Source organism: Populus trichocarpa, chromosome 1 (genome assembly GCF_000002775.5).
Source record: "Populus trichocarpa isolate Nisqually-1 chromosome 1, P.trichocarpa_v4.1, whole genome shotgun sequence".
NCBI lineage: Eukaryota > Viridiplantae > Streptophyta > Magnoliopsida > Malpighiales > Salicaceae > Populus > Populus trichocarpa.
In genome coordinates, this window is record NC_037285.2 from 20,989,568 (window position 1) to 21,061,656 (window position 72,089).

Consider the following 72,089-nt stretch of genomic DNA (forward strand, 5'->3'; position numbering starts at 1 on the left):
AGATTATGACAATTGTTCATTTCTTTACAATGCTTACGACAGAAAGTCTCATATGAGACTTTAGATAATAAGTTGTAAAGAAAAAAAATAAATAGATATGGATTTACCAAATCAAGAAGTGGTTAATTCTTCTCAAAATGATAGGATATTCAAAGATATCTCAAAGAATGACAGATTTAAAAAAAACATAAAAAAGGAGGTCTCAAAGGTGCATTGTCTAAAAGGTAAAGGCTTAAAGGCGCACTCAGAAGAAAGTAGTGTCAAAGACTCAAAAACACTATTTAAAATAGATAAGACTCAAAGCCATGCTATCTAGAAGACGAGGGCTCAAAGGTGCACTTGGAAGCAAATAATGCCAAAAGCATTATGTAAAAGAGATAAAGCTTAAAGGCGCGCTATCTAGAAGGCAAGGGCTCAAATCCACACTTATAAGCAAATAATGCTAAAAGCATTATGTAAAAAAGATAGGGATCAAAGGTGCACTATCTGGAAGGCGAGGGATCAAATCCGCACTTATAAGCAAGTAATGCTAAAAGCATCATGTAAAAAGATAGGGATCAAATGTGCACTATCTGGAAGGCGATCAAAAACGCACTCAGAAAAAAATAGTGTCAAAATCACTATGTAAAAGAGATAAGTCTCAAAGATGTGTTATCTAGAAAGTAAGGGCTTAAAGATGCACTTGGAAGGAAGTAATGTCAAAATTACTATGTAAAAGAGATAGGACTTAAAAGCGTGCTATCTAGAAGGCGAGGTGCACTTGGAAGGAAATAGTGTTAAAATCATTATGTAAAAGAGATAGGGCTTAAAAGCACGCTATCTCGAAGACGGGGGTTCAAAGACGTACTCAGATTCCAATAGTGCTAAAAGCACTATGTAAAAAAGATAAGGCTCAAAGGCACACTATCTAGAAGGCGAGGGAGCAAAGGTGCACTCAGAAGAAAATAGTACCAAAAGCACTATGTAAAATAGATAGGGCTCAAAGGCGCACTATCTGGAAGACGAGGGCTCGACAGCGCACTTCAAAGCAAATAGTGCCAAAAGCACTATGTAAAAGATATATGGTTCAAAGGCGCACTATCTGGAAGGCGATGACTTAAAGACGCACTTAGAAAAAAATAGTACCAAAAGCAAGTATGTAAAAGAGATAGGGAAGGCAAGGGCTTACATGCACACTCAAAAGGTGCCAAAAGTAGTGTGAAAAAGAGATGGGGCTAAAAAACACACTCTGGAAGACGATGGCTCAAAGGCGCACTCAAAAGAAAATATTTGTCCTTCCTAATGAAAAGGTTAAACACTATGTAAAAAAGTTAAATATAGAGATTTTCTTATGATAAAGTTGAATTTAAAATTCTTGATGATAAAGTTAAACTTTTTGATGTTTCGTGATTATAGGATTGATATTTGTCCTTTCTAATGAAAAGATTGGACTTCTTAATTGTAGGGTTGAAGTTTTGGTGAAAAATATCTATGATTTTTCATAAACAGCTTGTGTCCGATGACCTGCCATTTATGAAGTGGACCATTTTCTAATTTTTCTTTGGATTATATATGCTAGACTTTTAGTTATCCGTTGGAGCCTTATTGGTTTCATAACCTTACCGGGTTTTCATTTGCTGGATTCTTACTAGACTTTTTTTTTACTAAACCCTTGTTGAGTTGTTAATTGTTGGGAGTCTTGCTGAGCTCAAATACTTGTTGAGTCCCTTTTGTTGGAGTCTTGCTGGACTCCTTTTTTATAAAGAACTTGCTAGGTTTTTAATCACAGGAGCCTTGCTAGGCTAAGTTCCACTGATACAAAAGCAAGGATACAAATCTCTTCTTCAAAGTGGACCCGGCTGAAGCAATCCAAACACTTTACACAAATGTTCCCACCCAGCTTGAAGTAAAAATAGAACCAATTCAGCAACCGATGGAGGTATGTTTGCACGACACATTTTTCGTTAGAAATTGACCAACACTACAACTTCTTGGAAGTATTATACAATGGAAAGGTCCTGATATAATTGAGTAAACTACTTCATCAATCACCACTCGTTGCAGAATAAACTACAATGATTACGTATTTTTCCTTAATGATCCTTGATCCTAACACGACTGTCAACAGTGGCTTCAAAAGAGTCATTCTCTAAATTAGGCTATCAAACTGCTGCCTTAGTTGCATCTCTGTCTCACTTTTCCAAGTAGTATGAGATGACTGGCCCTTCATCCTCTTACTTTTTTCCTTGTCTTTGATAGCAGATCCCTTCTTCTTGGATTCGTTGCTAGTGTCATTGGGTGGGCGATCACCACAAATAGGACAGACCATTCCACATGCACTAGAGAATGTCTTGGGTACTCCGCATTGCAGGCATATCCCATAATCAGGTAAACGAATGTTAACAAAAAGAAATTAATTGGCAAACAAGGATACTTTAAAACAATCATCACAAAGCCATAGGCAAACAGAAACCAAAAAGAATGATGTGTATGGCATATGCTTAAGCTCGTTCTGTAGAGGCTTCTGGTTTTATTTATTCTGCAGTTTGTCCTAGCCAAAGTTCAAAATCCTTTTCTTTTCCCCTGGCCTGACAACAGCCCAAGATCCACTAGTCCTACTGTCTATAACCAGAACTCCAAACCTCCACCTTAGAAAGGCGGATATTGAATGTGATTACACAAACACATGCTGTGGATTTAGTCCAGAGAAATGTAAAGGGTTCCAACCAGACAAAGAAAAGGAGTTGGTTGACTACCTTAGTAGAAAAAACACAGAAAGGAGGCAAATGAAGGTCAGGTTATGTTTCAAGTTGTAGTGCAAACACCATATGATAATTAACCAAAGCAAAGTAGTTTTACTTTCAAGATAGCAGTTGATTGCCAACAACAGAAATCCCCATTTATCATACATATTTAAACCATCAATTTATATCCTCAGCTCGAGGTGGTGCAACAGAGAGAACAAACTATAAAATCGTGTCATAGCTTAAATTCATGTTGCAAAAGATGTGAAGATATACCTCAATAGCTCTGCAGCATCTTCTGCACTAGGATTGGTAGCAGTTGGAACACGCTTTCCTCCCTCCTCTATAGTGCTTGGAACTGATGATGGAGGTTCATGGGCCACAATATCACTCCTCACTCGCTCATGAATTCCAACAAGTAGAGGTTTGAGCTCCACTACAGCTCCTACATTGCGCACAACACACAAAAGAAAATTATGTCTTCCCTGTAGAACAACATTAGCTCTAATCAAATAAATGGTTAATCAAAATAAACAATCATCAAGCTGTTGGTAATTGGTAAACGCACGAAATCAAGTATGTCATGGAATAAGAAGACGTGTATAATAGCTTAACTGCGATCAAAATGGGAGGGGAACTTAATCATGGCAGACATAATGGAGTAACAGAGAGCGCACTCTTAAACTGCTATATTAACTATTGGCATAATTTCAAAGTGATATGATTTCAGTTATATGTGATTCCATCATAGTGAGATTTGGTAATTGAGATGGTCATTGTGCTTTGAGCCTCTTGATAGTTTCCCCGCAGAATTACATGGACGGCATAGATGGTTAAAGAAGGTAGGCTTGGTTTTTTACTATCAGTGTGAGATTTCCTTTATTGAATTTAGGAAGCAAATCAAGCTTGACTGTTAAACACTGTAGAGCATTAAGATAAAGAGCTAGATAGATTAAAACCAAGTTTCAAGCTTAAACGCTTGTAACAGAACTAGCTTACAAGAACTCCATAAGTGAAACATCCTGACGAAACTCTCTGATAAACTAAGCCCTTGACAGAACCAAAATGCAGCTTTTATGCTGACAATAAATTGTCCAAAAAGATAAGTAGGGTACCAAAAAGATAATCAATCCTCTATCCCTCTTTCCTTTTCACTATTGTGGAGAAGGCATTCAGCTTGCTACTTGTGATCTAATGAGAAATACATGCAGCAAGTGAAAAGCATTTGAAATGGGAAAATCAATAATTTACTAGAAGGCAAACCTTTCTTCTTGTCCTTCTATTGATTATTGTTATTTCTCCATATCTTTTGGTGCTTCCTTTGCTGATGCGGATTATAATCAGCTCCAACACCATACTCTCCCACAAAATGACTAAGAAACTGGAGCGGCCCTGAAATCTCCAAAAAAAAGAAAGAAAAAAAAAACCCTAAACCTCTATGTCTTGATATTATCCAAAAAAGAAACTTGAGAAGATAACCTACTTGGGAGAAAGCGTACATAGCAGAGGGAAGAATGGAAGAGGAGGATCCATTCGAGGGTGCTTTGTATGAAATCTTCAAACGGCTGCTGGAATGCCCTTCTTCTTCTGACAACTTTTGGTAATCTTCTTCTTCTTCTTCTTCATCAGTCGCTGCTGCTTCTTCTTCTTCCACGGAAGAATCACCTTGGATCAATGACAAGCTCATTTCTTTTTCTAATTTTTTTATTTTATTTTATTTTATTTCCTTCGTCTTATCGTCCCCAAATCCTGGACTGGCTGAATTTAATTTCAAACGAAATGTTGACCCGAGTTTATTTTGAACAAGTTCGAGTCCATTTTAAGATTTTTTTATTTTTTTTTTCAAATATATTTTTTAAATTTAAATTAATTTGACAAGTTCACAACTCAGGTGGTGTTAGATAGAATCAAATCTTAAACCAAGTATGATAATTATGCCAGAGACCAGAATAAAAAAATAAAAATAAAAAGGAATAAAATTATTGTCATCGTTTTAATTACTTAACCAATTATGTCCTAGGTCTATGGTAAACAAAGTTCTTCTTTCCTTGATTTCTTTTTTCTTTATTTCGAGTTGGCAATAAGAATTTGTTTCTTCGAAGCTTTAGTCTTAACTAGGGGTGATCAAATAACTCATGTGTATGTAATATTTATATTATTTGATTAGATATAACTATTTAAGTTAGATAATATGAATATTATAGATGACAGCGAGTCGGAAATCTAAAAAATAAATGTCAAAGGTTATATGATGGGATGAAATTTTTAGATCCTGATCAACTTGACTCGACTCAACTCGTATGTATATCGTATACTTTTTTATATTTATATTTAATATATTATGGATTGAACATTTATTTTTATTTTATTTAGAAATGTTTCATTTTCAAAGTTATTGTTAATGAATTTTCTATTAAATTTCTTTAACGTAACAAAAAAGAGCTTGTTTTGTTGTTGAAGAGGAGGGAATATAATTAGAATTCAATGGTAGTGCAATGAATGAAAATTAAACCTAATATTAGGGGTGCTATGATACCTATAGTCCATGCTATAGGCCCGCCTTTAAATATGAGCCTATTAAAATTAGTAGTATGAGCTCAACTCGTGTATATTTTATAATATTCATAAAAAAAAATTAGTTTAACTCGATATATCTAACCCACTTGGTCCAAAAAAAAATAAACAAGTTTATAATTTATAAAATATCAAGAATTGAATTAGATATGATTTTAAGCTTAAACTCAACTATATCCATGAATATCTCTAATCTTGATTAACCAATCAATTGATATAAAGATAATTATCACTGTTAAATAAAAAAATATATTATGATCTAACTTTGAGTCCATTTGTTTTTGCGTTTCAAAAATGTTTTTGAAAAAAATTAATTTTTTTATTTTTTCTTTGCTTCAAATTAATGTTTTTTTGTATTTTTCGATCGTTTAGATGTGTTAATATCAAAAATATTATTTTATTTTTAAAATATTATTTTAATGTATTTTCAAATAAAAAAATATTTTAAAAAGTAATTACTATCATGCTCCCAAACACTTTTAACAATCAATCACATAACAAATTCTGAATAATAAATCAGTCAAATACTCTCACCAACAACATTTTTTTTTGTTACAATACATATAAACAAAAAGAGCCTTGCTTCTCTCAATAACAAGGAAATATTTCGAGTGTTCCACTATTCCGTATTATGTTTTAAGTAAATCAAAACATTGACACTCGCATTAAATTTAATATATTTTATATTATTTTTAAAAAATAGAAATAGAAATCATTTCAACTTTAAAGTGTGATTGTTAATCAATACATATAACTAACGAAATAAGCAGCAATGAGCACTTTTAGCGTAGTGGGAGATATTCTCAAAGAACAACTCAGCTTTTTTAATATTATTTTGATAGTTACAAGTCCAAAGTATTGAACCAACCAAGAGTGGGAAATCGTGGATTCAAAATAAAAAGAATATAATTTATTTTTTGGTGAGTTTTCTTATTGATAAATAAAAGGAGTGAATCAGGAGTTGGATTTGCAAAGTTGGATGGAAAGTTACACCCAAAACTTTTCATCTACTTTAATTTTTTTTGTTAGATTTTTAATTTTTTAATTAAGCTTGATTAAATAGTGTGATGATTTGTGTTGGTGAGATTCAAAATCCAAATGCCATTAAGAAAGATTGTGTGTGTTTTTTCAACCTTTTCTATCTTTTTTGAAAGAGATGAAGAGGGAGGAGTGAGTGTTTTCTTAATGATATGATACTGTATTTTATTATTTAATGACGTGACACTATTTTAGTGGGAACAAGATGTAATTTATAGGATTTTAATATTTACACCTTGAGTATTATTTATTTTTTTTTAATTTTTGTGGCATTTTTTTTTCTATCTAGTTTAAGAAATCAAATATCGAGATTGGTGATTTTATTTTTCTATTAGTTTATGAATCTCTATAATGATTTTATAATTATTTATTGAGACATTGGGCTAATATAAATGAAATTGTTTAACTTATATTTCAACCATTATTATTAAATTCAGCATGACCTAGCGGATCAACCCATGACTTGGCTTGTCCGTCCTCAGGCCCGAAGTGGGGGTAAAAAGAGTTAACCCAAAGTCAACTCGGGCTGACCTGATCAAAACTCGATAAAAAAACCTGGTTGCATTTGTTTTTCAAAATAATATTGTTTTGACCTTTTTTAAATCTTTTTTAATCTTTTTTTATCGATCCAAATCAACATGAGTTAACATACTCGACTTGTAACCCAGAGCTTGCACCGGATCGATCCTCGAGTCAGGTTTAATAACTATGATTCAAGTAGACTACTTGAGGGGAAAATATTCGATGATAACAATTTGAATTAAAGTTTTTGTATGGTGCCCTATTCAACAAAAAAAAAATTGTGTTACTTGTTCTTGTTGTTTTTATTATGATGTTTTCATTGGCGTTGGTTGATATTAAAGCCTACAAATTCATGTTGGTTAGTTAATGTATGATGTTGAATAACAATGGTTGAAAAAGGTCATAAAACATGACGTGCTCATGCAAAAGAGGATAGAGAGGTTTCCTATCGAGGAAGAGACGTTCAAAAACTCATGATAAAAGACATACAAAGACAGATTATAAAATTAATCCATCGAATGATAGTAATAAACTAGTATATGAAAGTTGAAAGATTATCTTGTTGTTGATAAATATATAGAACAGAAAACTAGAGGATCGTGGTGAGAGTGATCACGAATCCATAAATAATATTAAGAGCCTATTTTCAAAGGTGTGAACAAAGAAGACAACCTCTTGATCTGAATTTACAAGAGAAATTTTATAAACAATAAAATGATGTTAAAATTGAAAACTTTCATGGTTATATTTCTTCTATGGATTGGAGTCAACCACCAAATATATGATGAGAAGAAGGAAGATAATGTTGAAGGAGGAGATTTTGATGCAAAATCTTGATTTGTGATAACCCTAAGTTTGCAACAGATGTTCATGCTATATTAGTTGTATGGGTGCATGAAATCTGATCTTATTAATAAAATTGTTTATGAGAAGAGAACCAAATTAGATGTGGTTCTATAAGTGATCTTTAATGAAGCATATTGTGCTTCAGTAGAATTCTAAAATTGATGAGGTCAAAATTGATTTCCTTGGACCTTAGATAAAAGTTGTGAAGCAGATGTCCAAAAGTTCTCCTAGTAAAAAAATCAACACACATCTTGTTAGTGATGATATAAAAGATACAAAGGAGAAATTGTTTGGTCCTTATAGACCAAAATCTCTAGTTGAGTTAGAATATGAGAAGGTTCTTGCAAGAGTTGTTACACATAGTCTTTAATGTAATGCTAAGATTGGTTCCGTTGTTAGCGAGATTGAGCATGTTATTGACATGTAGGGTATTTTTAGTGAAAAGGTTGAGCATGTAAAAAGTGATATTTTTTTATTAGACATCCACAAGATCAAGATGAGCATAATTTGAACTCGAGTACAAGTTCTCTCAAACCCAAGATGATTGATGTCTGAAAGTTCTCATAGTGGAAAAACCCAAGATGATTGATGTCTGAAAGTTCTCATAGTGGAAAAACCAACACACATCTTGTTAGTGATGATATAAAAGATACCAAGGAGAGATTTCTTGGTCCTTATAGTCCAAAATCTTTAGTTAAGTTAGAATTTGAGAAGGTTGCTGCAAGAGTTATTGCACATGGTCTTTTAGGCAATGCTAAAATTGGTTCCGTTGATAGGAAGATTATGCATGTTACTGACATGTATGGTATTTTTAGTGAAAAGACTAAGTATGTAAAGGGTGATATTTTTTTATTGGACATCTACAAGATTAAGATGAGCATAATTGAAAGTCGATGACAAGTTCTCTCAAACATAGAAAGACTGATGCAAGAGGATTTTTTTAGGGCAAATGTTTTGTTTACTTAGTATTTTTATTTCTATTTAGTTTAGGAAAACATTTTCCCCTATGATGTTTTTATTTTTTTCCTATTTAGTTTATGAAATTAAATATCAAGATTGATACTTTTATTTTTCCAATTTCCTTTAGAAATCTTTATAATAACTATATAACCATGGATTGATATTATTTTATTCTTAAAAATAGAACTAGAACTAGTATAAATAGAGTTATATTAACTTGTATTTTAGTAGACTACTTAAACAGAAAATATTCGATAATAAAATTTTAAATTAAAGTTATTCTGTGGTGATACTGTTTGATATGGTTCTATGTTGTGTTTTCTTGTATTATTTTCATTGTTTTCGTCTGTGGAGCCTTAATCTCCTGTAGCCTTTTGTTATTATTTTATAATAAAAAATATTAAAATAATAAAAATAGTGGAGACATGTTCATCATACCTTATATTTTAAAATAAATAAAAACTTATTCTAAAAACATGACATAAATAAATTTATTTTATATTTTTATATCATTATTTCTATCACAATATAGTCATGTCCTTTATGTAAAAACACAACCTAAAAAATATTAAGTATAACTCTAAAAAGCATGGTCTTTTCATTGTTCATTCAATCATTGTTCACCATCTTATATATTATCGTAGATTACAACAGTGTATTTTTTTTTAAAAATTCACTTTGTTTCTTAAACTTTTTTTTTTTGCATAATTGAGCCCAAATTAAAGTCCAATTACATGTTTTTTTGTGATGATGGTTGAATTGAAAGACAGATGATTGAAGTGAAAAAATCGAGTAAAAAAAGTGGCAGGTTTGTAATTGGTTGAAAATGTTTATTTGCGTCCCTCATCTTTTTAAGCTATTTGTTAATCGGTCCCTATATTTTTTTAAAAAACATTTTGGTATCAAACTTTATTTTTCTTTTTTTTAGTTTTTTTTCGGTGGAGGAGAGAGAGAGGGTTGCCAGATTTTGGCTTAGAGAGAAAAAGTTGGCATTGAGAAGGATTTAGGCCACAAAAACGGTCGGTTTTTGTGTTAAATAGTTCCATATGATGAGGAGGTTATGATTAGGTGTTCTTTTACCTTGGTTTCGAGTTGATTTCGAGTTTTAGACCGGTTTTGTTTTCCGTTTTGAATGCTATAGATTGGTTTAAAAAGGTTCCTAAGATGTTTTCTAGGTTTTTGGGTAAAAAAACAAATAACCTCGTTTTTCGACCACACTATTGGCTAGATTCTTGGATTTCCAAATGACACGTTGTTTGGAGGGACAGATGATGTGTCGTCTGTTTTTTTTTTTAAAAGAAACTATGGTGGACAACACATCTTTGACCCTATTAAACTTAAAAAAATTAAAGACCTGCGCTCAGGCCTTTTCTTGATTAGGTCAAGTGCTAAGCCTGGCTTATCAGGCCCAATAGAGCCTGACCTCATTTCTTTTTTTTTTTAATTGTTTTTTGTATTAATGGCTTTTTTACATGTATTTTTTCCAATAATTTTTATAATTTTAATTAATACTCTTTCTCTATGATTGTTTTATATTTTAGCCTTTCTTGAATAATAATTATTTTTTTAATTATATTAGGCTTGTTTAGTTTTTTCAGAGGTTAGTATAATTCATCTGTAATTTTTTTTGTATATTTTATATAGATTAAATATTTTTATATAATATTTTTAATATGTGCAACCTTGTATAATATTTTTTTTTTACTTTTATTTTGTCCAATAAATTTTATGTGTATCAATTTTTATTACAAATTGATTTTCACAAATAAATTCATTAAATATAATCAAGTAAATGACTCATATTGCGATATTAAATATCTTTTTCTGTATTGATATCTTAATTTTTCCAATTATATTTTTATTTATCATTGATTATTTTTTTTCATTTACTTACATAATGGTTAGTGGTTTATTTAATTGGAAGCAAGTATAAGTTTTTCAATTTACTTTTATAATTTTTTATATAAAAAACTACATTGAAAAATTTAATATGTTTAAGTTTATTTAATCATGTATTGATGTTTTCAATTTGATCTTTATTTTTATTTTTTTTTCTTAACGTTTTTATAAAAATTTTATTTTTTTAATTTTATTTATTCATTCATGTTAATAGTGTAATTTTTTTTGTCCTCATTAGTTGGTTTTTTTATATCTATGTTTTTCTGTTTATTATCATTTTTTTAATATAATTCAAATAAAATTAATTTATTTAATTGATGAAGACTAAAATATATTTGCACATCAAAATATTTTAGTAAAAAAATAATATAGATAGACAGCATAAAGCTGGCACCAATAATTAGCATAGCTAACATCGCGTGGTTATTTTCGGTTGGTTGATTCATGAGTTGAAAAAAAAAGATTAAAAAAACAAAACACGGAGAGTGGACCCCATTGACCTAAACGCGAAGCAGATACAAGTCTGTGTCATGTCTCTTTTTTCTTTCTTTGGTAGGAGACAGACTCGGGAGGACTCGTATCTTCTTCTGTTCACCGGCCGGCACTCTTCTTCTTCTCGTCATAAAACCAGCTCCAGGCAGAGAAACGAAGGGAAAGAAAATGGAGGGTATTTATCAGAAACTGAGGAACTTGGATGCGTATCCAAAAATAAATGAGGATTTCTACAGCCGTACTCTCTCCGGTGGCCTTATCACTCTGATCTCTTCTATTATCATGCTTTTCCTCTTCTTCTCTGAATTCAGTACGTAACCTTTCCTATTCTTTTCTTTCTTTTTATATCTCTTAATTATCTTATCGTGGTCATTTTTTTATTTTTTATTTTGAAAGGCTTGTATCTCCACGCGGTTACTGAGACAAAGCTTTTAGTGGACACTACAAGGGGACAAACCCTACGCATCAATGTACCCCTTTCATCTTTTATTTTTTTTTAATTTTTTTACGGAGAAAAGATATAGTTAGAGTTACTAATATTGTCATGATTATATTTATGTGCAGTTTGATATCACTTTTCCTGCCATTCGATGTTCGTTACTGAGTGTTGACGCCATTGATATCAGTGGAGAGCAGCATCATGATATTGTATGTACCCTAGAATAAATAAATAAATTGAAATTGGGTTTATGGTGGTTGTTGTTTTTAATTTAATTTAATTTCCCATTGATTGATTTGGTTCTAATTGCAATTGCAGAGGCATGATATAACTAAGAAAAGAATTAACGCTCATGGCGATGTAATTGAAGTCCGCCAGGATGGGATTGGTGCCCCAAAGGTCAGTAACCAAGAAGAAGAATTGAAGCATTTTATGCTAAAAGAAATAAAGTGATTTCTGTGCATTGCTTGTTTTTAACTTGAAATCGTGAACGAAGGTTCCGAGTCTAACTCATAAAGTTGATATACTTATAAAAGATGAATTTGGATTTAGAACACTGTAGATTCTTGTGCCGTTTTAGGCTTTTTTTTTTTTTCCTTTTAAATGTGTCGTGTTTTTTTTACCCTCAAGTTTCTTTCCCTTTTCATCCATTGTTCCGACATATTTCTATCTTGCTCTTTGCTTTTACATTGGCTGTCTGCCTTTTAATTTTGTTCCTTTCATGCAGATTGACAAGCCTTTACAGAAGCACGGTGGCAGGCTTGAACACAATGAGGAATATTGCGGTTCATGTTTTGGTGCTGAAATGGTATGTCGATGTATTCTACTCCTTAATTTGTAATGTCACATGGAAAATCTTTATAGCCTAGGTGTCTGTAGAAATGTATGAATACGAAACAAAAGAGTTTCCAGGTTGATTTTTTGACAATATAGGAAACCAGTCATCTAGAGCTCATTGTTACATGATTTGGTACTCTGAAAAGGTTATTAGTGTTGTTAGGAAACATAGTTAGTAATGAAGATAGAGTAGAGTAATGAGGAAAATGAAAAAGGTTAAGGATTTCCTTGGTTATAAATATTGACTTTCTGATCTAAACTAGAGCCAGAAGGTTGGCTGTAATTTTCTTAGTTAAATTTGCAATCACTCTTGCTGATTCATGGGAGTTACATAGCAGGGTGTTTTTCAAATATTGCAATCTTTATCACCAAAGCTGTCAATCCAATCTCCATAAAGCAGTTGTTGAGAATGCACTCACTTCCCAGACTTGAAAATTTTTCAATCTAGACCTAAGGATCAAATTCAGCAAGCGATTGTCAGCATTTGCTAGTGATTGTGAAATGAAAGACAGGGAAATCAAGTAGAATAAATTATAAAGGAGGAGGAGCTGACCACTGTTGCTTGGGTGGTATGCTTAGTGAAAGGTGTTGCTGATGGAATAAAAGGGAAGCAGTTGAAAGGTTTTGGCAGGGCTACTTTGCTTGCTAGCTCTGGTTGGGTTTGCCTTGTTGATCATTGGGTTAGGTTGGGTTTGCATTTTACTTTATTGGTTAGCTGAATTAGGCTCTATTTGGTTTACTCGTTGGAATTGGGCCATAATTTATGTGGTGCATTAGGTTTTTGGTCTAGTTGAGCAAGGATCTTGTGCTAATGATGGTTATGGCACATTGTTTAGAGAAGAACAAAGAAAACATGGACAGCTATTTTTTTTTCTCATTTACAGATGTTAATTAAAAACTGATTTTTTATTCCACTACAGAAATTAAATGGGACGATGCTTCTCTTAATTAATAAAAAGGGTTGAATTCATGTCCGCGTATGGATTTAAATGGCTTGTGGCATCTTAACATTACAGGAAAAATCTGAACAAAAGTTTCCTACAATCCTTGGCTGTAGGAATTCATACTGCCACATATGGGGAATCAAAATCATTGCTGTATAACAAAAATGATAAGTTAATGAGGAGCAAAGGTGTATAGTGGCAATAGATTTTTACTGACCCAATATGTAACCTAAGAATTGCCACATATTATGGGAAGCAGGAATTCCTACAGCCAAGGGTTGTAGGAAACTTCTTTTTCTTAAAATTTTATTAAGCAACCTAAGCAAGTGCTTCAGAGCATACTGCAATATGAAGTAGCAACTAAATAAGCCTTCCCTTCCCACTTCCACAACTAGCTACATTTTGAAGGTTTGCTCTTAATTTTATTTTTCTGTAGATTATTAATCAATCTCTACTCTGCAGTCAGATGATCATTGTTGCAACTCCTGCGACGAAGTTCGTGAAGCATACAGGAAAAAAGGGTGGGCTTTGACAAATATGGATTTGATTGACCAAGTAAGTTCTCTAGATTTTACTTTAGAGAATTTTCACATGTATTATATTCTATTTCTTAGCAATTGAAAAGGAGTTTATTATTGTGGGTGCTGGGTGCTGATGTATCCCTTATTAGAACATCATCTCAAGGAGGATTTCTAGTTACCTTTATGATGGGACTTTTTCCTTGTGTCTTTTCTGGTGTGATACTAGATTTGTGCTCATCTAGCAGTAGAAAGTGCATCACATCACTTGAATAAAGAGTCCTAACGTCTTAAATGGTGGCTATCGTATACCTTATAGAAAAGTTGATTTCATGTGATCGTGTGAGTGGAGTCAGGTGGACAGGTCTTGTTAGCAAAACTCTTTCATAATTCCAATAATTACTGAAACAACTTTAGCTAGTACTTTTGGTTTGTGAGCTTATGCTGATTGCTAGTATGATTAAAAATTCAGATGAATAAAGGGAATGATATAACAGTGCTAGAAGTCGCGCTTACTTCTCTATCATGCCCTGAGGAAACTTGCTGGAAAAATTTCTTTGTGCAGATAAATCTGTAGTTAGAATTATTTTTATAATTCGCTTTTATATCTGTCTTGCTAGTTTAGCCTTTGGGGATTTGCTTATACATATTCCTTGATGCGCTTGTATGATTGTTGCCACACAGTAGCCAAAAACTAATTTCCCATATTGATGCTTCTGCTGAGTCTTTATGTGTGGGTGAACCACCAATGTCTAACCAAATTCCTCTGTGGAGACATTCCACCTCTTGCAGTTAATAGGCAAATATTGTACATACTGAAAAGGCGCATCTTATTCATTAAAGTTTTTCACTGTCAATATAGCGAGTTACCATTCCTTGTTAAGCCTTGCATACTCTGCTGTTTTGTCAACTGTGATCTAATCTAGTTCAGTTGAATAAGTTGCCACATCATGCATGGAAGCATCCACGCAGTAGGTGTGCCTCTTGATATTCCTTCCAAAATTGTTTTCTGCGGGCTCATAACTGGTTGCCTTTGGACTACTATAGGCTTAGATGGAAGATGCTTTCATCATTTGCCTTTCATGTTAATTGAGGCAGCTTGGCTAATGGGGCCTATTTGGGGCTTTTTTTTTTGACAAGTCAAAATTCAATGATTAATAATTAGACAGGTGAATAAAGCTTGTGCATTAAAATTAACAATTCCCCACATGATAAATTATGGATCAAATCCACTGCCAAGACTATAATTGCTAATGCATGGTGGACAGGAAGGAAAGCAAAGACTTGGCACTGAAGAGGAAAAACCTCAAACTAGTGAGGTACCAGTGTATGTGGTGTAGAATCACCAACAAGATCACAAAACACAGAACCGTTTCACTGGAAGAAAACTCAGTTTTATTCTGATATCAATATTCAACGTTAAAACTGAATGCTTCATGACGTGCTTATTCATAGACACCCAAGCAAATAAAATAGGAAATCATAACAAAACTAAAATAACAAAATTAAAGTCTACATTTCTTTCAAAAATATGTGGTCCTATATCTATTGGTGGGCCCACACCAGTATCCCCTTTTATCAATAGGGTAGCCATGGTTTGTTCTTTTTTTTTGTTGGTGGGGGTGGGTGGGTTGATTATTACCGTGAATGGATCAATCTATTAGTTAAAAGCAATAGCCATATCCATGTTCTAGTTTTCAATTTCTACTTATAATGATTGTCTAGCTGCTTAGCCTGAGAAATTTTTATTTTGAGTTTTATATTCTGAATTTTCATCAGTACCATTTGCTTTCAGTGCATACGTGAAGGCTTTGTCCAAATGATAAAAGACGAAGAAGGTGAAGGATGTAATATTAATGGATCCCTGGAAGTAAATAGAGTTGCTGGGAATTTTCATTTTGTTCCTGGGAAAAGCTTCCATCAATCAAATTTTCAACTACTGGATTTACTGGATATGCAAAAGGAGAGTTATAATGTAAGACACGTCTTTGGTACCTTAAGTAATTCAGTTATGATTTAAAAATTTCTTTTCAGAATTTTGTCATGTCCTTTTTTTTCCTATGTTGTATGAAATTCCAATATGTTAATGTCAGTCTTGTAACTTTTCTCCTATACTTTTTTCTTTTTATGGAATCTTAATATGATGATGTTGTTCTAAACATCTTGGAGCATTATACAGATAAGTCACAGGATCAATAGACTGGCTTTTGGTGACTACTTTCCAGGCGTGGTAAATCCCCTTGATGGGTAATTTTCTCTTTCATTTCTTGCATAGCTACATGCACTTATGTAAGTGCTCAGATTGTTCTTAAGGGCTTATTTGTCGTATTAATTGAAATGGTCTGTGTTTGAGTAATTGACAGGCACACATATATTCAAAATAGATACTTGTGATTTATCTATTGTCATTTGAGATTCTTGTGGTTTATCTTTTGTCAAGTTAAGATTCCTTTCTATTTTGGATGTTTCCTGTTTGTTTATTTCATCTTCTCACCCCCACATGTTTTTTACCTTTTTATCTTAATAGTTCTAATTTATTGCCATCTTCCTACCCCTCCCTCACTCCCACATATTTTAACCTTTTTATCTTAATAGTTCTAATTTATTGCCTTGCCAGGATACAGTTGATGCATGGAACACAAAATGGTGTGCAACAGTTTTTCATTAAGGTTTGTATTTTCAATGCCAAGGCATTATTCTGACTCTGCACATTGATACTGAATCTTGTTCTCCAAAGTTAAACAATTAATATTTTTGATTTAGAAATCCATCCTAACTTGTGCATGCCTATGGAATTTTGGCTTAAATCCAACAAAGTAAAATTACTGCATGGGCATTTTTCAGTTGTCTTCCACCTTTTGTAGTTGATTCTGTTTTTCCAAACATCGTACCCATTAACTGTGAGGATTTCTAACGTATTTCTGTCTTTTGTTCATAGGCTGCTAGCATATGAGAGAAATGAATTCTGAGTGTTTATGGAAGATTACTGGATGCATGTATACTATATACTTAACGGTTTTGAAATTTGGATTATGTGAACACCCTGTGTGTGGCCCATGTCATGTTCTCATCATTATCTTACATATAGCTGGCAATGTTCCAATAGAATCAGTTTTAACTTTGCAGGTGGTTCCTACAATATACACTGATATTCGAGGCCGCACTGTGCATTCAAATCAGGTATTACAAAAAAATATAAAGATTATGATGATTTATTCATGTCATCATGCCCTGAAGTAGCATGGATGTTTTGTCAGTACTCTGTTACAGAGCATTTCACGAAATCAGAATTGATGCGCCTTGATTCTCTTCCTGGAGTTTACTTCATCTATGACTTTTCTCCAATTAAGGTGTGTTCCTTCTTGCATATACAATAATCTTGTTGAGCATCCATCTAGAGTCTTTCATTATTATGTTGGTGCCGAAGCTGTTACTAATGTAAAGCTTCCATTCTGTTGACTGTTGTTATTTAAACTAATTTTGTTTGAGTTTCCACTGCTTATATGTTCCATACATTTTTACCATTTACAAAAGGGAATTTTAGAGACTCTACATTTTGGAACTAATATTGTTGGATTTTGGAAAGTTCTTTAGAGTCCATCTGGTGAAAAAAAATAAAAAAAATAATAGAAGTGCTTGGAGAAAAATATTGTTGAAAAAAAGAGAGCCAGCAATCTACATGTTTTGAATCTTTTGATTGTCAATACACAAGATGGTGCTATATGAAAACAAACAGCCAATTGGTGTTGCTAATCATTTGCCATGTATCACACTCTTTGCGTTTTGCAGGTGACATTTAAAGAGGAGCATACTTCATTTTTACACTTCATGACAAGTATTTGTGCAATAATTGGAGGTAGTTTCTCTGTCTTTTGCTCTCCTCAACCCCCTGCCCTAGAAAGGTTACAATTTTATTCCTGAACATACACACACCTGCTGTTTATCCAACATCTTGAAAGTTTGCTCTTGTTATTCGTCATTATAGTGTTTATTATGGTGTTAATTGGTAGCTTTGAAATGCATTGCAGTATTGTGATAGTGTGATGCTTTTCACTAGACCTTTTTGACAACTCTGGAGCATACTGAAACTCGTATAGGTCTATTTAAATTGTAGGAACATTCTCCATGGCAAATGCTTTAGTTTTACAATTTGCACCCACATGCCTAAGTAGTTATACAGTGGTCTTAGCCTTTGGAGGTGGCAATCCCACTAAAAATAAATAACAAGCCAAAAAATTACTGTGGTTTAGCAATTGTCAGCACAAACCGTCAGTAATCAAAATAATTAGAATCACTGATAGATTTTCTCAAGACAATCTCTCAACCATTTCTCTCACTAATTAGCCCAAAGTCCAATCACACCCAAGAAAGTTCTTACAACAAATTAAATCCGTGAAAAAAATGTCTCCATCAAGGGAAATAAAACCTTCAAAGAACACCTCTCAAATACACCTTAAAAGGAAATCCCACACCTTGTGATAAGGAATGCTATTTTAGTCAAAGGATTGCTGTTTTAAACAAAGACATTTCTCCATAGGATTAGGAATCTGATGCACAATTCCAACAGAGGACTGGAAAATTAGGAGAGTTGGAATAGCTGCTAAAAATGAAATAGAATTATGAAAATAAGTAGAGAACCTGACTTGGATAATTACATAAAACTGAAAAAAATATGAATCCTAGAGGTCCTTCATTGTCTAATAATTAGTCCCGGTATGAAGTGGAGAAATGGCTTTTGAAGTTGCTGCTTTTGCTTCACTAGCCTTACTAGAGAACTAATGCCAAAGTAACCTTTAGCACCAGAGAAACCCTTAAAGAACTTTACTTTGGCTAAGTTGTATTTATATAAAGAATGGAAGAGATTAGTTAGGCTGCTGCCACAGAAGGCTGTTTCTAGCTGGTGGACCCTGAGATTCCCATGCTTCTGGGTTTCTCTTTAGGGCTTTGATCCAAATTGATAACTCCTGGTTAGTTAAGATTAGGAACATCATGTTTAGTGCCTTAAATTAGGAAACATCATTTTGTTGTATCGTAGTGAAAATAACAGGAAATCACTATTTATTATACATAAAATCTCAACTTCTTGTGCATTTGTGAGCATAATTTATCCACTTAACTAAGTCTCATTTCTAACTAGTGTGGTTGACTGGATATTTTTTGTTCACTCTGTTATCTTTAGCTCTGTTTGTTCTCCTTTCCGATCTTCAAGCCAATAGTTTTTTGTTTACCAATGCATTCTCATCTCTGCTATGTGATGCATTTCACTCAATTTGCAAATTGAACCAACACTGGTAACTTGATATGTAGCACTTCCATGGTTTCTTTTACAATTCAAACACTCAAAATATTACAAGTTAGGAATTTTAGAACTCTCATCACAGCTATTTTCTGTATCACAGATTTAGTTTCTGGGTTGGAAATATTTTAGAGAACACGAAATTAAATATGGTTTTCCCCATTGTTAATCCATTCACATGGCTGCCCTAGCACCACATTGAAGAGCTATCACAGTTGTAATTCAAGATTTGGATCAACAAGATGCAAAAACTAATGTGGAAGAAGCTCTCAAGTCACAAAATTGCAAGCATCTCCAAAAGAAAAATTCTGCAAATCTATAGAAAAATTACTTGCAAACTACTAGGAAAATCATGGATATAGTTGGGTGACGTTTGCATTCATAATTGTATCTAACTCAACTTTTGATATTTTATAAATTGTAACCCGACCCATTTAGTTTTTTTTGGACATGATATTGGGCTGGGGTAAATTTTTTATGGATATTACAGATATCCACGGGTTGAGTTTATATTATTAATTTTCATGGATCCGCTTCTATAGGTGGATGTACAACATGGACCGTAGGTGCCATGACACCCTCAATGATAGGTTTAATTTTCGTACTTTGCACCACCATTAAATTTTAGTTGCCTCACCTTATCCTCTAGCAAAGAGATAAGCTATGTTTTGTTAAGTTCAAGAAATTTAATAGAAAGTCCACTAACAAGAACTTTGCAAAGAGATAAGCTATGTTTTGTTAAGTTCAAGAAATTTAATAGAAAGTCCACTAACAAGAACTTTGGAGCTGAAATATTTCTAAATAAAATAAAAATAAATGCTCAACCCACAATCTATCAAATATAAAGACAAGGAGTATAGGGTATATAGGTTGAGTTGACCGGGTTTTAAAAATCCTGACCCGTCACCCGACCTGTGATATCTATTTTTTAAGTTTTTTAACTCAATCATTTGTAATATCCACATTATCCGACTTTGACGCGGGTCGTGTTAGATAATGCAAATATTATAGATGGGCTGATTTTTTTGAACACCCCTGGGAAAAACCATTGTTAGTTTCTCGAGAAATAATAATAAGATGTGTAGTTTTTGCAAGGATGTCAATCAAAACAACGTCGACAAATACTCTTCAACACACTAAAATACGAAATACCAATTCAACTAAGCCTGTTGTAGGTTGCTGTACGAGTCAAAGTAGCATATCTACGTCAGAAACTGTGCCCCGAGCCTTAAATACTACAAGCTTGTCAGTACTGGTTTATCCTGCAATATGGTAGTAGTGAAGTTTGACATTGAAAACCAGCAATCCCTAGCAGTACACTCTCTTTTGCTTTTTTGTATAATATATATAGTTGAGACTTTTATAAGAATGATATTACGATGTCACCACATCTTCTCATATTCCTGCCTAAGTTCCTTTTCTTTCTTTCTCTCTTTTTTGAATGATTAATATAGTGTTACCTTTGTAGGCATCTTCACTATCGCAGGGATAGTAGATTCCTTTATTTATCATGGTCGAAGAGCAATCAAGAAGAAAATGGAAATTGGCAAATTCAGCTGACGTTTTCAGTGGCTTCCTGTGACATTTTCAGGTATTTTCATCGTTTTTAGATTTGTAATTTATCTGCCAATATGATTATTCACTCCCTGAGTCGAGGGTAAATTCCGTTTTCCGCGAACCTGGTGTTTTAGGCTGTAAATGTCACACAAAGATGCATGCTACACCCAGAAGGATATGCTGAAGTCAAAGAACAAAGCTTTCAGCTCCAGCTTAACTGATTGATACTTGTTACACATTTCTGCTTGGCTGTTAGATAGCTAGTGCTTGCTAGGACCTGGACAATGGAAGGCTGAGACTTTCTTTTTGTAGAATATCAAAATCAACTCCTTTTTTTTTTTTTTTAATTTATGAAGTGTTTCCGGTTAGTTGCATTTCGACTCCTTTTTGGACTATCTATTAAGATTTAATTAGAAGTTGAATAGAGCTCCTTCCTCTGTCTTAGACTCTACACAAAATATTAAGAATACAGTAACAGAGTTGTATCGTGCCAGAGTTCATTTAATATATTACTCAAAGGTCTCTTCTGAAAAAAGACAAAAGAAAAAACACCATTTTATACGAGTTTAATTATTAACAAGGACCGCCTAAAAACTGAAGTCTGTTCTAGATTAAAATATAAATAATATTAATTTAGGGGCCTTTCTGGAAGCTGGATCAAAACCGATGACTATTATTGCAAATAGCTAAACTAAAGTTTGGATGAAACATAATAGACAATACTTGTCTGACTTGGTTTAGGGTGAGGGTCATTGGGTCATTTTTTTTTGACACGGTTAGGTTTAGTTTTGGTAACCGAGTCATGGATCATCCTGTCGGGTCACTCAAGTTTGGCTTAGTGCTCTAAACAAAACTCAAGGTTAGGCTCCGAGTTTCTGAGTCACTGGTTTAACTTGTCTGTGGGATAGAATAGACTAGCAGGCAAACAAAATTCAAACCGTGCTGTTCACAATGAGATTATGTTGCTACGATGTGTCATTCTATCGTGGTTCCCTGTTCTTATGGGGCAACAATGGCCAGGGGATCCTTGAGAGATGAAATTGGGCAGCCATTGTAAGGGAAACAGACTAGGCTTGCTTCCAGCCTGTTGAATCATAGGGATAAAAGATGATAAAAAATATACTTGCAACCAATGATCGACCAGGAAAGTCCCTGACAAGGTTGCAAGCGAAAGACGAGAGTAGATTTTTGGAATAACATGTGCTGGAAGTCATTTATGAGGTGTTTAATAATATAATAGTGGTTGTTTTTTAAAGTGTTTTTTATTTGAAAATATATTAAAATAATATTTTTTTTATTTTTTAAAATCAGTTTTGACATCAGCATGTCAAAACGATTTGAAAAAAAAAAAAAATTTATAACAAAAAAAATAATTTTTTTTTATTTTTTTAAAAAACATTTTTAAAATGCAAAAAGAAACAAGTTCTTAGTTGGGAATCAACTAAAGAGAATCCAAATAATAAAAGGTGAAAAAAAATTAAGAGAATAAAAATTTATTATGCTTTTGAAAGAATATAATTATGATGAATGAGAAATCAAGATTACTCACTTAAAAAAACCTAGTTTCCAAAGAAAAAAGCTACTGAAAAGAGAAATAGAATTCTAAAGCTCTATGAATCATATTCTTAAACTTCCATCTAACTTTACAAATGCTTGTAAAATTATAGAGTTTGGTGATTGATGAGAAATAGAGAAATGTGGGGTTTGTCAAGAGGATAGAGATGAAGCTAGAGATATGGAATGTAATGCATAAATTCCCTTCTTCTTGCATTTATAATTCTGTTTTTTTTTTTTTGGTAAATCTTTATATGGAAACTAGGATTTATTTATTTTTACAAGGGTTATCTTGATTTCTTACTGGTTATAATTATGTTATTTGGAAAGCATAATAAACTTTTATCTCATGATTTTTTTTTCCTTTGATTATTAGATCCTCTTCTAAATTAAAATCTTAGCTATCCATATTAAGTTTTTTTTTTTTTTATCATTCAGGTCAAAACTAAAATAAGATTTGCTTTTTTGATCGTCCACGTCAAAATTAAAGATGATATGATATATTAGTTAATAGGATCAAAGTATAACTTATATGATGCTACTATTTATAGCTTGATTATCATCAAATAATATTTGTAATTAAATTAATTAAGACATTGATTTGGTGAAACTCATGATTTAGTCAAAATCTTATTGAGTCAAAGTTTGACATTGAAAATATTTACTATTTTGTTAACTAAAAAGATCTTTCCAACTTATTAATACTAATACATGTGATATAATTTAATTTTAATATTATATATAATATTTAAGTTATTAAAAAAAAAACTAAGAATACCCAATCTTTCATTATACATATAAACTCATTACATTATGGGTTGGAATAATATAACAGCTATTTTGCTCATTCAATAAAAAAATATTGAACTGACTATTAAGAATAATATAGTCTTTTTAAAAGGTCAATTGATCATTGTCAGAATGATCAAGGACAAATCAAGTGCAGCATCTCCCTACGGCCAAACACTAGCTTCCGTGGTGATGCTGAGAGTAGCGCACTGAGCTATTATAGGATGTGTGCAGGCAAAAGATTAACAGTATGGCTTCCATATACTATTTTTCTTTTCCTTCCTTTATCATTTTTTCCTAACTTAGGATTTTACACATGTCGTTTCAAAAATTAAATGTGTCCTATCAATTTGTATTTGTATCAAATTCGGTCATCATTATTTTAATTACTATTTGTTTTGCTTTTAATACCTTTTGAAGTTGATTTTGTTTTTCAATTTCATCCCTTAGCGTTTGATCCTTATTTTTTCATTGTTATTTTTTTTATTCTTTTCTTGATCTATTTTATTTTTCATTTTCATCCCTTATTATTTTATTTCATTTAATTTTTATACTAGATTTTTTTTTGTTTTTTTATCTTTTTCTTGATTGATTTTTTTTTCAATTTCATCTCTCGATATTTGAATGATTGAGGATTTTGCTTCATGATTTTTAAATGTTTGTCTTTTATAGAGTAATCTTGGTCTCATGACCTGATCATAAGTTTTGAAAATTAATCTGATTTGACTTCGGTTTTTTTTTTCAAATTGTTTTTTTTTAATTTTAACCTTCAAAATTAAGTTATTGGACCTTAAACTTCATGACTTTTTCTGCTTTCTTTTCTATGGATGAGCTATCATGATCTCATAACCTAGGTTGACTCGAGTTTTTTTAATATCTTTTTAATTGATTTTTTTTTTTAGTTTTACATTTCATCATTTCGTTTGTCTGAGAGTTGACCTACATTTTCTTATTCAATTTATTTTGTATGTGGTTATCTTGGTCTCATGATTAGGCATCAAATTTAACATATTGACTCGAGTTGAGTTTTTTTTTTGTTTTTTTAATATTGATTTTTTCCTGCTTTGTCCTTTAGCATTTGATTCGGTGGTAATTTAGCTTTAAATTTCTGTTTTTCTCTTTGTGAGTTTTCGAGTTCTCATTTATTTTTTGTTTTGTTATCAGATAAGATTATTGAGACATTTTAAGAATATTTCAAGAGTATCTTTTATAATATTAGCAAACATTTATTTTTTTGATTCGTTATTTTTATTTTGTTTTTTTTTTTTAGCGTTGTTGGCTTTTTTAATTATATTATTAAATTAATTAAACTTATTAAACTTATCAATAACATTAATCCAGATTTTTTTTTCTTAAAAACACTATCATCGTTTAGGTATTTTTTAGCATAACGCAAAACGCCTAACTAACATATTATTATAATTTATCAATTGGGTTCATGCATTGATGACTCATGGTCTGATGATCTAAGACTCTATAAGTTGAATATTCATGCATGACGTGTCATGTTGGATGACAATCGTACTCAAGCTCAATTTTACTAATTAATTCGTTGTGAATAGTAGATATCAAGTTTGAAATTAAATCATATCTGAATTAAATTTATAAATAAATTTAAATTTAATTAATAATTTTTTATAATTTTTATTTTTAAAATAAAATGCTAAAATATATAATTAAATTCAATTATTTTGTTTAAAATACACATGGAAATAATTTAAATTAGATTATTTTACTTTTAATTTAAAAATCACCTTTTTTTTGTTACAAGGATCTTTATATTTATTTAAAATGACATAAAATATAAGTATTTAAAGAGATTTAAATAGACCTATATCATATTAATTGTTTATTAAATAATTATTGAATTTTTTTAAAATATATATATTTGTTAATAAAACTTTTCAATCAAAATCTTTTCATTGAAATGTTGAGAAAAAACTTCTAGAAATATTCCAATAAACTTTTTTGAGTGTTTTTCAAATAAAATAAATATTAGACCAATATAAGTCATATTATTAAATAGACAAATCAATAATTAATATAATTTTAACAATATTAATAATTCAGAAAATAAAGTAATGCGTAAAAATAGTTTAATCTAACATCATCGTATTTAAGTTGGAAGACTAAAAAATATTAGCTAGTCTGCACCCTATAAAGTTCATATGTGGCCGGCCTACTTCTGCCTATTCATTTCCAAAAGCACCCAAATACTAACTTTCAACGGATAAACATAATATTCATACCGCCAAAAATTCGATTAGTTGAAAAGGAGTTTTAAATGCATTACTAGATTGTGTCCACGATTACAAAAAAAAAAAAAAAAAAATCAAGGGAAAAAATATTAAAAAAAATCTGAGTTGTTGGTTTAATTAGCAATTTAAATAACATAATTTTTAAAAAATAAAATAATAAATAAATAAAATAACAAAGAAAAAAAAGTAAAAAAAAAACCTAATTTGAGCCCACTCGAATTATGAAACAATTCAATGATGAAGAATAAAATTAAAAAAAATTAAAAAAGAACAACAAAAAAACCTAGTTAAACCACGTTAACTCGTAAACTTTGCGATTATAAATATAAGATTAAGATAATCTTATAGAAATAAACGCAAGAAAAAAAGTTCGAAGATCAATTCCTAATAAATAAAATGAAATCATGATAACTCCACAAATAAAATGAAAATAAAAAAGATGAGAGTCAATCTCTAGTAAATAATATGTTGAATGATGAAAATTAAGAAAAAATATAATTTGAAAAAGACAAAAAAAAATTGATCCGAGCCCATTTGGGTCAATATGTAAAATCTCTTACCCAGTTGTGATACCAAGGTGACATAATTTGAAAGCAAATTGAATAATATTATGAAACTCAATTATCAAATAACTTAATGTTGAAGGACAAAAATAAAATAAAAAATTTTAATTTAAAAAAGCAATGGAAAAAATATGAGAGGTTTCTAGGTTAACCCGCAAACCCTGCGATCATGGAAATCGTGAAATCCTTGAACCAAGTTAATTTAATTTTAAAGGATGAAATCATGAAAAAATATCAATTTAGAAAACTTGTCAAGGAAAAAAAGATGGTAATAAAAAACATGAGGATCAAGTTTGATAGAAAAAAACCCATGGAGGATGAAGTTATAAGAAAAATAGAAAAATGATCAAGATAACCCAATAGAAAGGAAATGAAAAAAAAGTGCAAAGACCAATTTTCAATAAATCAAATGTTGAAAAATGAAATTAAAATAATTCAATTTTAAAAAAGATCACAAAAAGGTAAATTCTCGTTAACATTTGAAATCGGTGATTCTAGTCATGAACCTGAGATTAACCCTATAGTAACAAAAAAATTCTTAGTTAACCTGAGTTAACCCATAAATCCAGCGATCATGGGCACACGACCGAGATAACCCAATAGAAAGGAAAGGAAAAATAAGAGTATGAAGACCAATTTCAAATAAATTAAAATGTTGAAGAATGAAATTGAAATAAATCAATTTAAAAAAGGAAAAAAAAAACAAAAGACAACTCACAACTCATGTTAACATTTGAAACTGGTGACTCTAGTCATGAACCCGAGACCATAGTTATTAAACCCGGCCCGGGGGTTGACCCGGCCAAGGGGCCGGGTCCCGGGTTTCATAGGTCAACCCGGGTCAACTCGGGTCAACCCGGATTAACCCGGAAAAATTAAAAAAAAATTAAAGTTTTAATATTTCATATGAAAAAATCCATGTAAATATAGATTATACATATTATGAAGTTTAAAAAAATATTTTAAAAAGTTTTTTATCCTACATTAAAAAGATATTATGTTAAGCTTTTAAGTTAAAGTATTTAAACTAAAAACGTTTTTTATCCCACATTGAAAAAACATAACTTTTTTCTTGGAAACATAAAGTATATATACTAATGAGTTTCAAATCCCACATTGAAAAGATAGTATATTATCCTTTTAAGTTGAAGTATTTAAACCAAAAGGTTTTTTATCCCACATTGAAAAAACATGATTTTTTTCTTGGGAACATAGAGTATATATACTAATGGGTTTCAAATCCCACATTGAAAAAACATGGTTTTTTTCATGGGAACATAGAGTATATATATGAAAGGGCTTCAAATCCCACATTGAAAAGATACCATGTTATCCTTTTAAGTTGAAGTATTTAAACCAAAAGGTTTTTTATCCCACATTGAAAAAACATGGTTTTTTTCATGGGAACATAGTGTATATATATGAAAGGGCTTTAAATCCTATATTGAAAAGATACTATGTTATCCTTTTAAATTGAAATATTTAAACCAAAAGGTTTTTATCCCACATTGAAAAAACATGGTTTTTTTCATGGAAACATAGAGTATATATACTAATGGGTTTCAAATCCCACATTTGAAAAAAAAAAAAAAAAAAACCGGGTCTTGTCCGGGTTCGCCCGGGTTCCGGGTCAACCCGCCGGGTTGCCCGGGTTTGGCCGGGCTGTTGCCACAGCTGGTCTTTTATTAAACCCGGACTGGTCCAGCCACCGGGTCGACCCGCCGGGCCGGGCCGGGTTTAATAACTGTGCCCGAGACTACTACCATAGAAGGCAAATTGTAAAAAATAATAAAGCAAAAATCTTAAAAAAGGGTAAAAAAAAAAGCATTAGCTTTCGAAAAGGAAAAAAAAACCAGGTCAACCCGGACAAATCTCTTAAACCCGATCTAATCTTCAAAACTCAGCCTGTGAAATCCTTGAACCATATTCAATCAAGAAACTTCTTAATTCCTAACCATTTTAATTTTGAAGGATGAAATCGTGAAAAATTAAAAAACTTGCCTAAGAAAAACGGATCACAATAAAAAGAAAGGAGATTAAGTCTGGAAGAAAAAAATCATGAAGGATGAAATTGTAAAAAAACAAAAAACCTAAAAAATGATCACAAACAAAATAAATAGCAGTTAAAAGAATAAAGACCAAATTTAAAAGAAAAAAAACATGAAAGGTGGCTGAAAGTGGAAAAAAATTGTAATTTTATAATTTATTAAAAATAGAAAAATAGTAATAAAAAGAATAAGGACCAAATTTGAAAGATTAAAAATATAATGGGGTGAAATTAAAAAAAAAATGTAATTTCATGGCTTATTTAAAATTTAAAAAAGAGTAATCAAAAGGACAAGGAACAAATGTGAAGGGGAAATAAATTGCAGGGGTTAGTTTGATTTTTTGAAGGGGCTAGCATGTAATTTGATGTGGGGAGAAAGAAAAAGAAAAAGAAAAAGAAAAAGAAAAAGAAAACAAAATAGTTGTTGATGTTAATCCTGATGCGTGTTAGGGGTATGTGCCATCTCTTTACGTTGGAGGTGTTGAGACCTTTCAAACACCGTCTTGGAAGGCAGCGTTTGATGGGCAGATAGCCCCGCACGCGCAAATAGTTTTTTTTAAATCATATTTAATTAATATAAATTACAACAATGCCTTTAAGTACCTTTGAAATTTTTAATAAAACCAATATAAAATGACAAAAAAACCTTTGGGTGAAAGTTATATTGTTTTTATTTTTAAGGTCATCAAGTAATTACACTATTCTGAAAAATTAAAAAGTCAAAAATACCCTTGAGTAGTAGACATTATATTATTTTATTCTAGGGTTAAATTAGTTAATTTACTATATAAAATAGATGAAATGACCAATCTAACCCCATACAATTTGTATAAGACAATTGTGTCATGGTGAAAAAATAACTTTGCCTCCTATACCTAGTTCAAAGGTTTTTTTTGTTTAAGGATAATTTTATAATTACACTATTATAATGAATAATGTTCTGAGTCTTAATGATCAGTAACTTCTTGAGGATATTGAGTGTTTTTTTTTTATATTTTAATTTTAATAAATCTTTCAAACAAGAGCTTTAATTAAAAGAATATCTTAGGAATTGATTGGTCAACGTGTTTTAGATATGTTATTTTTGCCTAAATCCATGTTTAAAAGGAGCAAAGACAGGGTGATAACTCAATATCCTAGGGCTCAGCTATGTGTTGAGCCTAAGTACATGTGAGCCTAACGAGATGCGAGACCCAACGTCCTTGGGCTCAGCTATGCGTTGAGTCTAAGTATATGTGAGCTTGACGAGTTACCAGACCTAACATTCTTGGGCTCAGCTACGCGTTGAGCTCAAGTACATATGGATCTGACGAGCTGTGACCCAACATCCTTAGGCTCAGCCACGTGCAATAAGAAAATGGAAACCCAAGTCATCAATTTGACTATACATTAGAGTGCAATAGGAATGTACCATAGTCAATGACTAAGAATATAAGTTTCTTCTAAATGAATGATTTATTTAGAATGACAATGTTCTTCATTTTCTCTAGGTGGTGCCTAAATGACTCTCATCAACTCAATAATGATGGGATTGACTCGGTCTTTCTAATGCGATTACATAACTTACCTTGGCTGGGATCAACATGATCTCCATATTACGATTGCACAACTCATCAAGGATGAGATTGACTCGGTCTTTCTAGTGCGATTGCACAACTCACATTGCCAGAGATTGACATGATATCCCTAGGGCAAAAACCCCAAATCACCAAGGATGAGATTGACTTGTTCTACCTAATACATTTGCACAACTTATCTTGGCAAAGATCAACATGGTCTTCCTAGTGCGATTACACAACTCACATTGGCAGGGGTTGACACAATATCCTCAGGGTAATAGACCTAAACTCTTCAAAGGATTTGACTTAATCTCCTTAGTGAAGTAGTAACAATTTCAATGAAAATGCATAGGAACATCTCACCAAGTTGTCAGGGATTCATCCAGATAAAGACCTACCTACAACCTCTTCTTTCCTTTTGGTTCCAGGTAGGGGTCGAATCCTACTAAGGTTAGGTAAACTTTAAACTTCAATTGCCAAAGTTAGAAAATTTATATATTTTTTCGAGTAGAGCCGTTAGTATAGGCATTGAACCCATACTAATTATCTAGAGGATTTTCTCCTAAACATTTTTGTAAGTATAAGTGTTGGACACATACAAACTTTTAAATTTTTTTTATAAGGGCTTTGGATCCTATATGAAATTTTTGCTATAGACGTTAGACCTATACAAACTCCACGAGTCAACATAGAAAAAAAATATGAAAATGTAGTTTATAAAATAATAAACATTACATAAAGATAAATCTTACAGGACCAGGGTCTTTTACATGATTGGGGAGACATTAGGGGTTAGGGCTTAGACATTAAGGCCAGACTTCTTAGTTAGATATTCTCTATGTTGAGTAGTTGCAGCCTTAGTAGGGAACATGTCAGCAAAGTCTAGCATATGGACTGGATGGAAGGCAACACTAAAGTCCATCTACATTCCTTTTGATTGATTAAAAAAGTAGATGTTAGATATGGTAAGGAAGATTTTTTCCCCAACCATCTCGAACAAAGCTGCAGACCCTCCAACAAGCTTTTGGAACTCTCCAGGAGAATTCCTTAGAGCATACAACCACAATCGAGAGCTCTGGACTTCTTCCCTGACAGGGAAGAGCTCAGCCCTCATACTATCTTGAGTGTCATTCTCATCAAGTTTCCTCTATTTCAAGGCATAAACTTTATTATAAGCCACCTAAAGCTATTTTTCAGTGAAGCCTAATTGAAGGATAACACCTTGAATGCTATCCTTCAATGAGGTGTAGGCCATCTTGAGGTCTTTCTGTTTATCCTCCACTGTAGCCTTTTTCCTCCCTTAGCTGTTGGAGGGCAGTCTAGTCTGCTGTCGCACGTGTGCCACGCGGCGTCGTTGATGATTTTTCATCTCGTTTGCTTGATTTATTGGGAGTCGTCACCTAGTATTTAATTGAGGGCTACTAGGAAACCGGGGTGTACTGGTCTTGTCAGAGATTCACGGGTAAGAGATTGGTTGTGGTTAGGGAAGATATTAGCACCCCTAACACACCCTACCTGAGGTAAGCTGCTTCACGACTTTGATGTGTTAAAGAAGTTTTAAAAATTTTATCTTTTCATCGGATATTAGAAATATGACTTATGTGTAAGTTTATAATCCTTGACCGTGAGCAAATCAAAATATTAAATTCTTCTTTATTCTTTGCAATTTATCATAAAAAAAACATTCATAAAAAAATACAAACACACATTCACTTTCACTATATTTTCCCCCTTTTTTGTTTTCCTTTCTTACATCCACATTTGCACACTACAAATTATAAAAATTCAAAAAACTAAACAAAAAGTACATTAACAATTTTAAATTTACAAAATAAACCCTAAAAACTCCAGGAATTGCAGGGAAGGCCTTTTGCACCACCGGAACAGTGGCGGCGCGTCTCCTCCAAGCGCCACTGCAAGAAAACCCAGGCAAGCAGGAGGGTTAGTCACGACTTCCTCTCTTCTTCCCCTCATCGCCAGCGATGACCTACAAAACACCAAAAAACACAATAAGCAAACTATTTTAATCTTCTTTCACGATTTTTGGATCTGCCTCTCTCTCTTCTCCTTTAGATCTGCTTCACTGCAGATCTGTTCTTCTATGAGTTTTTTGTCTTCCCCTCCACTTCAGGTAGCTGGCAAAAAGAGGAAGGATGGCTGCTGATCTGTAGGTGCCGCTGTGTTCGGGCTACCGCTGGAGGCTGTTGGGTCTGCGGGCGCTACGGAGGGAGAAGGTGAGCAGGTCTGTGGTGTGCAGAGGGAAGGTCTTGGCTGGGTGTCTGTGGCAAGTGACTGGTGGAGGGGAGCTTGTCCGATGTGGAAGATGGAGGTGCAGCGGTTGTCTTAGCTGTGTTGAGGCGGAGACGCTGCTGTTGAGAGGAGGGGGACGATGCTAAAAGGAAGGGAAGATGGGGACGACTGGTTCGGGTGGCTGGTTCGGGTAGAGGCGGCTGTGTTCGGGCCCCTAGTATGATCCAAATGTGCTCGTTCATTGATTATCTTTCTTTGAACATCATTGTCTTCAGTTCATTGATTCATCATTTAATCATCTTTCATTGCCTCATAACTAATCTGAATACTGCTTGTTTTTCCTTCTTAGGGTCCACTGTATTGCCCTCAGCTGCTCAACTTTTCAAGGAGTGTCCATGAGCGTCAATGTCATTTCTATCAAGGATTTCGCATCCTCAATTGATGTTCTTCTGTGTTCGATAATCTTCCTTGTTTTGGAATCAACTCTTATATTTCAAAGATCATGTCTATTCAAAGTCTAGTTTGTTGAAATGAAATCAGAGATGTCCTTTTTTGAAAAGATCTTTTGAAAATCAAGTTTTTTTTTTTTTTATCAAAGATCCAACACATGTTATTCAAAATATACAGTCTTTTGATTGTCATGTATTTTGAAAACAGAAATTGACCCGTTGTAAGACTAAAATGGCTTTTTTTTTGGTTCTTTGTATCCATTTTAGAATTTGATTTTGGGTATATCTTTTTATGGTCTGTGATGAGGTGACCTTTTTTGAGAATTTCAAAAAAAAAAAAAAAAAACAAGATGCTCAAGTCAAAACTCAGGCTTTATCAAGAAAGGTTGTTTCTCTTCTTAGCACTTATTTTATCAGCATGCATAATAACCAATAGCTTAATTCATGAAGTCACGACCCTTATGGAAAAGCTCTTCAAGTTTTGAGAGTGCTATTTATCGGTTCAAATTGTTTGCTTGATTAAAAAGAGCTTTTAAAAGCACATAATGTAGGCTATGGTTCATGGCTATGAAAGAAAGGAATTTCACAGGCTCAAAAGATGTTTGAGGGTTTCAAAGACCTAGGATCAACATCAACTATTCATCAACTCTTTTTCTATTGTTGTCTTTGTAGAGGAAACGACATATAACCTTGTTAACCTCAAAGATTAGTCTTCTCTTGACATAAGTCATAATGCAAATCCACCTTTCCTTGATGAATAACCAACCTCAATCATCTGATAACATCAGAGGCTTTATAATGGATACCAAAAGTCACGTTTATAGATTAGTCTTTTTTTTTTCCTGGCATTGACTTTTGTTGTGCCTTTCCTTGATTGAAATTTCTTTTGCGCTTCCTAGACTTGATAGGTGTTCTCCTTCTTTATCTTTAACTTGCCTTTAAGTGAAGGCAATTTCAACTTCTTTATTTTCAAATTTTTTTTTTGCTTTCTCATTGCTTTCCTCAAAATTTTCTCAATCATTGAACTTTTGTTCTAAGCCTTCCTCTTTATCCATTAATTATATCAATGTCTTCAAAATATCTCTCATCTGCCCCTAGTGTGGGGTGTGATCCTAGTTAGGGTTTTTATGAAAAGAATATTCTGTCCAGCTCAAAATAGGACTACAAGGGATATAATCTTTAGAAAGTGAAAGGATATCAAAGAGGACCTTTTCTCATTTCAAGCAAGGTTGGTTAGAACCGATAAATTTTGACCTCGTCTAGTGTTAAGGTTGGGACTTGTAAGCATCATGATTCATGAATCCATAACTACTAAAATCCACTACACGTCATTATGCATACTGTTAAAACCTAGTTATATGGTGTGTGGTTCAATTTTGTGTGTGAGTTCAAAATTTGTTTGGTCACCTCATGTCATTCTAGCAAACATCGAGTCATTTCTGCAATCAAAACACTTTTAATCTTCAGGATTGATTAGCCTTAATTTTGCATGTTGGAGTTTGATCAAAATATTTTGTCAAAAATAAAATGCTAAACATCTTTTGACTTTAGAACAACAAAGAGACAAAGAAAAAGACATGTTTCGTTAAAGGATGAAATGTGATCCCAAAACAAAATGCAGAAGGGCAAAACTTCACAACAAAATGATTGACAATTCAGCACCATTCTTGGATCAGCTTTTTTGGCAATATTTGTGCTTTGCCAAGCATTTTCGATCACATGCCATTCTGAAGATGTTCAGGGAACAATATAACCAATGACACCTTCCTTCACAGATTCCCCTCGTCTCTTACTCACCAACTTCCGGACTCAATTCTTGAAATTCTTGCAACTATTCAATTGCAATGGCCAAGGACCCTACCATGACGTCACGTCCCTTGTTTGGGTTATACCACCTAGAAAACGGTGGTTGCATGTATTTGTCAAAGTTAGGAAAAAATTCTGGAATCTAGCAAATGCTAGTAAATAAACTCACACGACAAAAGAATGTCTATCTTCAGCAAAGACATTGGAGTAGTTGATGATACAGCGAGACTTGGCTAGACCATATAATTAAGGTTTCACACCGTCAGAGTCTTCTTTTGATTCATCTCTCATCATTGTTCTAGAATCCTTGGTAGAACCTTCAATCTTTCCCATTTTGATAGCTTGTTCAATTTTTTTAGCAATCCACACAACTTCATGTCAATCTTCCAATGTTGTTGTTGTTGTTGTTGTTGTTGTTGTTGTTGTTGTTGTTTTAGGATTGTTGGAAACCTTTCAATAGCTAGGTAATCTTGGCAGCGCACAAAAACATATAGCAGCGCCATTACCGACGTGTGGAATCACACATTGTCAAAACTAGAAGAGAACCTAATGAATCTAAAACTCTTCTACCTCATCTTCGATTGCTCATAGACAGTGCAACAAACAGACACTTGTAGAGGGAGTTCTCCTCTATTGAAGTTTCAGTCTTCTTCATGTTGTTTAGTCCAGGTTTGTCTTTTCTCCCTACTTCTGTATTTTAATGCTGACACTGGTGTGAGAAAATTATAGATGATCTGAAACTACTACATCCCCTCTTGGATTTCTCACTTGCAGATCCACAAACAAATCTCTACAGAGAGAGCTCTGCCATATAGAAGTTTGATGTCTGCTCATGTTTATCAGACCAGGTCTGGCTCTTCAACCTACTACAGTGTCTTCATGCTAAAACTGATGAGAGAAATTTTTATAGCATATGCAACTAATAAATCCCCTCTTGCATTTCCAACTTACAGTGCCATAAACGGATTTTTGTAGAGAGAGCTCTGCCACGTTGAAGTTCGACGACTGCTCATATTTTCAGACCAGGTCTGACTCTTTTGCCCACTATAGTGTTTTGCTGGTGCCACTGGTGGGAGAAATTTTCAAAGCATATGAAACTACTACATCCCCTTTTGCATTCTCCACTGACAGATCCATAAACAAATCTCTACAAAGAGAGCTCTACCACATTTAAAGTTCAATGACTGCTCATGTTTTCCGATCAGGTCTGACTCCTCTACCTACTACAGTGTTTCGATGTTGAAACTGATGAGAGAAATTTTTATAGCGTATGAAACTACTACATCCCCTCTTGCATTCCCCACTAGTAGATCCACAAATAAATCTCTACAGAGAGAGCTCTGACACGTAGAAGTTCAGTGTCTAATCATTTTTATTTTTTTTCAGACCAACATCTTGTGCTGCTGAACTGGAATTGAGCTCACAGTTGGGGTAACTTCAAAGAAGACTAATGCACCATGCACAAAAGGCTAGCAGTTATTTGGTGCCATTAGAAGATATGGAGGCGATGAACAATTAACAATGCAACTGAACAAGAACAAAGGTTGTCATTAGTTTATGACTGAAGGCATTGTTGTTATTGTTCATGACTTAAAATGAGATGTGCAGCTTCAATTGGACGTGGACAAGTAGTGTTCCCACAGAAGACTGTGCAGACATTCCCTTTCCATTTGATGCTCAACACTTGTTCAAGCAGATCGGAGTCTAGCTATTTCACCTTGGGAGTCGCCACCTAGTATTTAATTGAGGGCTACTAGGAAAACCGGGTGTACTGGTCTTGTCAGAGATTCACGAGTAAGGAATTGGTTGTGGTTAGGAAAGGTATTAGCACCCCTAACACACCCTACCTGAGGTAAGCTGCTTCACGACTTTGATGTGTTAAAGAAGTTTTAAAAATTTTGTCTTTTCATCAGATATTAGAAATACGACTTACATGTAAGTTCATAATCCTTGACCGTGAGCAAATCAAAATATTAAATTCTTCTTTATTCTTTGCAATTTATCATTAAAAAAACATTCATAAAAAAATACAAACACACATTCACTTTCACTATATTTCCCCCCTTTTTTGTTTTCCATTCTTACATCCATATTTGCACATTACAAATTATAAAAATTCAAAAAACTAAACAAAAAGTACATTAACAATTTTAAATTTACAAAATAAACCCCAAAACTCTAGGAATTGCAGGGAAGGCCTTCTGCACCACTAGAATAGTGGCGGCGCGTGGGTTCACGCGCTGTCGCAAGAAAACCCATGCAAGCAGGAGGGTCAGTCACGACTTCCTCTCTTCTTCCCCTCCTCGCCAGCGGTGACCTGCAAAACACCAAAAAACGCAACAAGCAAACTGTTTTAATCTTCTTTCATGGTTTTCGGATCTGCCTCTCTCTCTCTCTCTCTCTCTCTCTTCTTCTTTAGATCTACTTCACTGCAGATCTGTTCTTCTATGAGTTTTTCGTCTTCCCCTCCACTTCGGGTAGCTGGCAGAAGGAGGAAGGATGGTTGCTGATCTGTAGGTGTCGCTATGTTCAGGCTGCCGCTGGAGGCTGTTGGGTCTGAGGGTGCTGTTGGAGGGAGAAGACGGGCAGGTCTATGGTGTGCAGAGGGAAGGTCTTGGCCGGGTATCTGTGGCGAGCGACTGGTGGAGGGGAGCTTGTCCGCTGTGGGAGATGGAGGTGCAGCGGTTGTCTAGGCTGTGCTGAGGCGAGACGCTGCTGTTGAGAGGAGGGGGACGACGCTGAAAGGAAGGGAAGATAGGGACGACTGGTTCAGGTGGAGGCATCTGTGTTGTTGGCTGAGAGAGGAGAAGAAGATGGAGCAAAAGCTCGGGGGAGGGGGGGTTGAGCGACTGCAGGAGATGGGTGAGGAGAAGAAACCCATGAGGTCCAAGCTGGGGGGGCGGCGGCGGCTTGGAGAAGAGATAGATTTACGGTTTCCCTTTTTTTTTAACTCTCCAAACTGCCCCCTCTCCTTTTGTGAATTTCCTCCATTTGGAAATTTTTTTGACTTATATTTATAGGAAAAATGTTGCTTGGTCCTCAAAATTAGTCCCTCAACTTTCATTTTTTGTAAATTTTGATTTTTTCTTATTTTTTTTATATTTTTTGAAAACGAGCAATATCAACATCGACTTAAATGAGGAAAATCAATGATTTTAAAAATGACGCGTGAAAAGTCGAACGCGTTCAAAAAACCTTTAAAAATTTAAATTCTTTTGAGACGACGCTGAAAATGCTAAAAAAGATGCAAATATATTAAAAATATATATTTTTTGGATTTTCATTGTTTTTTGCTATTTTTTGATTTTCCGAAAATTTTATCAAAAAGGTGAGTAAAAAATTGAGTAGCATCATTTGCTCTATGCTTGGCAATGTCCTTCCATACATGTTTCCTTTTAGCCATTTAATGCTTATTGGAATAGGCACATATCATAAAATCCTCCCAAAAATAAGATTGTTAGGAATAATAGTTATAAAACTAAAATAAAAAGTTCAAACGAGAGAGTTCTTTACATTAAAATTCATTTATTATGTAAAGGCTATATGACAGTTGTAGTTCTCATTAGACATCATCAAGATGTTTGAAGGAATGGTGAGAATACTTTCTAACTGCTTTACCACTTTAAGGTCAACCTCTCTAAAGCCAAATCTCTCACCAATAATAGTCTCTATGACCTGCCTCTCTTTCTCGATTAGGGTGGGGGAACTGAAGGGAGTTTAACCAAGAACAAGGCTGAAAAAACACTCTCAAACCTATGTTATGTGTTCTTAAGAACATTTCATATAGATAACCCATTAGTTATAGCCTCTGCAAGCAAGATTGAGGGTGGAGAATACCAGTATTCATAGGAGCCTTTATAGGTAAGGCTGGAATACTAGTATTCACAAGGGTGGAGAATCTCTTTCTCTTAAAACAGGTAGCAATGCCCGTAATTATTTTAAAAGGAGTTAGATTTGCTTGACCCTCAATTTTATTTTCTGCGGGAGTCTTCGCTCTTGCCATTGTTTCCTAAAAAAAGGTGAGCTCAGGAACAAAAAGTTCATCTACAATGGTCATCTTCCATCTCTTTTATAGTCTTGCCTCCACTCAAGTTAAGAGACGAAGATCCTCTTCTTGAACTCTCCTTTACAAACCTTGCTGAAGTTTCTCATCCTTTTTCAGTTATTAATCCTGCAAAAAAAAAGTCAATAATGAACCTAGAAGCATAAAAAACAAGGGATAAGATATATACTTTGCTACATGGTCTAGTAATCCCTTTGGCCATCCTATTGAAGTTGTACTTGGTTGAGGCCGATCCCAACACAACACACATTTTCTCCTTATTCGGGATCACAAGGCCCATTGTTCACATCAAGGGGAGGTACCCTTCAATAATATAAACAACCCCAAATATATTGCATCCCATCTCTTGGGCTGATTAGCCTAGTATACCTAATTATCAGCCACCCTCTTTAATTTCTTGACATTCATAGGTTTGCTCCACAAGGTTCCCTTCATGGATTATATGGGTCTATTGGCGAAGGAAAAAAGCCAACACATGTCATTACCACCATCGATGTCAGCGACCAGATGGTAACTGGTCCTAAAGAAATTAATTGTAGGCTCGATTCTAACAAACCTAAGAAATTTATGAAAGGCGGATAAGATTATCCACCTATTAAGGTGAAACTAGCTTGGACCCAACTTGAAGTATCTAAAAACTTTCCTCACAAATCCATGTAGATGGAAGGAATACCCCAACACATACATACAAAAAAAGGTTGCAATTTCAAATTAACCTTGGATAGAGCCTAAGGTTGGTAGACTTATACGTTTAACTCTAACAAACATTTGAGTTATGTACTCTCATGACAGCCGACCATTAACAAATGTCAGACCCTTTACACCTATTATACTAAGGGCAATATCCTTGGGGGTCTGAGGCAGCCTTTCTTTCCCCTAAGGTTCCTTGGTAATAACAGGGGAAAAAACTTTTTTACGGGGATAAATACTTTCCCCCTACCAAAGATGGACACTGGGGATCCACTCTCTAATTCTAGGGCCCAATCTAATGCACCCCCATCCCCTGTTACTTCCTTTAGTTTCAGTTTGAAACCTAAACTCCTCAATGGAGGTAGTAATATCCGTATTCCTAAAGTTAGATCCAACTCTTTTAGGTCTATCTTGACATTAAAAAATATGAAGAAGAAAGAAGCTTTTGGTGGAAAATACCTACAAAGAAGTTTTCTTCTCAAATTAGGGAAAAATCGGCTAAGGGATTTTTTAACAAAATTGTTTATCACAAGTGACAAAGAGTAAAAGTAAAAGAAATGATCAAAGTTAGAATGACTAAGGTTATAAAAGAAATAACTGTTCACCCTCATCATTGAATAACCTTTCATATCATCTCAGATCACCAAAAATCTACTCAAATATTGTATTGAACACACATTGTCATTTTGTTTCCCAAGGGGCACCTCTTTTATTGAAGACAAGCCACTTAGCCACAATGAATCCTATAGTTCTATGTGGGATAAACAAATCCCATGTGAAAGGTAAAAGGTCTTTTCATTTATCAATAAAGATGAGCCACTTGACCATGAAGAATCCTAACAGTTCTACATGAGACAAACAAATCTCATGAGAAAGGCAAAAAGTCTCTGATTGATGGGACATATAACTCTCAGGTAAAAACAACTCTCATTAAAGTTGATAACCTTTCAAATCATTGCGTATTTAATACACAAAGACTTGAGGGTTATTGACGGATCAACATGTTTTATATATGTTATTTTTGCTTGAATCCATGTTTAAAAAAGGTGAGGTAAAGTGATAACCCAATGTTATGTGGGTCTAACAAGCTGCCAGACCAATCTTCTTTGAGCTCAGCTACGCGCAAGATGCCATACCCAATATCTTTGGGCCTAGTTACGCATTGAACCCAAGTACATATTGGTCTAGCAAGCTACTGGACCTAATGTCCTTGGGCTCAGCTACATATTGAGTCTATATACATGTGGGTCTAGCAAGCTATTAGATCTAACATCCTTGGCCTTAATTATATGTTGAGCCCAAATATATATGGGTGTGGCACGCTGTAAGACTCAACATCCTTGAGTGGGGCTAACTGCCGGACTCAACATCCTTGGACTCAGCTACGCGCTGAGCCCAAGTACATATGGGTGTGGCTAGCTGCTAGACCCAACATCCTTGGACTCAACTACGCGTTGAACCCAAGTACATGTGGGTATGGCTAGCTATCGAACCCAACATCTTTAGACTTAGCTACAAGCTGAGTCCAAATACATGTGGGTCTAACAAACTTCCATACCCAACATCCTTGGACTTAACTACATGCTGATACCAAGTACATGTAGGTTTGACAAGTTGCCAAACCTAACATTCTTGGATTCAACCATACACCAAGCCCAAATATATATGAGAATGAATGTATATAGAATTAACAAACTTTCTAAGCCCTATATTGGACCATATGACTTTGTTTGCTTATTCTTGTGACCCTTAATATAAAATATTAAGGTTAAAGATACTCATCTCTCAACACCCTTAGATGTATAAAAGTCTTATAAAGATCTACCACTTTTTCATTAATGTTAATGATGTGTAAGAAATATTTATCCCTCATTGATATTATCAGAAGGAAATTACTTTCTAGTTCCTTCTTTATACAAGAGGACAATACTTGTGAGCTATAAATACCTTATAAATCCTTCAAGCTCTTGGTTCACAAATCTCTATTCTCTACTATATACATATTTTATGAGCATCTCTCTCTAAAATATCATTTCACTCTCTCTCTAAAAAGATACTTACTTAAGCATCTGAGAGTCTTCAAATCTACCAAAGAAGAACTTTTATAGGTATCAACCACCGATCACCTTGGCTAACTAGGAACTAGGGACTAGCAATTAACCACCTTAGTTAGGAAGAATGAATTAGATTGCTAGAACCAGGAGATTAACAGATTATCCAACATATAAGCTTTGCTCCTAAGCTACTTGGATTTTTTGGGTCTTCATTAAGAATATGTTTGAAAGTCGGTTTTGTAGAAACAACTATTGTACAGATAAGAAGACGAACATCATTCAAGCTATGCTTTATGAAAAAGGCTAAATTATATGGAAGAAACTAAGATAAATATTAAGTTATTTTTTCTGGTCAATGGATACATATCAAACATGCATGCTAGAAGATCCTCTGGGTATTTAAGCATTTGCTGAAATATTGAGAGAGAGAAAAAAACAAATATACATCACAAGAAAACAAACTAACGACTACACATCTTACCAGTTACAGATAGCTCCATGTATCATAGCAAAATGAAATTATACCTACCGCCAGTATACCGATCATAAAATTATGAATCAAGTGCAACTCCTCCCTATACAAGATTTTAGAGTATAAACTCTACAATCTGTTGATGATGTTGTTTTGCCAAGAATATAAGAATTACATGATTTGGTTTTGTTGAAGAAATTAAGCAGGGGTGTTGAAGAAGGTGGAGTTAGAAAAGGAGATAGGAAAGAGAAAGTAGAGGTTCTAGTAGAGATATAGTTATTGATGAGATAAAGTTAATTTGTAGGGTTTTTGAGGAAAAAAAATTAAAAATGATATTTTTGAATTATTATTTTTAATGTTAATTTTAAGAGGAAGTACTATAGCAAATCAGAGGGTCTCCTCTCTGATTTGGAGAGAAAAGAAGAATGTTGGTATATTTAAAATGTTATTGTTAATGTTAATTTTAAAATAAATATCAGAGGGTCTCTTCTTTGATTACCTTCCCTTTGATTTGCTTTTGCATATTTTTTATGAATTGAATTCCATTTAGTAGAATTCAAATAAATACAAACTAAAGGGTTTCAATTCATAATATATTATTATTTTCTTTCTATCTATTACGGTTTTATGATCAGAATCACGGTTTAGACTGGTTGACTCGGATTTTTTTTAATTTTATCTTTTAATATTGGATTGATCGAGAATTAACACGGGAAATAATCTAGTTTATTAAGAAATAAAATGAAATGCTAACCGAAATCCTATGTGGCAAAAAAAGAAAAAAAAATCTGTTTTAGGAAATAAGAATTAGAAATACCTTATTTTATTAAATATGAATTGAAAATGACGAATAGTCTCTTAATTTTTATCAAAAGGAGAGATGAATCTAATACACAAGTTGACCAATTTGCTTATCACTAAAATAGAAAAATTATATACACATATATATATTACGAAACATAAAGATACGAAACATAAATACAATATTAATTATTTTAACTATTTAAGGAAGGGTCCCCATGTTAGGACTGAATGCTCCAAGGCATCAAAGCTGGAAAGCAAAAGGTTATGAGCGTATGATAAACTTACGACGACGACGATGACGACGACAAGAACAGTGCATTTTAATTAGGCAGATATATGAGGAGGAGGAGGAGCTTCAAGACTGCTCCTCCAATGGTTAAGATTCTCAGGCTTTTAGGTTTTATTGTTTCTCTGATAATTCAGAACTACACCACTGCAAACGGGAAGATCCATCATCATAAGTTTGTGGTATCTACATCTCTCTCTCTCTACTCATCTCTCCTTCTTCTTTTCATCTCCTCTCTCATCCAGTTGTTATTGCAGGTGAAATCAGCATCCTTTACTCGACTGTGCAATACAAAGGAGATCTTGACAGTAAATGGGAAATTCCCAGGGCCAACTTTGGAAGCCTATACAGGAGATGAACTCATAGTAACTGTCTACAATAGAGCAAAATATAACATCACTCTCCACTGGTATGTGCTCCCTTGCCTACGTACAAAAATTCAAACTGTTTTTTTACAAAAGTTAGTTTGATGAATTTGCTGTGTGGTGTGGGCATGGGGTTATGGAAATGGTGCCATGAAAATGGCAGGCATGGAGCTAGACAAGTAAGAAATCCATGGTCAGATGGGCCTGAATACATCACACAGTGCCCTATCCAGCCAGGAAGAAGGTTTAACTACAAAATCACATTGACTACCGAAGAAGGAACAATATGGTGGCATGCGCATAACAGCTGGGCAAGAGCAACAGTCCACGGAGCCCTCATTATTTATCCAAAGCATGGATCTCATTATCCCTTCCCCAAGCCCCATGCTGAGTTTCCAATTATACTAGGTCTCTCTCTCCCCCTATATAATAATAATAATAATAATAATAATAATAATAATAATAGTAATAGTAATAAGATCTTAATAAAAAAACATTAATTAACATTTATAACTCATTTATATAAAATTCTTTTAACTCACATGTGTTGATTCATCTATATGTTCTTCTGATTAACATATGTGTGCTCATTTTTACAGGAATTTATGGTTTAATGATACTTGAGATCAATGTGATATTGATTTTTGACGAAGTTATCCTTCTAGTTTAATTGGCATAAGTTTTGAATTTAATTGTTATAAAAGTTATGATTTTATGTTTTTGATATTTTATAATATTTATATAAAATTTATTTCCTTTCTTTGGCTTTTGAGAATAAAATTAAAACTCATCTAAAAATAAAATAAAAAAAGCCCAAAAATTAAAAACAACTCAACGTACAATAATAAAAAATTAGCTACTTTATTTTTTTTTATTTTTCGAAATAAATCAAAAATATTTCCAATGTAAATAACAAAATTAAAAAAATAACTTATAGTAATAAATGAATATAAAGTTGTCAAAAACATTTAACAATTTGTTTTTTTGAGTCTTTAATCAATATTTCTTTTTTCTTTTTAAATTGAAACCAATAAGAAGCTAACACGTGTTCCCCTCCCCTTAAAAAATTAAAATTAATTTAAAAATAGGTTTATTACAGACAGAGAGACCTTTGCTGAGAACTCAGTCTCTCAAATTAAAACTATAAAAATATCTCTGTTAAAAATTGATTCTCAATTTATTATTATTATTGGTGCTGTTGAGGGTGGATGAAATTAATTGCTGCCTTAATATATTGTTCAATTGAAGAAAATCTCAATTAAAAGAAGAATCGAATGATGATGAATAAGACGCAATAAAATAGTTTGGGACACTTGATTTTAATTGCTGGCTGCAAGTATGAGTGTGTGTGTGTGTTTGTATAATGCCGAGGCTGGTTTTTACGTACGTAGGAGAGTGGTGGAAGAAAGATGTGATGAAAATACCTGGAGATGCAAATATAACAGGTGGTGAGCCAACTCTCTCAGCTGCTTTCACCATCAATGGAGAACCAGGATATATGTATCCATGCTCCAAAGCAGGTACGTATATATGCTAGCTCAAGGAAGATTCTTGCTCAAACTGGTTTGGTTCGAGGGCACAGGTGCTTGCGTACCTTTGAAAAATGATTGCAAAATGATTTGCTTCATATATTGTGCATGCAGGCACCTTTAAAATGATGGTGGAGCAGGGAAAAACCTATCTCCTTCGGATAATCAACGCAGTATTAGATGAAAATCTGTTCTTTTCCATAGCAAAACACAAACTGACGATAGTAGGAAAAGATGGGTGTTACTTGAAACCATTTACATCAGACTATCTAATGATCACCCCTGGCCAAACCATGGATGTGTTATTTGAAGCAAACCAACCTCCCAGCCACTATTCCATGGCTTCTAGGGCATACTCGAGTGCTTTTGGGGCTGGTTTCGATAACACAACAACAACAGCCATCGTAGAATACCATGGCATTTATCATCTGCCGAAATCTCCTCATTTTTCACCTCTTCCTCCATACAATCGAACACAAGCATCCACAGACTTCACTAAGCAGTTTCGGAGTCCAGTAAAAGCCCACGTTCCACAAAAAGTTGACACTCGTTTGTTCTTTACCATATCTGTCAACCTCCTTAACTGCAGTACTGATAAGCCTTGCGCGGGTCCCTTTGGTAAGAGGTTTGCAGCTAGTATGAATAACATTAGCTTTGTAAATCCTCCATCTTTGGACATCCTTCAAGCTTACTATTATGGGGTTGCTGGTGTTTTTGAAAGGAATTTTCCTCGTAAGCCTCCTAATGAGTTCAATTACACTGCTGAGAATCTCCCAGCTAACCTTTTGACACCAAGTTTTGGTACTGAGGTGAGGGTTTTGAAGTACAATGCAAGTGTTGAGATCATTCTTCAAGGGACAAATGTATTAGCTGCTGATAACCATCCCATCCATTTACATGGCTACAGCTTTTACGTGGTTGGATGGGGATTTGGGAATTTTGATCCCAGTAAGGATCCTTCAAGATATAATCTTGTTGATCCACCTGAGGAGACTACAGTTGGAGTTCCTCATAATGGATGGGCAGCGATCAGATTCAGAGCAGATAACCCAGGTAAGAAATTGAAGTAATTTTACTTTTCTTTCTATTTCTATCCTTGATGTAATGTAATATTGTTCTGTAATGTCCCCCATGCATGCCTTGTATATTCTAGTTGTGACTTTTTAGTAGCTAGTTGGCTAGATTTCTAGGTAAAATTAAACCTAGTGGGGGTGTCTTGCATTGCTGCGAATTCCAACTACTGAAATGTCATGGGCTACATTGAAACTTGAGAAAGAACAAAGCTTCTAATAAATAAAACTATAGGTTATGTGCAAAAATAAACATAAAATTTTTGAAGGACTGAAATGTAGCCTTCATTCTATTTGGTTAGTGTTTTAAGATAAAAAAGATAAATACAAAAAAAGATAAAAACATAAAATAAATCTGTCCTCTAAAATAATTTTATAATGAATTTTTATATTTTTAAAATAAAAAATACATAAAAACATGTTCTCTTTATCTCTAATGTTTTTGTCTTCTATATTCCGAGACGCTAACTATATATTATTTTAGAATTTATTCAACTCAATCAAAGTCTTTAGGTTTTATATATATAATTTTTTTTACATAATTGAGAGAGTAAAAACACTAATCAATTTGAAAACTTTATTTATTTTGGAGAAAAATAATATTATCTATGAAAAGAATTCCATAAGGTGCATATTATGTTAATCATCTTGTTAACAAACTAAAGTGATTAAGAGCATGTCCAGCTATATATATATATGTAAAAATAAGTAAATATTTATAATGTCTTTTTCATAATTGCGTTCATATAAAGAAATGCATCCTTTAGTTACATCTTCATGTTTTTCTTATAAACAATCATATCTCATATCAAACATTAATGTATCTTTTCATTTAATATAAGGAATTATGAGCATAAATTAATAAATGCAATTATTGTCGACAATGAGCATCATAATGAACAACGATCACAACCCTACTAACAATCAAAACCTTGCATCACAACTTTACATAAAGAAAAGTAAATGGTTTTAAGCTACTTTAATTATTTTATAGCAAGAGAAAACCTACAAATAACTCTAGTTTGAGATTATGGTTGTGATTCAAAATGTTTTTCGCTTAGAAATGTATCAAAATAATGTTTTTTTTAAAAAAAAATTATTTTTGAAATCAGCACATCAAAACAATCCAAAAACATAAAAAAAATTAATTTTTAACAAAAAAATTAATTTTTTTAAAAAACATGGGTTGACCCGCCCTAAAACTTTCAAGAGTTTCTCAATTTAATTTAAGTATATAATAGTTTGGGTTAGGTGCCTAATTTCTTGGAATGAAAAACTTGTGTGGCGTAAGCTCTAAAACAAATTAAACTCACCAAAAGTAGTTCAACATTTATTGCAAAAAAAAGTATCTACTTATTTGCTAAATACTTTTATATTTTCTCTTCATCTTCAATTTGTTTACTTTCTCACTTGTGTCCTTTATTTTAATTTGATTATTTTAGATCGAGTTGTTAGTTCCACACTTATATAATTATATATTCATACAATAATATTATCTTGTACATATCTTGAATTAATATTATACTTGTTAACATGCAGGAGTGTGGCTACTACATTGCCATATCGAGCGTCATGTAACATGGGGAATGGGAATGGTGTTTCTTGTGAAAAATGGTGTTTCTTCTCAAGCTCGAATTCTTAAACCTCCTCGTGACTTACCAAGATGTTGAAATCATGCTTTTATGCATAATTAATTCTCAATTCTATTTGTTATCTCTCCCCGTTATGCCTATGAATCAAATTTCTAATTAGAGTTCAAGTTTTTTTCTTAATTTTCTCATGTGGATTACACTTCCTAATTATTTATAAGAATATTATTATTGGGATTTTAAAGTCACTCTTATCATGGATGAAAAAAATAATAATTAACCCCAATATGTTATCAAGGAAAACAAATCAAATAGAACCAAATATTGTGATATTGGAACTTCATAAAATGAAGTGGATTACTAGTATATATATATATAAGTGGATTGCTAATAACATTATTATCATAAACAAAAAAGTTTTGTATTTTTGAGTTATTTGAATTGTACTAGTTCCTGTGTTGTTTAAAAGGATCATGCTACCAATTTAAAGGAAAATTTGACAATAAACACATACAAGCAACAAATAGTAATGAATGTGAAAAAATAAATAAACTAAGGGTTTGATTAAGTTTGTTTTGTTGAATATATTATGGAAGTTAGGGGTGATCATTTTCGGTTCGGTTCGATTTTTATCTAAAAAAATAACCAAAATAAAATTTTGAAAAACTAAAAAATTTAAACTGGAACTGGTTCAAACTGACCGACTTCGGTTCAGTTTGGTTTGGTTTTTTTAACATAAAAACCGGAAAAACCTGTATTTTTTGTTTGGGCTTTCTGATGGACTTGTAATTGATATTAATATTATCTAATTTTGTTACAAGATTCTATAATATATTTAATTTTTGTATCACTAAATATTCATTTATATTAAATTATTAGTGCTAATATTGTGTTTATATGTTGCAAGTCTTTCTAATATTAGTGTTTTGGACTCCTCCTGCATCAGAGTTTAAATAACATACACCAAGTTAAAATCTAAATTACAAAGCAAATCTCCATTGTCTATGCTGTTCTGAGGAGCGGTTGTAGGAACAGGATCTCAACATTGGAGACAATAACATTATCTGAAGGAGGTGGCTCAGGTTCATCATCGGATGATTTGACATTTTTAGAAGGACCTTCGTCTGGTCTGTATGTCAATTGAAGCTGTTTCAAATGACCAGATATTAGTCCTGCAGTATTTAACCTCTAACAATGATATCCCTTGTCAAGGAAGAATAAGTTGACATGCATGCATCACACAAAAAGAGACAAAAGAAAGCATAAACTGAATATGCAACACCATACATCCTTTTCTGCCACTTAGCCAAGCAAGAACTATTTTCTTAATTAGTTTAGTCAAGATCTATGAATCCTATTTCCAAAAAATCCTTGGCTTCTAATGCCTGTTTAAAAATATAAAACTAGTAACAATAAAACAAAAGGACCTGTAACATCAACAAATCATAAATTGGAAAATTTATAGGACTGTCTAGCATAGTAATGACACTTACCAATGCCTCACTAGGAACAGAAACAACACGTGGTGCCTCTTTGATATACTCTTCCATAGTTGTAAGAAAGGATTATGGAGGCTGAGAAAGATTAGGACAATAAAGTCATAAATCACTGCAATTGAAAGAATGAAATAACTAGTGAAAACTCTAAATCCGTCTCATGGCATCAAATACCTCTCTCAAAACAGGAAACTGGAAATTCCTAGCAAGTTCTAATCCTTTGCAAATGTCATAGAAATCAGAAAGGTTTCCAGGTTACAGAAATAAACAATTTTTTTCAACAAAACACCATATCTAGTAAAAACGTTTTTAGTTATGGAGACTTCAGTTCTATAATGAATGCTACAACATAAAAGATATACCAATGAACACTTTAGGTGTTGATAAAGAATATTTAACCACAAACTGACATTCTGTAAAATCAATGGACAACATGACCTGCTGATTGGCTCGTTTGTAGATATCAAGGGCTTTGATTGCTTTGTCTTGGCATCTCAAAAAACTGCAAAGAAAAGAAAGATTTAATAGTAAAATCAGACAAAAACAATGCTTGCAAAATGATGAAAACTGATATTAGGCTTGATGAGTATGGTTTTGAAATATTCAGTTTAAATCGTGATTTTAGACCATTCATGGGAAGGAAAAATGAAAAAAAATAAAAAATCTTCTTGATTCTAGTAAATTAAACTCTCTGAATTTTGATCTTTGATCTAAATTTGCAAAGTTATACATGTCAAGATTCTGATGGGAAACTTCAGTAAAGCAGAAAAAAAATCATCCCTACGCTAAATTTAAACATATTCCCAGAATCCTAAATCAACCAAAATACCACTCTAAGCTCAAACTTTGATTTTTTATAAAGATATACCAACAAATATACAGATCACATAGCATATGTTAAAAAAATAAAAACAGAGATTGACAAAAAAAAAAGAACTCATACCTGGTGTGAGTTGTGACAAGATTTAAGGTCAGTTGTGAGAGAGGGAGGTGACTGGTTTGCTAGATCTGGACTCTGGAGGTTAGGTGTGCCAGTGTGGGGTGTGACTATGTGTCATGCCCGTGTAGAAGAGGGATGTGGCTGACTGACTGGTTTGTTAGATTTGAAGATGAAGATTGAAGGTCTACCAGTGACACGACCAAAAGATTGATGTTTTCTCCCAAGTGTAGGAGTGTCGAAGTAATAAATAACCCGGCAAGACCGGCGTCGAATCACAAGGAGGTTAACTGTATAAATTATAAATAATAATAATAATAATAATAATAATAATAATAATAATAATGATGGTAATGATGATGATGAGTTAAAGAGGATTTCGAGATGTAAGATTAATGTGAAGATTAAACAATAATAAAAACAGTTATCAAGGTTAGATGATCCACTAATGATATTTCAAATAAGTATAATATAAATTTTTTTTATTACTCAACTGGAAACCACACACAAAGAAGGTTCCAATCGGATGATTTGTTATTAATAGCTCATTATAAATTATTAACATGATCATATTAATTATCTTATTTAAGTAACACCAAACTTTTAAATATTATCAGGAATTCATGATGCTAACTTATGTTAACAATAAATCAAGTTCCTTTAATAACACAGGTGTAGGTTATAGCATACGGTTGGCTATGAAAGTGTCAAGCATTTGTTGTACCAAGTGTTATACACCACAAATTTAGATTAAGCATTTAATGAGCAAGGTAATAAGAATTAATAAGATAAAAATGATAAGACATGTTAATAACAAACTTTCTTGGATATAACCATTGAAGTCCATGTTGAGTTTATATTATACCTATTCTAATACCATTAGTGAAACCTTTTCACTTTGACATAATAAACTAAGCTAAACATTGTGATTAAGAGAAATATAAATAAACTAGATAAGAACATAGTTATGATGAAAAGCATAAACAAGAGATTAATGAAAGCAAAACTTAAACATTACAAAAATACAAAAAAAGAAAGCAAGATTATGATCTTGATCTGAAAACCAAGATGCCTAAATGCATGGCAAATGCCTCCTTTTATAGGTCAAAATTTGAAATTATTGATTTGATGACTAATTGTTGAGTGGGTGACCACCTCTTGACTTGGTAACAATCCTTATCTTCTTGTCTATAGAAAACGTCATTGCTAACATCAGAATTTGAACAGAGAGTCTTCATGAAAGTTCTGGGAATTTGTCTCAGCTTTCCAACAAAACAAAAATGAGGTCATTTAGACTTCTAGAGCTCGAGATATGGGCTGAACACTGAATAGTGTCAGGGTTGTAGGACAGATTCCGACTTCTCTGTTGTTACTACCATTTGAACTCGAAAATGGCACTTTTAAATCTTGGACTCCATGAAAGTTTTAGGCATGTGTCTTATATTTCCATACATATAAACCAGACCTAAATCCAAGTTCTACAACTCCAGTTATGATCCCATAACCGAATGGTGTTCCAGTTTGGACTGAATCAACATCTCTTTTCTAAGCTTAGACCTCTCTTTGTCTTCTCAATTTCACTAGTAAAACTCATTAATCAATCCTTTGATTTATGTGATACACTACACCATTAAACAGTTTTACCGACGGACTAATTCTATCGGTGACAGGAATGAACTCCGTCGGTGAAATAATTACCGACGGGCTAACCGACGGAACACGTCCGTCGGTATAATAGTCATCGGTAATTCCCCTTTTCGTCGCTAATTCTATCACAAATAAAAATAACAACCCACCGACGGTCTTACAGACGGATACGCGGGCCAAAAAAAAATTTCCCGCGGGAACATTAGCGACGGACTAAATCCGTCTGAATTTTCAACGGTAATTACCCACAGATAATCCGTCGGTAATTATGGCATCGGTGCTAATTGTGTGGCAACTCTCTGTGAAATACCGACGGATATTATCCGTCGGTAAAGCCGTCTGTATGTGATCACCGACGGATAATATCTGTCGGTAATGATGGCATGGCTGGTAATTGTTTGGCAACTCTCTGTGAATCACCGACGAATAATATCCGTCGGTAAAGCCGTCAGTATCAATTTAAAATATATATATAAAAAAATAATTTATTAATAGTAAAACTCTAATAAACAAATAAAATTGGATTAAACATTAAAAATATAAAAATAATGTTAAATAATATTCATCCAAATATTCATTACAAATTTAATGTGTTTTTTTTTAAAAAAATTAAACTAGGATAGCGGCAAAGCTGGAGGAGGAGGAGGAGGAGGCTGGTTGTTCCCAGGACCGTACGGCCAAAAAGACCCTGCACAAGTATCATCACCCATCTTTGATCTCATCTCCATGACTATGTGACAGAGCTCATTATAATTCGTCGAGAGTTGTTGATATTGTTGTTTCAAGGCAATGAGCTCTTCAGACTGGGTGCTCGATACTGATGGAGAACTCCCAACGGTTGAGACACTACGAGTCGAACGCAAGTTTTTAGCCGTAGTGTTGGAGAGCCCGTAGACCCGATTTTTATCGGGTCCACTAGACGATCCCACCTCCATCCATAAATCTGGATCGAAATCTGGATGGGTTGAAGGATTGTCCCCATATCTCTCCCTCAACCGGCTATTATAGGTCTCCTGAAAATTTTAAAAAAAATCATCATATGCAATTCAAGATGCAATTCAAGAAAATAATAACTTACAAAATAAAATGAATGAACGAACATACCATAAAGTGCTGAGCACAGTTGTCCACAAACTGTTGCACCCCCTTTTGGCGGTCTTGACTCCGCACATGCGTCTCTACAAACAGCTCCATTGGACTCGGCTCACGTCCAAGAGACGTAGTCTGTAAGGAAAAAATAGGTTGAAAGTTATTTAATAAGGAACGACAAATTAATTAACGATATATTTCATTAAAATTAATCTTACCATCCGCTTTGCATGACGCTGAATGGGACGGATTTGCCAGTGTGCGTGGTTACCAAACCATGAATTTGCCGATTTCGGTTGTCGGCGCCGGACTGTGAGCGCCGTGAGAACAACTCTGAGGTCACGTGCTCAATATATGTCGTCCATATTTCCCCCGAGATGAATGGTGGTTTGAATTCCCGCCAAACCGCCACCTCATTCCATCCTTCAAGACCGTTATCCCTCGTGTTTCTTTTTTATTTTTTTTTTGGTGTCATACCAAAAATCACGCAACCTACTTCTATAGTAACAAATTAGAATTTAAACATAAAATTATAAAACAAAAATAAATATTATTTTCGATATTACCTAGTTGCTGCGTGATTCTCTCATACCCTGCTCACAACATTGTTGTTCGCCCTATCCCACTCAAATTTGTTTTGTGTATATAAATAATTCATATAAAATAAAAATATTACAAGATATAAAATTATAAAAATTATTTATTAAAAATAAGCTGAAAATTAAAAACTAACACCGACCTGAAATCGCTTAAACCATGCATCGACATTAGGTTTCCACTCAGGATGTTTGGAAACCTGGCTCCATTGAAACAATGGAATCTCCATCGACAATTTAAACGCCAATGTTATAGCCCTTGCAGCCTCAATGTTTGTGAACCTGAAATTAAATAAAAGTAATAATATTAATTAGTTGTTCATAAATTATGTTATAAGTATATATATAAAAAAAAGTAAAACCTAAACAAACTTACATTGAGAGGTCATCCTTCCATTGTGCTTGGTACTTACGGGTGAATTGACCCCACTGTGAAGGCACACCGCTTCTGCGCTGTGAAACCGCGCTAGAAGAGGCAGCATCACAAGTTGGCGTAGATTCCTCGTCGTGATCAGCACCTAAGGATACGTCCTCCTCGCTGCTAGAAGAACTAGCTGCAACCATCTTCTGACGACGTGCTGTAGATTTCATTCTACGCATCTACACAAATTTATACGAATAATTACATAATTAACTTCGATTTTTTTAAAAAAAATTCGACAGAGTCTCCCTTATACTGGGGGGGTCCCAAGTTATCGACAAAATCATATTACACTTCCAATTTTATTTCACATCCCGATCCAATCATCCTGGATCTCAACCCAACTCATCATCATCAACACAAAACATCTTATTCAATAACATCATATAACGAAATTCAAGTAAAAGAATCAATTTCAACTATGAACATTCATTGTTAAATTGGTACTTAGAGTTACAAGCAATAACAATGACAGGTAAACAATAATATTTTAAAATTAAAATAAACTAATTAAATTTAATTCTATATTTCAATTAACATTTAAAACATAAATTCAACAATAACAATTATAGCAATACAAACAATAATATCCTAAATTAAGATAAACTAATTAAATGTAATTCTATATATAAATTAATATTTTAACATAAATTCAACAATAACAATTATAGCAATACAAACAATAATATCATAAATTAAGATAAACTAATTAAATGTAATTCTATATATAAATTAATATTTTTAACATAAATTCAACAATAACAATTATAGCAATGCAAACAATAATATCATAAAATTAATAAATAAAATGAAAAAACTAAAAAACACTATACAAAACAACCTAAACACAAAACAAACAATACACAAAACTAAAAAACACTATATCAATTCAAAATAAATTTGGGAATAAAAAATACTTACCTTAATAGTGTGTTGAATTTAAGATTTTATCTACAAACAATACACAAAACAAAGAACACCAAAAAAAAATAATCATGATTAAAATAAAAAAATACAAAGATAAAGAAAAAAGAATACATACCTTTTAAAACTACCACTAAAATAATAAAATCTCTTCAAAAAGCCAAATGCAACCGGAGAGGAGAAGAGAAATGGAGAAGAAGAGAAACTGAGCCGAGAGAAAAAAATGAACCAAATGGGGGGAAGGGGGTGTTTTATATGGCAATTTTTCCGACGGACATTAATTGTTGTTGATGGCATTAAATTCTGTCGGTAATACCGTCGGAAATTAATTGATATGCGCACCAAAAAAGTTCAAAAATCCTGCCAGACTTTTCGAGTCGTCAGTACGTGTGCCGACGGACACGCGTCTGACAGGCGTGCGCTTCGGGATGTGGGTAATCCGTCGGTGATGTCGTCGGTAATATACGTCGGTAACACAGTCGGTGATTCCATCGGTGATTGTGGCACAATCTCGTAATTTTTTTTTCAACTCTCTGTGAAATACCGACGGGTTATAAACCGTCGGTGACTCCGTTGGTGATTGTGGTACACTCCCGTAATTATTTTTCAACTCTCTGTGAAATACCGACGGGTTATAGTTCGTCGGTGTACCCGTCGGTGAAACCGTAAATTTTTCTTATTTTTTTGTGTAACCGTGTCACAAAATCTTGAATTGCAATCTTACAGCACACGCAACACAATAACAAGAGCTGACCATGAAAGAAGAATAAATATTTCATGTTCCAAATTATTACATTATAAAAATAAGGCTTTAAAACATGTTTAGTTAGTCAGAATTTTCATCTTCGTCCTCAATTGAATTGTTATCATCAGCTTCATCGCACTCTTCAATTTCGTTATTATCTTCTTCAACAACATTCTTTTGTCCACTAGTAGAGCTCAGAACAGCATTCAACTCCTCTGCGTCAACATCTACAAGACTATCATTGAAAACATGAAAATTAAAATTTTCTTCTAAGTCAATTAAAGGAGCAACTCGGTATGGTTCAACCAACTCACTAGCTTAAAAGACTTCATCTATCACACTTGTGTCTTTGTTCTCATCCTGAACAACCTGACACGACCCTTGGGTTTTTTTTTTAAAACGGATAACCAATCAACTCTTGATCGGTCCTTTATAAAGGAAGGGGTGTATGTGTAATAAACTTGTTGGCATTGCTTTGCGAAAACAAAGACGTCGTTTACGTTACGGTGTCTAGCTTTTGAGTTGATTTCAACGAGACCATAGTGAGGATCTACTCTGATTCCTCTGTCAGTTGTGTCATACCAATAGCATTTGAATAAAAACACTATATTCTGCTCGCTATGATATTGCAGTTCGATGACCTCTTCCAATCTACCGTAGTAGTCAACTTCAAACTCACTAGAAGTCGATCCCTTAATACAAACACCGCTGTTGTATGTCTTTCTTCCATGCCCGTATTCTTCAGTATGAAAGACATATCCATTGACAAAATACCCATTATAGCATTTGACTTTTCTTTCAGGGCTCAGGCTTAGTAAAGACAGTGAAATAGCAGCACTACCTCCCATTTGATAAACCTTGTAAATTAAATACAACAATAATCAATAAACAGATATTATGTAAAATTGACATACAATTAATTACATTGCAATAGATAATGAGTTTGTGATAGGACTTACATGTGTTCTAAACCATGTGGCAAATTGTTCATCTTGTAATTGAAAGATCTGGGATTCGGTCAGCTGTGAGTTATTGGGCAGTAAGTATCGTCGATGTTGCCTGCAAGGTTGTTCCAAATTATATGAGTTTATCGTATCACAAAACATAAATAATACACTCTTGACAAAGTTTAAGTCGAACATCTACTTACTTAATAAAAGGTCACAGTTAAATAGGACATAATTGTGTGCTTGTCTGAACTCTATTTCAGACAAATATCTTCCCCTCACGACATTTTTAGGTGTGGGTCGTCCAGGATTAGAGAATATTGACAAGTTCCCACTTGAAGGCACTCCACCACCATCATCATGTCGTGGAGCACAGTTGATCCTCGTTCTCAAATGAGGTTCGAAATAGTATGAGATAAATATTGAGATCTCCTTAACAATATAGGCCTCACATATTGACACCTCAACATGCGCCTTGTTCTTAACTTTTTTTTTAAGATTGAACAAGTACCTGCATATATATATATATATAAAATCAATAAAAAATTATCAATTAAAAAAATAAAAATAAAAACATTTAATTATGAATTACATAGCTCCTGTAATATCTAACCTCTCGAATGGATACATCCATCTGTACTAGACCGGTCCTCCAACTTTTACCTTAAAAATAAATATACGGGTAGATGCTCCATTGAGTCAAAAAATAATGGAGGGAATATCATCTCAAGTTTGCATATTGTCTCGACGATATTCTTTTTAAGCCTTTCAATGTGATCAACATTCAACTTGCTAGAGCATATATCTCTGAAGAAATGACTGATCTCCGTTGGTGCATCCCATATCCCCTTTGGCAACAAATCACGAAAAGCTAATGAAATGAGTGTTTGCATAAACACATGGCAGTCATGACTCTTCATTCCATATAATTTGCATTCCTCCATATTAACCAGCCTTAATATGTTCGAGGCATGTCCATCGGGAAAACGCAGACTCTTAAGCCATTTGTAGACTAGTAGTTGTGTGTTTTTCTCTAGCACGAAGCTTGCTCTTGGTTTTGCGACCCGTGACCCATCACAAACCAACTCCATATTTTTATGGTTACAGAACAGCGCTACATCCAATCTAGACTTGATGTTGTCCTTTGTCTTCCCCTTCACATCTATAACGGTGTTGAAAATATTCTCAAACACGTTCTTTTCAATGTGCATGACGTCAAGGTTATGGCGGAGAAGATTGGTCTTCCAATAAGGAAGCTCCCAAAAGATACTTCGCTTCACCCAATTATAGGTCAAACCAAAACCAGGAAACTTCTGCTTACCTGATTGGAGACCAAACACAATGTCACCGTACTCTGACACAACATCAAACAATTCTTCACCGGAAAGACGCGGGGATGCAACATCCTTTTCAACTCTGCCAACAAAGAAATCATTTTTGTTCTTTCTATACCTGTGATTCGGCGGCAACAAATGACGGTGACAGTAAAAAAAAGAAGCTTTACCCCCGTTTGTCAGCGTGAATGCCTTGTTGTTCTCCATACAGTATGGACATGCTAGCTTTCCATGCATGCTCCAACCAGAAACCATTCCATAAGCTGGGAAATCATTGATAGTCCACATCAAAGCCGCTCTTATAACAAAATTTTGTTTCCTCGAGATGTCATAAGTCAAAGATCCAGAGGACCACAACTGCGTCAACTCATCAATCAACGGACGAAGACAAACATCTATATTCCGCCCCGGACTGCTCGGACCTGGTATGACCATAGATAAAAACATGAACTCCGGCCTCATACACATCCCCGGTGGCAAGTTATAAACCGTCAGTATGACCGGCCAACAAGAATAAGGAGCAGCAAATGACCCGAATGGGTTGAATTCGTTTGTACACAACCCAAGACGCACGTTCCTTGATTCAGCTGAAAAGTGAGGATGCACACTGTTAAAGTGTTTCCATGCTTCACCGTCAGAAAGATGAACCATCACTCCATCAACTGCATGGTGTGATTGGTGCCATGTCATGTGCTCAGCAGTCCTTGGTGACATGAATAACCTCTGCAGTCTAGGTGTGATTCGGAAGTATCTAAGTTTTTTATATGCCACGAGAGTCTTCCCTCTACCAGTTCTGGGTTTGTAACGGGAATGCCCTCATGTCATGCACTCGGTCATCTCAGCATTTTCAAGGTAGTATAACATGCAGACTTTAGGGCATATATCAATTTTCTGGTATCCTAAACCGAGAGGTTTCATCATGGACTTGGCAGCATAGAAGTTCTCTTTCAGCCTGTTTCCTTCAGGTAAAATGCTTCTCACCCATTCAATAATCTTGTCATAACCGGCCTCACTCAACCCGTGATCTGACTTGATGATGAACACCTGTGCTACGACTGATAATTTACTGTGGTTCGTGCAGCCATCCCATAATGGTTCATCAGAATCTTTCAACAGATCAAAAAACCTTGCTACATCTGCATTAGGTTCTTCTTCTACGATTAGATATTCCCTGACATTACCTTCACTCATTCTCATTGCATCCATAACCATATTCCTGTAAGGATTACTGTTCTCATTTCCAACTTCATGCATGTTGCTAGCACTAAAAGTTGACCCAACCACCTGTTCTTCCATGCTCTCATCAGGAACAAATAGTTCTCCGTGTGCATACCAACACATGTAATCCTCTATGAACCTTTTGGTTAGAAGATGCATCGTTACAACATCTTAATGCACAAACTTTACATTTTTACACTTCCTGCATGGACACCTAATACCGCCATCAGTAAAATTCCTCGGAATAGATGTTGCGAAATTAATAAAACCCTAGACACCATTACAATAATCCATCCTCCGCAATCCTTGGGGTGAGTCCTGATACATCCATGAACGATCATCCATGACTTCTATTGAACCTCTATAAAACATAACAAAAATATTGGTTTTCCCCGACATTATCAAACAAACTAAAACCACACTTATGTTAAATATTCATTATCAATTATCAACTATCAACGTTCATACATACAAATTTATACATATATAAATTTACAAAAATCACAACTTCGAAATAGAATTGATAACAATTAAAAAAGACCCATTAAACAAGCTATTAATTATTTATTTCATCATAACACATTCAATTCGGTGTAATTCAAACAAAATTTCAACAATTTACAAACAAATATAATTTGACAAAATCTAAAATAAACTATAACAACTACAAAATTATACATTCATACTACAAGTTTCTTTGACAAATAACAATCAAACAAGTACATACGTTAACAAAATATATATACTAAAAAAACAATAAAATTCACATTTAAATGTTAAAACTAAAAAGAATAGATTTACTTACAAAAAAATGATAAAATCCACAAGAAACGGATATTGTGACCACGTACAAGGTATAAGAAACTTGAGTGCTTGTATTGAGAATAGTGGAGAGTTGGGATAGGTGGTTGGCTGCAGTTTGGGAGGGGAGAGGTGGGATGGGAAAGAAGAAGAAGGAGAAACAGAGGAAGAGAATGTCGGCAGAGGGGGTGTATATAATGGTTTTTACCGATGGAATCACCGAAGGATACATTCCGTCGATAAAATCGTCTGAAAAAGCTCCACGTCACCACACCATTGCATCTTTCCTAACAAAATGTATAGTACGTCGGAGATACGGTCGGTATATACCGACGGACATATTCCATCGGTATATACCGACCGTATCTCCGACGGAGTTAGTCCGTCGGTATATACCGACAGATTTTGAGATGGAATTTAGTCCGTCGGTAATTCCGTTGGTTTTCTCCGATTTTCTGGTAGTGATAGGCCTGTATTTAAGATGAATATTTACCATAAATTAAATGTATCTTATATTATTAGACATGTTATTATAAAACAATGCTCTAGTTAACGAGTTATTGATACTTCAAGTGCAAAATGATGATATAAAACCTTGATAAAAATACATTTTTAAGTACTAATCAACCAGCAGACAACAAAAGTTAGGAGAATGTAGATGAAGATGGATTAATTTGATTTTGTTAGAGACTTGAGAATGGGATGAGATCTGTGAATTGTGAGGGTTGAGGGAGGGAGCGACTTGTTTGCTCAGGAGCAAAGACGGCTAGACGCGCTAAGGTTAAGAATGAAAGCATTTTTTTTTGTATGTACTATTTATAGCACCCCCTTAACTGAACCGGTGGGGTTTTTTTGATTTCAGGTTTCTAAACCAAAACCGAACTGAACCGAAAATTTTTTAATCGATTTTTTTTTACAGTTCGATTTTTTTTGTTATTTTTTCTCAGTTTTTTTGCTCATCCATAATGAAAGTGTAGGAAACATACTGTGACTCATGGTTTTATCTCTTATAGTCTTACTCCTATTACTATAGCACAAGGCTAAGCTCATGGTTAGTATCTAGGCTCCCATTACAAATCATACACAATTATTGTGTATGTTATATCTCTTGTACACATGTATGGATAGATTAGTGCTAGGTATTTGGCTCGCTCTTTGCTCTTGATTGGATCAATTTTTTTAATATAAAAAAAATATAGTATTTTTAATGTCTTAACTGCTTGCAAGTAAAATTTTGATTATGAACTTAAAATTTGATTCATACAAAGTATTTTTTAAAAAATATCGAGACGACAATATCTTTGATCGACTTGGGCCAATTTAAGCTAACCCGTGACTCGGATCACAAACCCAATTAGCTTAATAACATAGTTTTTCTGAAATAGTTTTTATTTAATTATACAATAATAAAAATATACGTTATCAGAAAAGCTACCATATATAATTAAAATAATAATAATGATGATGTGTTGTAAAAAAAGCATACTAATATTACAAAAAAAAAATATTGATCTAATCTTATTTGAAAACAAAGTAAAAATTAAATAGTATTTAATAACATAATATATAAAGTATATTATTTATTAATTTAGAGAATTTAATGATTAAATATATTTATAATATTTAAATTAATGAAATTTAAAATAGTTAAATTTAAATTAAAGAAAAACAAAAAAAACAAAAACAAGTTAAAGTTGGCTTATAGCGATTATATATATTACATATACCTAGTTTGATCCCACTCTTCTAACGAAACCATTTTCTCTTGAATCTCATTTTTTATAAACTCCTACCTTCCTTTTATTTAACATCTTTTTATTTAATTTATAATTTAGCATTATCCCACATGGATCGTGTGGGCTTGAGTAGACCAACATAGAGCTAAGGCGTGTGTGACTGTCAGGCTAGGTTCACGTGCCTGACCTTAATTAAAAAGCGTAGACATGCTTAAGGTTTTTTTTAGTTTTTTTCACAAGAACAGATGACACATTTTTCACTCCTTTTTTTTTTTTTTTCTAATAAGCAATAGGTTACTTGTAGTTGCTAAGGATCTATTGCCTACTATTACATTTTCTAGTCATCTAATTTGAAAATTTAGGTCCAAGTTTTGGATCTTGAAAATCTAATTTTAAAGTTATTTTTATTTAAAAATACATCATAAAAACCTATAAAAACCCACTTATCAACCCCAAAACATCCTGAAATTACTAAAAAGTAAATAAAAACAACAAAATGAAAAAAAATCTAAAGAGACCTCTATCTACTTTTTTAGACATGTTTATTGGGGAAAAAAAATCATTATCATCAAACTTCTTTTGTTAAATGGAAACCATTGATACCAAGATCGATCATTTTAATTATTAAGATGTGGTCAATTGAATATTTTCCTTTTCATTTGCTATTTTTCAGCAACTTTTTCTCTCCTCTTTCAAATTCAGAGGTTGACATGTAAGGAAAATAAAGTTCTAGATAAAAAGTATAATTTTCAAACTATAAGGACCAAAAAAAACATTTGACAAAATCTTAAGGCAAAAATAAATAAAAAGGCATGTTTTGAATAGTTTAAAAAACCTTTGTTTCACCGGTAATGTCAATTTAGATCCCTATATTTTTAAAATTTTTCAATCAATATAACCGAGTTTGTTTTTGAAAAATTAAACATTAACCAAATATGAGAAAGTTTTTTTTTTGAAACAATGAGAACCCCGTGACAAGGTAAACGAAACAAATTCTCAGGTCAAAACCCAAAATAACACAATGTATAAATTTTTTTAAAAAAATTGATAACTAAATTAGAAAAAGCTTCAAGTACTACAAAAATGATAGGCCAATATTGTAGTGAATAATGTTTTGTGAGAGGATGTATGATGAAATCAACAAATCTTTTGGGTTTCTTTTAATAACTTTAATCTCTCGATCTGATAGGGAATTGTATTACACTTTGTATATACAACTATTATACTGATATACTAAAGATTAATAGTTAAAGTTATAAAATAAAAGATATTTTAATGCTCAGAAGTTATAGTTTTTTTTTTTTTTGTTAATTTGATAATAAAATGTGTTTTTAGAGCATATTTGAACTTTATTTTGGTGTTTTATATAAAAGCTTTTAACAAGCACATGCAAATGATATGCAAATTAAATAAAATATTTTGACTACCACTAATAATGAATAATTGAAAAGGAGGTGTATCTAACATCGATTGAAAGCTGGGATAAATTGACAAAATCAAAAGATTTGAAACTTAATTGATAATGAATAAGTTAGGAGCTAATTAAGGTTTTGTGAGTTGCCATGATGTTGTCTGGTTGACTTGACAAGTCCAAAATTCAAATGAACAATAAAAACATATTAGATCGGTTCTAGTCAACCAAAGTTAACATGTCAAATTTATAACCCGAGTTATTGACATAACCTCAACGAGCTAACCCGATTGGTCATCTGTCTCTTTCTTTTCTCTTGCTTTCTTCTCTCCCTGGATAGGCCTTCATTAGGCTCGAATGGGATGAAATTCTGGAAGAATCATGGAACAAGTTGAATGAGTGGGAAAAAGTATCTTGCACGTGTATTACAAGCACTAGAATGCAAAAGGAGTCATCGTTTGGGGAGACACATGCAGCTTCCTTCGACCTTTGATGATGGCCTTTTTTAGTGTCTTTGGAATTGCTTCAACAAGGCCTTCCTTCCAAGGTGGCGTGTGGTGGCAATAGAGCTAGCTTTGGTATAGCTCTAATGACCAATTCTTCTCTTCATTTCTTTCTCTCTCCTCATGGTCTTCGTGCCTGGTTTTTTCTCTGTCAAGGTATAAGGTTGCATTTTTCCTCAATTAAAATTCTAGTCCATCTACTTTTATTCCTTTTTAAAATAAAATATATGAATTATTCTCCATAAAATCAAGTGTTAACCCAATGTTATGATGTTTTCTCGACACCACAAGAATCCCATACCAAGCCAATCAAACCAAAATATAGAGCTCAATATCAATTAAATGCGTCGTGTAAGCCTATTTAAGGATTGAAATGAATAACAAAAAAATATGGTAATGAAAAAAAATTGAAGGAGCAGAAAAATATAAAATGAAAAAAAGGCAAATAATGAATAAACAGTAAAATACCTAGCTCTTTTAGTTTTTTTACTTAATTTTCATTTTTTTTATTAAAATCTCTAACCCAAATTAGGGGTAATAAAAGGGAAAGAAAAAATATGTATATATATTAAAAAATAAAAGAAATTATTTATAAATAAATCACTATTTATAAAGATAAAATATGTTAAGGCTCTATAACTATTATAACTATTGGTTAAAGCATGAGTCATCTTTAAACTATTTATTTATCTCTAAACTAAATTGCAGATAAAATAGGCAAAATAACCACATTTGAACTCCCCTCCTCTCTAAGACTAAGATTGATTTTTTTTTTATTCATAATATGATCTTTTGAAATTATTTTTTTCTCTCCTTGTTTTGCAATGATTTTTTCTCTGATCATCCCCTAGAATTTAAAAACTAAAATGTGATGAAATTAATTTTGAGAATTGAAAAGTCAAAACATAAAACACCATGGATCAAATTATATAAAATAAATCTTTAAAGACTAAAATAAAATTTTAATAGGCAATTAAGAACTAATATAAAATTCTTAATAGAGAAATTAAAATATAAAATAAAATCTTTAAAGACTAAAATCATCCAAATTGTACCTTTTCTCTTTAAGAAACGAAAATATTTTGTAGGTAATTTAGCATTTTCCGTCAATTATTCTAATGAAAATTCTTAATAGAGAAATTAAAATAAAAAATTGATATAAAAAATAGGTTTGAAACAAAATTGATAGTACCTAAATAGTTTTGGAATATATTTAAGGTTTGTACTCAAAACTATAAAAGAGAGAGAAAGAGAGATTTCTCCATTAAAAAATCAATTACTTTATTAAGAGTGTGTTTAGTAAAAAAAAAAAAAAAACTATTTTTCTTCAATTTTTCTTTTCCAATAAAAAAAATGATAGAATGTGCTCATTTGTTGAAAGTGAAAAGAAATACATCAAGGTTATAACTATTATTTTTATAAAAAATAAAACTATAATTTATAATAGTCATCTTAGTATTTTTATAGAATATGATTTTTATCATTCAAATTAAAAATTATTATGAAAAGTTATATTGTTAACTAAAAAAAAATTACATTAGATTTATAAAAAAAAATGAAATTTATAACACTGATAAATAAATAAAAAATAATTTCTTATATTGCTAAAAAGTACTTGTATGTAAAAAAGAAAAGAAAAATATATTGTTAATGTTTTTTTTTTATTTAAAAAACAGTGAAAAATGAATATTGCCTTATCCGTAAACGGTGGAACGTATTCAAAGAACATAAATGTAATTTACTAATAGCGAACCCTTTGGCTTTCATTCCATCCTCTTCAACGAAACAAAGAACAACTTTTCATTTCCCTTCCTTACCATCGTCTCCTAAAAAAAATCCCAAATATATTTTTTATATATATATTATTAGCACGCATGGTTTAGAAGTATCCTCTTGTGTGGGGGATTGGTCGAAACAGCAAAAGCCGAACTCGAAAGATTCAAGAAGCCTAAAAAAGGCTGCCCATTTCTTCTCTGCTTAAAGGGTAAGAGAGAGTAGATTTTGTGTGGGATTCTGTCTCTTTCGTTATGGTGGATGATGGTTTTGTGAACGCTTCTTCTAATTGCAACGGCAACCAAGAGAGCCCAAGAAAAACAAAAGATATTAATAAGAAGAAGAAGAAGAAGAAGCGTGGCGGGAGCAAGAAGAAGATGACTGTTGAGCAGACCTTGGCTTCCAAATCTGTCAGCGAATGGGTTTACTTGGATCGGAAATTGGTTGCCGATGATTTCGATTTTGGAGTGCACAAGACTGTGATGATGAGGAGAGAAGACAAGGTTGTCTTTGAATTGCATACTCATTCCAAGTTCAGTGATGGCTTCTTGTCTCCTTCCAAGCTTGTGGAGCGAGCTCATGGAAATGGGGTCCGTCTTTTTTTTTTTTTTTTTTTTACTGGCTAGACATGCTGAGTGTTTAATGCTTTTGTGATGGTGTTAGAATGACATGTACTGAATAAGTTTCTCAATTGTTTTTTTTTCTTGATTAATGCCTTTATAAAAAGGCAAATCTCTTTAGCATGTTAGTAGTTGTAAGCATTCAAACTCATCAGATTAAATAATTTTTTTTTATATCACGCGGCCTGGTTTTGTTCAATCTAGGCTTCAGCTCAAAGCAAGCGCCAATCTTGTCTGGGTTTGATCCTTTCACATGTTGTCTTGGATTAAAATGCAAGTAGTTTGGGGTTTTTAATTGTTACACAGATGTTGAATTATCAAAATTGTTAATTATTACAATCAGGAAACTCAACTCATTAATTATAGTGTAAGTTATTCGGTCGAGATTGCATTATTAGGTCTTGGAGGAGTGTTTATCTGTTATATAACAATGATTTTGTTTTCTTAAGGAGTTTATGTAATGGATGATGCCCTTGCAAGGCTGTATAAACTCTTTTTTTTGGTGATTGCTATGTTTTGATTTATCCATTCTTTCTGGTTTTAGTGCCAATATCTTAATTAGTAAAATTTGTTCAGAACAGGTGAAAGTTCTTGCTCTCACTGATCATGACACAATGTCTGGTATACCTGAAGCTACAGAAGCAGCTCGCAGATTTGGCATCAAGATAATCCCAGGTGTTGAAATAAGCACAATGTTCTCTCCAAGGTATCTGCTTTCATCAAAGTTCAGGATTTACTGCAGTAGTGGGTGGTCATATTGTTACGAGAACTAATGAAAAAGAAAATTTTAAAAATTAAATTCCATTTCCATCTTTGTAATTTGTCTATATTTCTGTTATTTGGTCAATTGATCATAATGCAGAAATCCTGAAGCAGAGGAGCCAGTGCACATCCTGGCATATTACAGCAGCGGTGGGCCAACTAGGTCTGATGAACTGGAAAAGTTCTTGGCTAACATAAGAGATGGTCGTTACCTTCGTGCAAAGGACATGGTCTTGAAACTCAATAAACTCAAGTTGCCTCTTAAGTGGGAGCACGTTACTAGAATTACAGGAAAAGGAGTTGCTCCTGGAAGACTGCATGTGGCTCGAGCTATGGTTGAAGCAGGCTACGTAGAGAACCTGAAACAAGCTTTTGCCAGATATCTGTATGATGGTGGACCTGCTTATTCCACGTAATGATCCAGTTCTTTTTTAGTTAAATGGCTTTACTGAGCACATTTCTTATTCAGAGAGTTGATGGGTTTAAATTATTTTTGTGCTGTTGAACAGAGGAAATGAGCCTCTTGTAGAGGAGGCAGTACAATTGATATGTGAAACGGGGGGTGTTGCTGTGCTAGCTCATCCTTGGGCATTGAAAAACCCTGTTGCAATAATACAAAGGTTGAAAGATGCAGGTCTTCATGGGATGGAGGTTTACAGAAGTGATGGCAAACTGGCTGGTATGTTGTTTTTGCACCGTCCCCAACTAGCCCCCTTCTTTCTATCCTCATATCTTAAATTAAGGTTTTTCTTTTTTCCTTTTGAGGAGGGGTATGGTGGGCATTGAATGCTTTAGAGCTGTGCAGCATCCCCCGCCCCTGAACTTTAAATAGAATGGATGTAATAATCTTGATTCTAGAGTGAATAACTTAACTGCATGTTAATCTAGAGATTATGCAATTGTCTTCTTGAATTGACCCTTAATGATTTCTTACTGAAATTTATACTGGATTTCAAAAATGTGCATTGTAATGGGTATGTACTGGTACCGAATCATACATAATAAGCTACCCTTCCTTTTTAATGTTTCTCCAACCACAATAGTCGTAACTGTTAACTGGGAGAGATGAGCTATGTTTTGGTATCATTAATCTTGATATACTGAGAAAATATGATCAATGAGTTTTTAGTCATTTTGAAATTGGTTTAAACTTAGAATTGTTTCCTTTCTATATAAAAAATATGAAAATTCATCGTGAATCATGCCACTAGTAGTAATAACACATTTTCCTGTTTTGTTTAGAATATAGAGACCAGAGTGCATTGTGGATCGCTTAAGATTGAAATTCTACTATTATTATTTATGGAAAAGCTGAATTCTCTTAATTTTGGGATGAAGTTAATTAAAAAATTGTTGGTATAAATGAGAATATGCATTTTTCATCTCTGACCTTTTTGCTGCACAAGAATGCTTGCTATACATTGCTGCTTTCACGTTTCCTAATTTTGTCTTCATCTTGTTCTCTTTTGAACAGTATACAGCGACCTAGCAGATGCTTATGGTCTTTTGAAGCTAGGAGGGTCCGATTATCACGGAAGAGGTGGGAACAGTGAATCTGAACTAGGAAGTGTTAACCTCCCAGCAATTGCTTTGCACGACTTCCTGAAGGTAGCACGCCCAATCTGGTATCATGCCATAAAAGATATTTTCGAGAGATATGCTGAGGAGCCCTCTGATTTGAATCTAGCGAGGATAACAAAGTTTGGGGGAACAAAGATTTTAAAGGGAAATTCCCCAATGAGTTGTGGGAAGGACTTGATTGATCGTTGCTTATCATTGTGGTTAACAACTGAGGAGAGGCAGACAGCCGAGTTTGAGGCCATTAAAATAAAGCTCTCCTGTGTTACGATTAATCAAGGTGTGGGACTCGCGTTCCTATAGAGAGCCACTAACTCAAGCTGAGATGTTCCCTTTTGCCACTGTCAAAAAACACAGAAGAGAATTATTTCCTTTTGCAAATTTTTCATGCTCAAGTGATCAGGTTATTATCCATTTTTTGTTTTAACTGATTACGCTTTCAACTGGAATATTTATGAATGCATTATCTTAAGTAGTGTTTGATAGAACAACATTATAGAATCTATCCTGTCTGATAATGGCTGACAAGATAATACAAAGGTTTTCTACACGTTTGATGATGGTGGAAAAGACAAGACAAAGGTTTGGAATATTATTGAGAGATGATGATCTTTTTCCCTGGTCATATCAATATACATATTTTATTTTATTTTAGCTGTTTTCTACAGCAATTTATTTTTTTTCCCATCATAATATAAGGGGAAAAAAGTAGTTTGAAGCAGAAAAATAATTTATTTATGCAAAATCACTTCTCATTCCTAAAAAAATATAAATTTGGATGCACTATAAATTTGATAATTTTAAAAATGCATCCTTCACATTAACCTGATATATTAAGAGAAATTTATAAATTTTTACTGGTATTTGCTCTAAGATTTTAACTCAAGAAATCAAGAGAGGGGATTGACACTATAGATAGAGTAATTTCTCACCACTACGAGGCACAACATCACAAGGATACAAATGAAAGTACCCCACAACTCTAAGGATATCTATGAACTCATCACTTCCAAGATACAGAGTCAAGGATAAATTCAACACTCCCAAAGAAATATGTAAGTGGTTAAAGAGCTAAAAGATCATAATCATATACTCTTAATTCAAATCCAACAAGCGATCTTAATTACATGGTTGAAAATTCACTATATACTTGAAATAACCATCAAATTATTAAAAATGACCAAGAAAGTGTTTTCTAGACCACAACAAATGACTTCAATATAAAAAAAACTCAAAATATTTTAATGCATGTTTTTTACTTATTGAATGCAAATAACAACTTATAAAACTTAAATTGATAGTCTACACACATAAAAAAAAATAGTTATAACTTCTCGTAGGCAATTCTTGTTGTAGAGGATATTTCGACGAGGGTCAAGGCTCATTTAAGGATCATGTCATCCTTAAGTTGATTTTTAGATTAAAAAAACAATTAATACACACAAACGAGCATATAAGAAAAAAACAAAATCAAAAATCTTTTATATATATATATGAATACAATAAATTCTCAACATCTAAAGGACAATACCTATTTGAGGATCTTTACCATTCATGTGTTGATTCTTTGATAGAAAAAGATAATCTACCTAAACAATTATACAAAAGAAACTCTTTTTTTATATATATGAAAATACCCCTACCATTTATTTTGTAAAAAAATAATAAAAAATATTTATTACGACACAACTTTTACAAAAAATACACATCCACACATAAAATTTTCACACCAAGACAAACAATTACATCTTGGATATTCCTATTGCAACTCATCCTTCCAACCTCATTGTAAGGTATTAATTTCAACCTTCTCACACCTTGAAAAATAAATATTTAGCATGGCATGATTTAGCATCTTTAAATACCAAAATTCAAGAAAAATATTTGTGTTGATATCTTTGCATGTATTTTTAGATTTAATAACTAGTTTATTAAAGGTATGAGAACTTGGTGTACATTTCAAAAACACTAAAAAATTATTTTGTTTTTTTTAATATACGAGATTATGAACTTATATATATGATGTATTCTTGATATTAAATAAAAAATTTTTTTTGTTTTTTTATTTTGACTCTAGAATGGTTAGGCTTGACCCCTAAAGTTGTGGTCTACTCTACTAGAGGGGACCGAATTTAACCATTAAACAAACCAAATGTTAGAAAACACAACAATATCTTAGTTTATATTAGACAAATAAACAATGCAGATAACTATAGGTAAGATGTATTAGGGGTGATATGTCATCCTTATACACAACCAGTCATCTTATTCAGACTCTGAGACCAGTTAGGAAACACTAAGTGGCAACTTCATTCTTTTTTTTACTGATAAGAAACAAGAACTTCTTATTCTTTTCATCTATCACCAGAAGATCCCGGTCCGAGAGGATGATCGTCGTGAAGCCGCATAAATGCAACAATGGTTATGGATTAAGAAGTTGTATAATCAATATTTTAGGGTTGTAATTTATAGACATTTTATTTTGATATGTAACAAGATTTAATTATTTAATATTAATTACTAGTTATGGTGATGTAATGATGTATGATGTTTTAGGACCTAGTAAATCTAAAGTTTTAAATTTATATCATGTATGTTGTAGTATCTTGTGTAGGAATAATATATTAATTAACTTATATAGTAAATGATAGTTTATTATAGAATTTGATTTCATGTATGGATGTCTTATTATTATGCTTAATATGAAACTAATAAATGCTAGTAGTGTTGTGGATATTGAAAATGAATAAGGAAATGTTGGATATAATCCAAAATGACTGGATCGAAGGTGGAGGAATGATTCTTGTGTGGTTTTATGGATAAGAAGTGTATTTTATTTGATGTCGACACTTAGGATGTTCAAAATACAAGGAGATTTTGCTGAAATTTTAACAAAATCTTAATGAGTTAGAAAATATTGATACATTTTATTTGATGTCAACACTTGGGATGTTCAAAATACAAGGAGATTTTGCTGAAAATTTAACAAAATCTTAATGAGTTAGAAAATATTGGTACTTTTCATTTGAGTATATATAAAAAATCTAGATATTTCCTAAAAACCTTAAATGATGTTGTGCATGATATGTGCTAGATTTTAGGAATGTTATATTTGATATCATATTTATGGCTTTGATTCAACAGATTTAAAATGAGATTATAATGACTAGTGAGCAATAGTTTGATTGCAGAACGGTTCACGCAAGATATGGTACAAGTACCGACCCGTCTTTAGTTAAGAGAGGAGTTTCAAATGGATTATAGGAGTGAGAGTTCAAAAGGGGATCCTTTGATTAATACTGCTTCACAAAGTACCCGTTACATCCTTGAAATCAGAAAAGGGTGAGTTTACAAGACTTAGAGGTGAGACTTGTGTATAAAGAGCTAGGAGTTTATAGCCCAAAGAGACTGAAAGAGAGGTTAGAGCTACTAGAGACCATCTATAGTGCCAACAGTAACACCAGTGGCACCTATAAACCTTGCATATTTGGAATAAATAGTGTGAGCTACAAATACAGGAATGAGAGGAGCAACAAACATGGCCTCTTAAGAGGGTGTTACTCTTGTAAAGATAACGAAAAATATAAGAGAGATGGGTTGCGAACCCTATTTGGGGGAATAAGATACTAAAATAGTTGGGCGTTGGTTGCAAAAAATAAATGTAATGAGTATCACAGTATAGCCAATTCAAAATAAAAAAGGAAATTACGGATCAAGAAGTGTAATGAGTGGGGCTCCTTAGGGCACCTAAAATGGATTGATGGGAGGACATATATGTCCTAGAATTGGAGGCACGATGGGGTCATATACTCAAAGATAGAAGACTGGCACTTATCTTTAATGTGTAAGGTGTGTGTAGAACGATCCAGGAGATTATCTAGCTTCTCTGGGACAATGCTATATAATTAGACAAGAGGGACATTGTTGGAGGGAGTGTCCATATTTGAATTCTCCTTGTTATCATTATGAGGAGACTTGGCATCGCAGGAATGAATGCCCTAATAGGGTTGCTGAGCAAAGTAAGGGCCATAAGAAGTCAACACAAAATCAACAATGATTAGTGACTATGAATAAACCTAGTAGACCAACTCAGTTTGGAGCTAATGTTAATTGGGGGTGGCCTAGAGGAAAAATGGAAAGTACCCAGGGAAACTTTTTCCACATGACTCAGAAGAAAGCAAGAGTTGTCACTAATATTGTAGCAAGTGCACTATTATTATATTCTCAATTGGTATGTGCATTGATTGATCATAGAGCCACATATTCATTTGTGGCAAGGAAATTTGAGAATAAACTAAGTGTATAACCTTTTAGAGTATAGACAGGTTTCATTATTAGCACACCTTTAAGGGATATTATATATATGAGATATATGTATAAGGGTGCTAGGGTTACTATTAGGGGCCAGGATATGGAAGTAGAGTTGATACCATTAGAGTTGCATGACTTTGATTTAATATTAGGAATAGATTAGTTGAGCTTACATTGAGCTCAAGTGGATTGTTTTGTAAAAACTATGACGCTACGGGGGACAAAAGGTGATTAAGTAATGTTATTGATACCATTAGAATTGCATGAATTTGATTTAATATTAGGAATGGATTGGTTGAGCCTATATTGAGCTTAAATGGACTGTTTTGTAAAAACATTGACACTACGCGAGACGAAAGGTGATTAGGTAATGTTTAGAAGGGAGAAAAGTTATTCAT

General features: G+C 33.2%; 4 protein-coding genes and 1 long non-coding RNA gene across 13 annotated transcripts; 3 read left to right on the plus strand and 2 right to left on the minus strand.

Annotated features, from left to right (window-relative positions):
* Window positions 1-1,795: 1,795 nt before the first annotated feature.
* LOC7473022 (uncharacterized) lies at window positions 1,796-4,561 on the minus strand. 8 transcript variants are annotated; one of them, XR_008058930.1, is made up of 4 exons: window positions 4,223-4,533; window positions 3,987-4,115; window positions 3,000-3,168; window positions 1,796-2,337 (listed from the first exon to the last, which is right to left on the minus strand). XR_008058930.1 is itself a non-coding variant. In XM_024605346.2 (4 exons), exons 1-4 carry the CDS (start codon window positions 4,408-4,410, stop codon window positions 2,319-2,321), a joined length of 561 nt encoding a protein of 186 aa, XP_024461114.1. In that variant the 5' UTR covers window positions 4,411-4,561; the 3' UTR covers window positions 1,796-2,318. The 8 variants fall into 8 exon arrangements, 4 of the variants coding, with proteins under 4 accessions (XP_024461114.1, XP_024461110.1, XP_024461107.1 ...); XM_024605346.2 differs by having other exon boundaries at window positions 3,000-3,208; window positions 4,207-4,561; XM_024605342.2 differs by having other exon boundaries at window positions 1,796-2,329; window positions 3,000-3,208; window positions 3,987-4,122; window positions 4,223-4,549.
* Window positions 4,562-11,094: 6,533 nt separating this feature from the next.
* LOC7473021 (uncharacterized) lies at window positions 11,095-21,071 on the plus strand. 2 transcript variants are annotated; one of them, XM_024593461.2, is made up of 14 exons: window positions 11,095-11,364; window positions 11,451-11,524; window positions 11,619-11,702; window positions 11,812-11,892; window positions 12,221-12,301; window positions 13,737-13,829; window positions 15,588-15,767; window positions 15,972-16,039; window positions 16,410-16,461; window positions 16,919-16,972; window positions 17,050-17,142; window positions 17,582-17,694; window positions 20,557-20,679; window positions 20,780-21,071. In XM_024593461.2, the coding sequence occupies exons 1-14, from the start codon at window positions 11,223-11,225 to the stop codon at window positions 20,784-20,786; spliced, it is 1,245 nt and encodes a 414-aa protein (XP_024449229.2). In that variant the 5' UTR covers window positions 11,095-11,222; the 3' UTR covers window positions 20,787-21,071. The 2 variants fall into 2 exon arrangements, with proteins under 2 accessions (XP_024449229.2, XP_024449232.2); XM_024593464.2 differs by having other exon boundaries at window positions 11,097-11,364; window positions 17,582-17,648.
* A 21,236-nt stretch (window positions 21,072-42,307) lies between these two features.
* LOC7470534 (laccase-14) lies at window positions 42,308-46,968 on the plus strand. The gene is made up of 6 exons (XM_052449449.1): window positions 42,308-42,471; window positions 42,547-42,698; window positions 42,818-43,062; window positions 44,046-44,174; window positions 44,298-45,236; window positions 46,793-46,968. Exons 1-6 carry the CDS (start codon window positions 42,340-42,342, stop codon window positions 46,921-46,923), a joined length of 1,728 nt encoding a protein of 575 aa, XP_052305409.1. The 5' UTR covers window positions 42,308-42,339; the 3' UTR covers window positions 46,924-46,968.
* Window positions 46,969-47,958: 990 nt separating this feature from the next.
* Window positions 47,959-48,592, minus strand: LOC7473020 (uncharacterized). Its single transcript, XR_002983194.2, has 3 exons — window positions 48,513-48,592; window positions 48,336-48,416; window positions 47,959-47,988 (listed from the first exon to the last, which is right to left on the minus strand). It is a non-coding gene; the product is annotated as an uncharacterized LOC7473020 (long non-coding RNA).
* A 15,813-nt stretch (window positions 48,593-64,405) lies between these two features.
* On the plus strand, window positions 64,406-67,883 carry LOC7473019 (uncharacterized). Its single transcript, XM_002299645.4, has 5 exons — window positions 64,406-65,010; window positions 65,622-65,746; window positions 65,903-66,214; window positions 66,312-66,481; window positions 67,277-67,883. The coding sequence occupies exons 1-5, from the start codon at window positions 64,675-64,677 to the stop codon at window positions 67,681-67,683; spliced, it is 1,350 nt and encodes a 449-aa protein (XP_002299681.2). The 5' UTR covers window positions 64,406-64,674; the 3' UTR covers window positions 67,684-67,883.
* The last annotated feature ends 4,206 nt before the right edge of the window (window positions 67,884-72,089 follow it).

What these genes read in the sequence shown, in the direction of transcription:
- LOC7473022 (XM_024605339.2), bottom strand. Translation starts at nt 4,410, where the DNA reads ATGAGCTTGTCATTGATCCAAGGTGATTCTTCCGTGGAAGAAGAAGAA. An exon ending in CTATGTACGCTTTCTCCCAA is followed by an intron (nt 4,116 to 4,206) that starts GTAGGTTATCTT and finishes TGGAGATTTCAG; the next exon opens with GGCCGCTCCAGTTTCTTAGT. An exon ending in ATAGAAGGACAAGAAGAAAG is followed by an intron (nt 3,209 to 3,986) that starts GTTTGCCTTCTA and finishes GTTGTTCTACAG; the next exon opens with GGAAGACATAATTTTCTTTT.
- LOC7473021 (XM_024593461.2), top strand. Translation starts at nt 11,223, where the DNA reads ATGGAGGGTATTTATCAGAAACTGAGGAACTTGGATGCGTATCCAAAA. An exon ending in TGCAAAAGGAGAGTTATAAT is followed by an intron (nt 15,768 to 15,971) that starts GTAAGACACGTC and finishes AGCATTATACAG; the next exon opens with ATAAGTCACAGGATCAATAG. An exon ending in ATGACTTTTCTCCAATTAAG is followed by an intron (nt 17,143 to 17,581) that starts GTGTGTTCCTTC and finishes TGCGTTTTGCAG; the next exon opens with GTGACATTTAAAGAGGAGCA.
- LOC7470534 (XM_052449449.1), top strand. Translation starts at nt 42,340, where the DNA reads ATGAGGAGGAGGAGGAGCTTCAAGACTGCTCCTCCAATGGTTAAGATT. An exon ending in TCCATCATCATAAGTTTGTG is followed by an intron (nt 42,472 to 42,546) that starts GTATCTACATCT and finishes TTGTTATTGCAG; the next exon opens with GTGAAATCAGCATCCTTTAC. An exon ending in ATTCAGAGCAGATAACCCAG is followed by an intron (nt 45,237 to 46,792) that starts GTAAGAAATTGA and finishes GTTAACATGCAG; the next exon opens with GAGTGTGGCTACTACATTGC.
- LOC7473019 (XM_002299645.4), top strand. Translation starts at nt 64,675, where the DNA reads ATGGTGGATGATGGTTTTGTGAACGCTTCTTCTAATTGCAACGGCAAC. An exon ending in GGTGGACCTGCTTATTCCAC is followed by an intron (nt 66,215 to 66,311) that starts GTAATGATCCAG and finishes GCTGTTGAACAG; the next exon opens with AGGAAATGAGCCTCTTGTAG. An exon ending in AAGTGATGGCAAACTGGCTG is followed by an intron (nt 66,482 to 67,276) that starts GTATGTTGTTTT and finishes TCTTTTGAACAG; the next exon opens with TATACAGCGACCTAGCAGAT.